The sequence below is a fragment of the Stenella coeruleoalba genome (assembly GCF_951394435.1).
Source record: "Stenella coeruleoalba genome assembly, chromosome: X".
NCBI lineage: Eukaryota > Metazoa > Chordata > Mammalia > Artiodactyla > Delphinidae > Stenella > Stenella coeruleoalba.
In genome coordinates, this window is record NC_137152.1 from 97,745,374 (window position 1) to 97,817,462 (window position 72,089).

Consider the following 72,089-nt stretch of genomic DNA (forward strand, 5'->3'; position numbering starts at 1 on the left):
TTAAGAAAGATATATATATATCCATATATGTATGTAGATATGTACATATCTATATATGTATGTGTGTATATATATATGTGTGTGTGCATATATATGTATGACATAAAATTGTATTAAATGGAGCACCACAAAATGATGAACACAGGATTCAGGATAATGATTCTTTGCCAGGGGGTGGGGGGAGGCAGAGGAATGAGATTAGGGCCATATGGTTAGATTTAGTTATTAGGTTCATGGATACTTATTATGTTATTTAAAAAACTAATTAAAAATGAACCATACTTGTATTAATAAAGAGAATGTGCCATGAATCAAAGATTATGATTAATTTAATTCTATTCATCCAAGAACCAATGAAAAAAAATAAGACTCTGAGAAGCAAGGGACCATGCTTGGCATGCTTGTGGAATAGCAGGAAAGCCAATGTGGCTGGAGCAGAGAAAGGGAGAGTAGTAGTAGATGAGGTGGAGGGGTGGATGGGGGCCAGATTGTGTAGAGCCTTCAGGGCAGGATGAGGACCTTGGATCTTATTATAACTGAGATGGGAAGCCACTGGGGGTTTTGCGCAAGGGAGTTACATGATCTGACTTATGTTTTAAAAGGTTCATCCTACCTGCTGTGTAAAAAATAGACTGTAAGGCAGCAGGCATAAGAGTGAAAGCAAGAAGCAAAATAAGTAAAAGACGAGTTTGGTAGTCAAGGTGACAGATGATAGTGAATTTGACTAGAGTCATAGTGTTGGAGGTATGTGAGAAGCGATCAGATTTTGGATATATTTTGAAAGTAAAGGTGATAGTATTTGATGATGGACTAAATGAAGGATGTAAGAGAAAGAGAGGGCTTCAGGGATTTTTGATCCAAGAAAATAGGTGGGTGGGACTCCCATTTATTGAGATGAAGAAGATTGCATGTTGGGGAAGGGGCTGAAATCAAGGATTCTATTTTGGACATGTTTCATTTGCAGTGTCTATTATTCAAGCGGAGATGTCAACTTTGGATAGTTTGAAGTGTAGAGGAGATATCCAGGCTGGAGATTTCAAATTGGAAGTCCATGGTATATAGATGGTATGGAAAGCTATGAACCTGGCTAAGGAGAATCAGGAGAGGTTGGTGTTAAGGAAGTCAAGGTACCAAAGTGTTTCTAGAAGGAGATCATGGTCAACTCAAATACTACTGAGAGTTTGAGTAAAATGAGAACTGAGTATGATTTTTGGTTTTGGCAAGGCGGAGGTCATTATTAACCGAACTGAGTAAAGGGGTGGGGGCGGGTGGTAGATGGCATTTTAAAATACTTATTTATTTATTTATTTTGGCTGCGCCGGGACTTAGTTGCAGCACGCTGGCTTTTCGTTGTGGCATGCGAGATCTTATAAATTTATTTATTTATTTATTTTTGGCTGTGTGGGGTCTTCGTTTCTGTGCGAGGGCTTTCTCTATTTGTGGCAAGCGAGGGCCACTCTTCATCGCGGTGCGCGGGCCTCTCACTGTCGCGGCCTCTCTTGTTGCGGAGCACAGGCTCCAGACGCGCAGGCTCAGTAGTTGTGGCTCGCAGGCCCAGTTGCTCTGTGGCATGTGGGATCTTCCCAGACCAGGGCTCGAACCTGTATCCCCTGCATTGGCAGGCAGATTCTCAACCACTGCGCCACCAGGGAAGCCCGTCATGCGGGATCTTTACATGCATGCGGGGATCTAGTTCCCAGACCAGGGATCAAACCTGGGCCCCCTGCATTGGGAGCGTGGAGTCTTACCCACTGGACCACCAGGGAAGTCCCTAGATGGCGTTTTTAAAAGGAGAGACTATGGCAATACCTTACTGAGAAGGTAACATTTGAGCAAAGGTCTGAAGGAGGTGAGGGAATTGGTCATGTGGAGATCTGGGGTAGAGCTTTCCAGGTAGAAGGACCAACCAGTGCAAAGACCCTAAGATGTGGTGTGTTGGAAACTAGCAAGGCAGTCAGTGTGACTGGAGAAGAGTAAGAAAAGGGAAGGAAGAGTAGCAGAAAATGAAATTGAAGAGGTAACAGGAATCTAGACAATTAAAGACCTTGTAAGCTATTGTACAGATATCGGTTTTACTCTAGTTGAGATGGAGAGCTGTTGGAGAGGTATGAGCAGAGAAAAGACTTTACTTTGAATTTCACTTTTAATAGGAAAATCTGGCTTGTGTTGAAAACAGATTGTGGTGCGAGACAGAGGTAAAGGACCAGTTTGGGGGTTATTGAAACAATCCAGGCAGTAGATAATGATGGCTTGAACTAGGATGGTAGCTGTGAAGGTCATGAGAAGTGGTTGAATTTTTGATATATTTTGAAGAATCAATAGGACTTACCAATGACTTGGGGGTGGAGTGTGAGAGGAAGAGGAGTGAAGGAAATTCCTAAGATTTCAGGTCTGAGCACATGAAAGGATGGAGTTGTCAATAACTGACGACTGTGGATAAAATAGGTTTGGGGACAGATGAGTGTATGAGGGGACAGAATGGAGAGAGTCTAGAAGTACAGTTTTAGACATGTGTTTGAGATGCTGGTAGAAGTGGGTAGATGGGGTGGTGGGAGTCTGTGAAAGGTGTTGGGGGTTGAAGGAGAGAAATAGTCATCTAGGGGAGACTGAATGACTTATTCTGAGCTGTCCAATACTTAGCCACTAGCCACATGTGACTACTGAGTACTTGAAATGTGGTTAATATGGCTAAGGAACTGGTTTTTCAAAGTCTATCTAATTTAATTATTTAAATGTAAACATAAGTAGCCACATGTGCTAATGGCTACTGTTTTGGTGAGCACAGATTACAGAATATTTCCATCATTGCAGAGAGTTCTATTGGACAGCACTAGTCTAAGGATATATACTATAATTGCCAGGCAGCATTAAGGGCCCATTTGAGATTAGTGATCATGAATTTAAAATGAAGCTGGTTAGCATGGCTGTGTGTGTTTTGTTTTTTTTTAATTTATTTATTTTGGTTGCATTGGGTCTTTGTTGCTGCACGGTGTGTGGGCTTCTCACTGCGGTAGCTTCTAGTTGTGGCATGTGGGCTCAGTAGTTGTGGCACACAGGCTTAGTTGCTCTGGGGCATGTGGGATCTTCCCGGACCAGGGCTTGAACCCATGTCCCCTGCATTGGCAGGTGGATTCTTAACCACTGTGCCACCAGGGAAGCCCTGTGTGTGTTTTTTAAAAAAAATTTTAATTGAAGTATAGTTGATTCAGAATGTCGTGTTAGTTTCTGGTGTATAGCAAAGTGACTATATATATATATATATATTCCAGATTCTGGTACTTCATAGCTTGGTAATCTTGGGCAAGCTACTTTACCTCTTTTTTCCTCAGTTTTCTCATCTATAAAATGGAAATAATAATAGTATCTACTTCATAAAGTCACTCTGAGAATTAAATAAGTTAATACATGAAAGCACTCACAACAGTGTCTGACATAGCGTAAGTAGTCAGTAGATGCTAGCTATGATTATGGTCATTATACTTCCATGTTGTTTGAATGTTATACGATGTGGGTGTATTCATGTATTTCCGTTGAAAGAGCTGAGAGGAAGGAGCCAGTAGAGAGGGAGAGGTTGAAGGTATAGGACAGAGGTAATGACAGCTTGAGTAAGGTTACTGAGGACCTGTACATGAAAGGGATCTGGAAGATGGAGGAATTAGACCTAGCTTGGAAGAGGGCTCTCTCTCATTTTAACAGTAGAGGATGGCTCTGAATATATTCCTAGTTTAGTAGTAGTAGGTAGTAGGAAGTTGGTTTCCCATATGGAGACTTCTATCTTATCTTTAAGAGGTGAGTTATTTGGTAGATTGAAGGGGCTGTTGAGGTGTTGGAGTTTTGAGGAAAATGGGCAAACTTTGAAAGAATCACTGGGGAGAATGAGAGAGTGACCTGAAAACATGAAAGGATTTCCCCAGGAATATTGAAGGTCAATTTGAGGCTGGTGACTATGAATTCAGGGTGGTACCTGTTTATTTAACTGTGATTTTTCTCTTGCAGTGCTTAACGACTCTAGGGTGGAGAGGAAAGGCTGTGAACCAGGATCTTCAATGAATGAGTAGAGGACAGCAAAGAGGAAGTCGAGGTGTAACCAGATAGTATGAAACTTGGAGGAAGAAGAATCAGGGTTTTTTTTTTTTTTTTTTTTTTTTACCTGAGGGTGAAGGAGGAATTGTCTAGAAGTTGTAGTGTGGCTGGAAGAGAGCATCACATCACCTCCTGACTCCCTAGTACATGCAGCGTCTTGGTGCAAATCACTTTCACTTGAAAGGGCTGTAAGGGAAGCTCCAATCTCATGGGAAAGCCAGGAATATCACTGGACATTCAGGGATAAGTTGGAGGATGGGTAGGAGAGTTTGTTAATCATGGAATTGTGTTCCAGGGAGGCATAGCAGAAGCACCTGGAAATTAAGGTAGTAATGAGAGGTCAGGTGGCAGGAGAAGAAGCACAGAGGAATATGGGAATGAGGTTAGAAGAGAGGAATAACAATGACAGCAATAGTAATTTAATAATAACAATACTAATAATTTAACAACGCGTTGCCTGTATTCTCTCATTTAATCCTCATAACAACCTCATAAAGTAGAGCCTTTATTTTGCAGATGAGAAGACAGGCACACGAGTTTAAGTGACTTGCCCAAGGTCACATAATAATAGATTGAACTTGGTGCTTACATATTGGGCGATGACAAAAGAAAATAGGGATGTAAGTGAGGCACAGTGAGTTTGGCTTATCATAAATTTGTCAAGATGGTTACTTCTGACAGTCTTTTGATAAATAGGGGTCTCTCAGCTTTCTCCAAATTTAGCTGTATTTGGGACTAGAGGTTGATGATGCTGTTTGGTTGGTGTTCCTTATATTGCTCTGTATGGAAAGATCCAGGCCGTGGCCAATGCATTTTCTCACCTGTGCTCTGCACAGTGATTGGTGGTGGGGGTAGTAGTGTGATTCTTAGGTATGTCTTGACCTTGTGGGGGATATAAAGTCAGGCTGCAGGTGGCTCTGAAGTATAAGGCTGCGGGGCGGTTTGTGGGAAAAGTGACCTTAATGGAAGACTTCACAGGCTGTAGATTCTGAGAGATGAGAGACCCAGTAGGGGTCTGGCAGTGGCCCAATTCTTTCTTGCAGTGAAAGCACCTCCTCCAGTTGTTCAAAGCTATGGCCCACCTCCTAAAGAAACCATTTTTTACTGGACACTCTGAAGGGTTTTGGTACCATGCTTATTGCTCAAGGAAGCTTATGAAGAAGAAAAGGAGGCCTTACTGTAAACTTCCTTGGGCAGCATTTTAGAGTCTTATGTCAAGATGATCCTATAAAATTGTTTCAAAATTCTAAGACAGCAAATACAATCATTAAATGTTTAATGCTTATTATAGCTAGGTTACTTATTTTAGTAAACTGTATGCTAGACTTGGGTTTTTTGTGTCCTGTGCTGCATGTACATTGATGTCCCTTGTAAAATAAATTGCACAGAACATCTATGCATGAATTCTAGTATAGACAGCATATATATCTAAAACATAAAGGTCCTTTATAACTATTGCATGAATAAATGAAGTTCATTATTTCAATTTTGGAAGAGGTTTATTTTGAGGTATTTCTTCTTTTATGACATATTGTTTGTTGTAGCAGTGATTTATTTGAAGATGAGTTCTGTCAGGAGTAAACACCCAATTATAACCTTGGAAAAATAATCCTGTTTACAACACAAAACCAGAAACACATTAAAAGTGAAAAGTGGGCCCTGCTTATGTATCTGTGTAGATGGGTTATGAATAAAGGTATTCATGTACACATACAGAACTAAATATCTCCCTCGTTAATACTAATGACCTAATTTGGCATTTGTCATAATTCAGATTCAGTTTCTGTGATTATCAGAGTATATGAAAGTGGATTAAAATATGTATGCACATGTAGCTATATATCTAGTCCATGCATGTGGGATTTGTCATAATTTAGAGTATGTATAAATTTTATTTATTTATTTTTTTTGCGGTACGCGGGCCTCTCACTGTTGTGGCCTCTCCCGCTGCGGAGCACAGGTTCTGGACGCGCAGGCTCAGCGGCCATGGCTCACGGGCCCAGCCGCTCCGCGGCATGTGGGATCTTCCCGGACCGGGGCACGAACCCATGTGCCCTGCATCGGCAGGTTGACTCTCAACCACTGCGCCACCAGGGAAGCCCTATTTTTATTTTTTAAAACCTTATTATTATTATTTTTGGCCGCCCCACGCGGCATGTGGGGTCGTAGTTCCCCCACCGGAGATCAAGCTGGCACCCTCTGCAGTGGAAGCGTGGAGTCTTAACCACTGGCCCAACAGGGAAGTCCTTATGTATAATTTTTATAGAATTAAAAGTTAGCTCTTATTTCTAGCACTGCAAATACTCAGCATAATACTTTTTAATAAGTCTAAAGTTAGTAGGTTCAAGAAATTAGGAAGTTCAAGAAATTAGGAAGTCCATCTAGGTATTATTAATTTTGGAGTTCATCAAGTTAAATTTTATTTACTAGTGGAATACATTGTTATTACTAAGGTGTTATGTTTAGATTGAACACAAAATATTTATTTTCTCCTACCTCCAACCGCTTAATTATAACTGTTTATAGTTGTTATAATATATTTACTGTTACATGGCAGGCTTCCAGGGCGATGTGAGTTGCCAGTAGAGGAAAGTTCTCCTGTTTTGTAAGAAGCCTAACAGTGTAGCACTAACCACAGCTTGGGGTCTGGGCTTCAGTTTTGTATGTTCATAAACGATATTTAAATGTCACAGAGTTGACTGATGCTGGGAATGCGGATTCACGCTAAGGACGTTCTCAAGAGATTGATGTATAAACCATAATGCCAATTTATTAATTTATAAAGACAATTGTTCACGCAGATATGATTTGAAAATAGCAAGTCCTTTCCGGACAGATCTTCGTGGGAAGCTAAATTATAATCAGAAGATTGTTGCTACCATAGAATCAAGGCAAGGTGAGTTAGCAGTACAATTCAAACACATAATACCATTTGCTGTCATTGCCAAGGCCCATCTCCCCAGTATAGAGTATTTGCTCCCTGGAGAGACTGGTGTATTTGTTTTACAGATCAGTGCACACCCATCCCACAGCCTGGGTAGTGCCTGTTTAGGTTTTGCATTTTTCTATGCTTTCTTTGCTGATCAAAACCCTTGATTTGCTCTTTTTTAAAATCACGTAAGTAAAACGTGTTTCTTTAGCTGTTATCTCTTCAATCGGATTAGTCTAGTATCGATCGGCTACAGGACATTCTATCATTCAGGGAAGGTACCTCTTTATATTTATAATAGCTCAACTAATAGCCATGGGGGTGAGGCAGGGGACAGCAGCCTAGTGAATAATTCTTTGGGGGCACCTCACTGTGGCCAGTGAATATGGTTGCCAGATTAAAATACAGGACGCCCAATTCAATTCAGATAGCACGTACTTTTTTCTTTTTTTAGTATAAGTATGTCCCAAATATTGGATGAGGTATAGTTATACTAAAAAAAGTATTCATTGTTTTTCTGAAATCCAAATGTCCTGTACAGGGCGTCCTATATTTTTATTTGCTAAATTTGGCAAGCCCACGAGTACATAAACATGATGTCAAGAGGCTTGCTTGGCTTCAAGCTGGTCGGTAAGCACCAATCCATTCGGTTGTCTCAGGGAACAAAAACCATTCCCACTAAAAAATAACTGTAGGTAGCAATGAAACACGGAAGAATTTTGACCCTTTGAGGAACCCGTAGTGACGCAACGGCCTTAAATACTGCCTTGATTGATTGCCCCGCCCCCTCCATCTTCTCTTCCTGTTCTTACAATGATTGCTCTATCTCTTCTTCCTTCACAAGTCCCGCCTTTTCAGCTACCCGCTCTGGATAGGGATCGGTAAACCAAAAAGGGCCGGCAAAAGAGCCGACGATTTTAAGGAGCGGAAGTAGTCAAATTTCTCTGAGAACCGTAAAGTGCGGCTGGCTGTCTCCCTTTCCGGATAACGACAACAGCTCCGACTGTCAGTTCCGGCCTTCCTCGTGTAAGGGGATCTGCCGGACCCTTGCTAATTCAATTTTTTCCCCATTCCGGGCCCTTCCCTATCGTCGCCCCCTTCACCTTGGATCATGTTCAAGAAGTAAGGACATGCTGTGGCCTCCGTTGGCTGCTTACAAAGGGGGTGGGGGTGGGGGTGGGGAAGAGGGCGAGAGCAAAGATTCTCTTTCTCTCTCCCCCGCCCCTGCCATCCTTACTCCCTAAGGTTTTCTATAGTACTATTCTCTCAACTGGCAACTAGCAACACTTCTTTAAGCTTTTCGTCCCTAATCCTCAGTTGGGTTTGGGTCCTCCCACCCTCATTTTCTTTCTCCTTACCTCTCTTTCTCTTTTGCCCCCTTTCCTAGTCCTATCTCCGTTCCTAGGATTCTACCAATCACATCCTTGCACTGTGATTTGGGGACATATCCTCTTTAGCAGAGAGGAGAGCCCTGCACTCACTGCCTTGTGGTTACTAGTTATGAACTGAATAAGGGAAGGCTTGACTTCCTGGGTCATGGGAGTGAAGGAGTCTGGGTGACAGGAAGCTAGCGGACTGTGATACCTATTGCCTAGCTGCCAGATGAACCTTGTCTTGAAAATAGCGTGACTGCCCCATAGGCTATTCAGTGTGAGGAAGACAAAAATTCTTTGGAACCTACCTAGTGGGTTTGCCTTCCAGATTTGGTAGACGCAAAAAGCAAAGGGGGATCATGGGCAAAGGGAGGTGGGTTTTGTGCAGGACATTTTGAGCAAAAATAAATAGGGATGTTAAATACCGTCGTCATCATCACTTAAAAAAGAATCTCAGCAGATTACATAGCCTAGGAGGGGCCGATTTTCACTGTTATATTTGGGTTGGTCTTTTGTATATCAACGCTTGAGGGTATTTTCATTTTGTTTTGTTTTGCTTTTGTTTTTTTACACAGGTTCTGTTATAGGTGGGAATCTGTTTTTTCCTGGGTAGAGTTGAGTAAGATTTTCCAGGAGAGGCATTTGTGTAGCTAATTACAGATTATAATGTGAAATATGCCTCATATCCTTCTCCCCTCGCCCCCCCCCGCCCAGCTAATTGTGACTTTATGACAGTTTATTTTAATATTGTATTAAGACTTTGGTTTTGTGCTGGACACAATAAAAGGGAAATGGTATTTAAAAAAACAATTTATTTCATAATTATTTTAGACGTCTAAATATTTGCTTGGAAATAGATGACTAATTAAAACAATACCTTTAGCTATTCTGATATGTCTTCTTGGAAATGCCTTTTTTTTTCCTTGCAAAAATCATTTGGCAGATTTGATGAAAAAGAAAATGTGTCCAACTGCATCCAGTTGAAAACCTCAGTTATAAAGGGTATTAAGAACCAATTGTTAGAACAATTTCCAGGTATTGAACCATGGCTTAATCAAATCATGCCTAAGAAAGATCCTGTCAAAATAGTGCGATGGTAAGTCTTTATTTTTTTCTATGTAAAGTTCAGAGAAACTGAATATTGAATGATTAGATTGCACTCATAATAAATGTAATTATCGTCACATTAACTATTTATCTACTCTAAATGAGTAACTCTAAAACTTATCAATATTTGTATTTTCAAGTGTTTTTCTATGTTTGTGAAAATGTGGCTTTCTGTACTGATTGTTTTATTAAAGAGTTAATTAAATGTTTTTATTCAGAGTTGGATTTATTTCAGTTTGTGCTTTAGAGATTTGTTTTATTAATTATCTGAAAAGGAATTTAAAATAATAAAATGTGAAATAAAATTGTAGCAGGTCATATTTTTCCTTTTTCTCTACTGGACTGGTATGAGTTAAAAAAAATGTTTTTTTTGCCCTGGATCTTTATTGAAATTTTTTTTAAAGCTTACTGTATCTCTGTATATGCATGCTTCATATTATACATTATTTAAAGGATGTTTGGCACATTCATTTTTGAAAGAAAATATCTAACTTGGTACTTTGTGACATTTGTCTTACAGCCATGAACATATAGAGATCCTTACAGTAAATGGAGAGTTACTGTTTTTTAGACAAAGAGAAGGGCCTTTTTATCCAACCCTAAGATTACTTCACAAATGTAAGTCTTGTTAGAAAATATGTATTTGGGCATATGGAAAGACACAAAAGGAGTTGAAAGTGACTTCTGGTAGTTAACTTATTAGTACTAGGCTATATGGAATATAAAACTAAAAAGATTTCCCCCCTCCCCATCTTGTGGTAAATCTGAAAAATGCAAATTCTCTCATTATGCATTCCAGAAAGCCCAAGAAAGAGCATTCATTCATTCATTACTTAATTCAAAAACTATTTTTTAAACTTACTCTGTGCCAGGCACTGAGCTAGGTAATGAGAATGTGATAGGAAGCAAAGATAGATATGGTCCCTGTCCCTAGGAAGCTAACAGTCTAGTTGGGAGAATAGACAACAATTAGATAATTACACGAATATATATTCACAAACTGTAATAAGTGCTGTGAGCATTTTCTTTTACATTTGTATCCAGATTTGCCTCATAGAGGTAAGTCTGTATAAGGGAAAGCATGGAATCCCAGTTATTGTTAGTTGAGTGCCAAGGTCAGGTGTTAAGAAACAAAATAATGTTTATTATGTACCCACATTTGCATGTTGTTAGATTGATTACATTACAAAAGAAAACCCAAAGGAAGATGCTATCCCAGTGTACAAGAGTTTTTCAACTGCAAAGTAAAATTTCTGCTTTTCAAGCCAGTATGTGTCTGGCATGTGTGCTTATTTATGGTGAAGCATTGTGTCTGAATTGTCAAATGGTAGAGGAAAAAAATATGTGTGTATAAATAGAAAGAGATAAAGCAAATATAGCAAAGTGCTAATGAACGATTGTTGAAACTAAGTGGATGGTATCCAGGTGCTCATTGAACTATTCTTCCAGTTTTTCTATATGTTAAGCATTTTCACAATAAGTTGGAAGAAAAAGATGTTCCTGTTTAATAATATTTTGCTGGGAACCAACCTTTTAGAACATCTTAAAGTTATTCTTGTGCAAGAAGCAGGATGATATGGTGGTTAAAAGTGTGAACTTGGAGTTAGGCAGGTCTGGGCTCAATTCCCAGTGCATGTCACTTTTGTCAAGTCACTTAAGCTTTGTTTCCTTATCTTTAAAAGTGGAAGCAATTTTATGTTACATCTCCCAGGGTTGTGAGGATTAAATAAGATAGTAACACACATGTAATGCACCTAACACAATGCCTGGAACATAGTAAGTGCTCAATATATAATAGCCATTATTATGATGTAGTAATTGTTCAGTAAATGTCCATCCACTACTACTACTTGTCATCATCCCCATGATCAGGATCATCATTATCATTATTATTAAAGGACAGATATTAATGAGGATGGAGATCTAGAAAACAAATTATGGCTTCTGAGTAGTAAACACATTCATTCAGCTTCCTTTTTTTCAGTAAGATGTTTAATTTGGAGCTGTGTTTAAATTAATTTCTAGTCTTGGTAGGAAAAAGACTTATTTGTTCTCTGACTAGTGGGAGAGCTAGTGGTAAGACATTAAAATGAATACATTTTACCAATTATTGTTATTATTCCTGGAGAGCCCTGAGAGGCCTAAAAAGTTTTTCCCATAGATATTGTTTTAAATCCTTTGGGGATCCTTTAGTTTTTAGGTTATGAATTATTAATAGACACACATACACACACACAAATTTTTTTAAGATTACAGAAGGAGTATGTGTTCATTCTAGAGATTTGTAAAATACGGAAGTAAAATCACTTGTATTCCCATGACCTAGAGGTAACCATGGTTAGTATATCAGTGTACTTCCATCCCATTATTTCCTGTATTGTGTGTGTGTCTGTGTGTTATGTGTAAATGCATATTTTTTTCCTTTTTAAATTGGGCTCTCTGTTAAATAGTTTTTGTTTTTTAATTAATAGACTTTCTTTTTTAGAGCAGTTTTAGATTTACAGAAAAAATGAACAAAGTACAGAGAGTTCCCATATACTTCCTTCCCATCCTTCTTTTCTTATTAATATACTGCATTGCCGTGCTTCAATCGATGAACCAATATTGATACATTATTATAATTAACGAAAGTCCATAGTTTACATTAGGGTTCATTCTTTGTGTTGTACGGTCTGTGGTTTTTGTCGATTGCATATATCATGTATGCACTGTTACAGTATCTTACAGAATAGTTTCACTGCCCTAAAAATTCCCTGTGCTCTACCTATTCATCCTTCCCACCTCCCCGTCTCTTCCAACCCCTAGCAACCACTGGTCTTTCTGGCAGTTTTTTTTTTTTTTTTGCGGTAAGCGGGCCTCTCACTGTTGTGGCCTCTCCGGTTGCGGAGCAACAGGCTCCGGACGCGCAGGCTCAGCGGCCATGGCTCACGGGCCCAGCCACTCCGCGGCACGTGGGATCCTCCCGGACCGGGGCACGAACCCGTGTCCCCTGCATCGGCAGGTGGACTCTTCAACCACTGCGCCACCAGGGAAGCCCCATTTCTGGCAGTTTTTATTCTGCTTTTTTCACTTATCATATATTTTGAATATTTCCCAGGGTATTCTCCAAAAACATGGTCCTATTATATAGGTATTATAGACATACTTTAAGTCATTTATCTCTTACTTTATTGCTGGACATTTAGGTTGATTCCAGTTTATTTCTAATATAAATATTAGTGCTATAATGAATATCTTTCTATCTAAATATATTGTACATCTCTCATTTTTTTCTTAGGATAAAGTCCTAGAAGTAGAATTACTGAGTCAGAGTTTGAACCTTTTCGAGGCTGTTGATACATGTTGCCAGGTAGTCCTAAAGAAAGCTTGTACCCGTTTATAAGTCTTCTAGCCGTATATGGGAATGTCAGTTTTCCTATACTCTTGCTAGCACTGGGAAATACTTTTCTTAAAAATATATACCAATTTGATAAGTGAAGGAGGGTGTTTCAGTTTTATTTTGCATGTGTCACAGAATACTGTAATTTGGGGAAATATTTGTTCATGTCCTTTGCCTTTTTCTGTTGAGTCATTAGTCTTACTAATTTATGTAATGCATTTCTTTTCTTCTAGATCCTTTTATCCTGCCACACCAGCAGGTTGATAAAGGAGCCATCAAATTTGTACTCAGTGGAGCAAATATCATGTGTCCAGGCTTAACTTCTCCTGGAGCTAAACTTTACCCTGCTGCAGTAGATACGATTGTTGTATCCTTCCCAGGCTGTAACTGTTGAAAAATGTGTTCATTGTATTCTTGTTATTGCTGAAAGATCTGTCATCCCGGAGAACATTAGATGTACTTTTTTGGAGGTTACTCTTACTGTTGTCTCATGCCTTTCTGGCTACGTTTGAAGATGTGGGAAGCAACATTATTTCTTGAGACTAAATTCTGTCCCATCTTAGAGATTAAATGAGAACAAGTAACAAAAGAGTCCCAGCTGCATTTCAGCTCAGTTAGAGACCAGTGTTATCAGACTCAGGACACAGTATAAAACTCTTAATTATTAATAGAGAGGTTGTATATGATATGATTGGATCACTTATTTGGACATCATCTTGCTACTTTTATGTTTGAATTACCCCAGATACCCTGGAGTAAAAGCACTCAAAAGGGAAAAGAACTTAAGCACCAGGTGGAATGTTAGAAGTGAGTAGTGGGAACCATTGGCAATCCCAGTGGTTTTATTTTGAAGTTCCAATGAACTTTTATTCTAAAGTTCATTTTTTTTCTTTTTTTTTTTTTTTGTGCTACGTGGGCCTCTCACTGTTGTGGCCTCTCCCGTTGAGGAGCACAGGCTCTGGATGCACAGGCTCAGCGGCCATGGCTCACGGGCCCAGCCGCTCAGCGGCATGTGGGATCTTCTCGGACCGGGGCTCGAACCCGTGTCCCCTGCATCGGCAGGCGGACTGTCAACCACTGCGCCACCAGGGAAGCCCCCTAAAGTTCATTTTTAAGTTGGTTGTTTGGGCCTCAGAACATGTTTTCTCAAAGAGAAATGATAAAGTCCCAGATAGTCCTTAAGAATCTATTCAACTCATGATGGAGCTGAATAATTCTGCATTATTTCCATTTCTACAGTGCTGTTTCAGCTATATTCCAGATTAGTTTTTTATCACCTAGTCTGGACAGGAGGACATCTTCTCCTCTGTCATAGATGAAGTGGCCATTTGCCTCAGGTTGAGAAAAGGAACCATACTTGGTGGGAATGGGGAAATCACTGGAGCGGAAAGGCCATTAGAGTGGGTTTAAGAGTGTGTCCTGTGCTCAAAAGGAGGGTGTTCTCTCTTGTGGCAGTTATATCTAAGGGGTAGTATAAGTTGTATCAATATATTTATATCTTAGGAACAGCTTGTGTTGATATAGATACTGGTCACATAATAGGTGATCAAATATTTGTGGAACATTGAATGAATGAATGACTTGAAAACCAAGGGAGAAAAGTATTCTGTGAGGACAGGTTACCCTTTTATGTTTATGATTTTTCTGTTTTTAAAGTTTATAGTTCTGGGGTTTCCCCTAAATGGAAAATTTTCCTAGTACTTAGCCTTTACTTTTAAAATAATTTTTATTTTGAAATAATTATAGACTTTGGGAAAGTTGCAAAACTAGTACAGAGAGGGGCTGTGTACCCTTGAACCTTTACTTTTTAAAATATGTACTGCAGTGTTTAACATTCTAGACACTTCAAATGATAACCAAGAACATTCTGGTTGTTCTGGATAGATTGCAACTTACATTGGACTCTTAAAGATTGATTGGGGATATAATTATTGTTTTAATGTATCCTTTATATAAAACCACCATTTAGTGATTAAAGCACTAGAACAATTGATATTTATTTCCATTTTTAATATTTATATGCAAGAAATTTTGTCTCCTTTTTTGCATGACTTCTTTTTCTTCTTTTGTTGGCATTGGGTTATGGTATTATTAACATTTGACTTAAAAACAGAGAATGATTATTAGATTCATTCATTTAGCATGTATTGAGTATTTGCAATCTGCCCATAAATTTTGCTAGGTCCCTGCCCTCAAGGAGTTAATGGACTAGGCGAAGGTGCAAGTTGGGTTCACAGTGGCTTAAGTAGTAATGTGACACCCCCTCTCCAAGGCATTTTGATAGATAAATAGTTTTCTTAGCTGTGTGTTTTCAGGCAATCATGGCAGAAGGAAAACAGCATGCTCTGTGTGTTGGAGTCATGAAGATGTCTGCAGAAGATATGTAAGTCTCCTGTTAGGCCTCCTTAGCTTTTAAGATATAGGTAACCTATGCAGGAAGAATCAGAATTACAGGTGAAATTTGCTCTCATTCATACCATATCTTATAAATATTTAAGCACAGAAGCCTCATTTCTGATTTTTCCTAACACTTAGGAAGCCATTGAAACCTATTTTGTCTCTGGGATTGCATTCTTCCTTTAGCATTCTGAAAAGAACCTGTGTGCCAACACAGCTGTATTATATGTATGTGTGTGGTATTTTAGGAATTTTTTTTATTTAGTATGATTTAGATTAGGTGTGGGGAAAGATATTTTACTGCTAGTTTTTAAAAACGGTGACATAATTTAGTACCACACAGTATTTATCTTATATTTTAAAATGGTGGTATAAAATATTAAGGAAATATTAAAGATATATTACCAAAATATAGTCAATATACTTAAAAACGTTGGAACTCATGACCAAAATATTCCTATTAATTTTGTTTCAGGGTTAATTATAACACTTTGATGTTCTCCTGGTTTGGTGACATCATTACTCTGTTTCTGTGGACCCACTAGTTAGATCACTAGAATCGCTTTAAGACATGAACTGCAGCAGAGTAATGTAGTTTAATGTAGATGATAATGTTAGTGTAATATAAATAAATTCCCTACATGTGGCTCAATAATTTCAAGATAGCAATGCACCCTGAATTATATTTACCATGAGTAAGCCTATAAAAATACTTAACAATATGTTTATGTGCTTTATTCCTTCTGCAGTGAGAAAGTCAACAAAGGAATTGGCATTGAAAATATCCATTATTTAAATGATGGGCTGTGGCATATGAAGACATATAAATGAGCCTCAGAAGGAATGCACTTGGGCTAAAAATGGATATTGTGTTGTATCTGTGTTTGTGTCTATGTGTGACAACATGAAGACAATACCTCTGTGGTTATGCTGAATAAATTCAACAGATGCTAAAATTCTGTTAGCTTCAAAAATTATTTTATTTTTTCTTAAACTCAAGTTAAATTTGGGTTACAAACTTGGACATTAAAAGGTGTCTGGTAAGTAACCAAACTCAGACAACTTAATGTCCTTTCTCAGGCTAATGATGTAAGATGAAGGGCAAGATTTGGTAAATGAACTTGCTAGTATATGGCTGACCCCCCCAGAGAATCTGACTACTTAATGGGGCTGGAAGCTAGACTGGGATTTTTATCCCATTACCCCAGGGCACCTAGAAGTTCCCCTTCTCTTTTGTATGTGTTTTTTGTTTGCTGTTGCTGTTTTTAAACTTTTCATTATGGAAAATTTTGAGCGTATAGAAAAGTATGGGTAGCATAGTATAATGGACCTTTTCTGTATCCATCACCCAGCTTCAATTCGTGGCCAATATTATTTCATCTCTATCTCACTCCTTCCCACCCCACTCTCTGATTATTTTGAAGCAAATCTCAGATATATCATTTTATCCAGTTTCTTTAATATGTCTTTGAAATATGTATTTTTTAAAAAAACCCATAATATCATTATCACACCTAAAAATTTTAGCTATTTCTTTTTAAAAATATATATATTCATTTTTTATTTTTGGCTGCATTGGGTCTTAGTTGTGGCACACGGGATCTTCGTTGTGGCACGTGGGCTTCTCTCTAGTTGTGGCTTGCGTGCTCAGTAGTTGCGGCATGCGGGCTTAGTTGCTCCGCAGCATGTGGTATCTTAGTTCCCGACCAGGGATCGAACCCATGTTCTGCATTGGAAGGCAGATTCTTAACCACTGGACCACCAGGGAAGTCTCAGCTATTTCTTAATAAGGTTAAATATCTGAACTGTGTTCAATTATGTGACAGATGGACCCAATTGTTTCTCTTTTTATTTTTTTAACCATTGGTTTGCTTGAAATTGGTATCCGACAAGGTCCATATATTGCATTTGGTTGTTATTTGTCTGTTTTAATCTCTAAGTTCCCCGTCCGTTTTCCCTTTAAATTAATTATGTAAGAAATCTAGTTGTTTTGTCATATAGCGTTTCTTCCCACATTCTGGATTTTGTTGATTGTATCACTGTAAAGTAATTTAACTTGTTTTTGTACTCCCTGTATAGCCTGTAAACAGATCGGCTTGATCAGATTCCAGTTCAATTTATTTAATGCCCTCTCTTGAATCATACTACACAGATGCCCAGAACTTCCAGATTTGAGTCCCCACTGTATTCCCCAAAGAATGCGTATCTCCTATCATAAGTGGCATATGAAGACCATGGACCTACTTCAGTGAGAACAGTAAGCTGTTTTGAGAATTAAACAACAGTTATGAATTTATACAGTGATAACAGGTCTTTCTTCCTAATAACATTGCTGTTATATTGGGTTGGCCAAAAAGTTTGTTTGGAAAAAAGTTTGTTGTTCAGAAAAACCCGAACGAACTTTTTGGCCAACCCAATACTGTGTTTCAGCCATCTTCATTTGGTTGTTTACAAATATATGACATGTGATTTTATTTTTCAGATGGATACAGACATTTACAAGATTGTGGTGACCTGTGTTACGGTTATAAGTTGGTGAGAAAGGTGAGGGTGGATAGTAAAAAGAGAGACACCATTTGGCTGGCTGTTGCAGCTGGGCCTCCCAAGATATAACATGGGTGAAGGGTATAGATCCAGGGTCTGACTCAGATTGAGAAACTATTTTCCAGTAACAAAACCTATAAGACTTGGAGATTCCCACGTTAGAATGTAAATGTATTAATTTATAGTGGTAAGTCTGCTTAGGGTAAACAATTAGTAAACAGGAAGTTTCTTGGTGAAGATGGATAAGAGTAAAGGAAGGTTGATAATTTGGGGGAGTATTTCATCTGGGCCAGGGTAAGGCTTGGAGAATTTTTCCTGCTTCATCATTAATTAGAATGCTTATGTCTGCCAAAATCTTTCTTTCCTAGCCTGTAGAGGTGCCCTGATAACTTTTCTTCCTATAACCTTTTTTAGTTCTATGTAGAATATTTTTCTTTGTTATGACAGTTATATTCTACAGCTTACTATATTTTTATATTTTATTATTTATTCCTGGTGGATAAAAGTGTAAATAATCTCATCAGTAGCACAATTATAAATGATCTTTCAGGGTAGGTTTCTTCAACAGATAGTCTCATTTTATGCTGATTTACTAGTTTCAAATTCAGATGTTTCCCCATTTGGGGGAGAGGCAGCCTATTCGAGGTCTATAGCTCCTTATATGCTTAAAAAGAAAATAAGTCATTTATGTCAAAACCAAACTTTGAACCTTATTTTTGGTACTAAGATAATGTTAATTGACCAAGATTGCCTATGGAGTGTTAGCAATGAAAAACAAAGCACACACATATATTAGAGAAGTTTTAATTGTGTGGTTTCAGAAATAATTTATCCATGTTTCTAACCACTGTTATGGTGGGTGTGGGGAACACTTTTAAAATATTCAACATCATCTGTGCTTGTTTTCCTACTATGTTCAGGTACATTGACTTTGTTGCCTTGGTAATATGGACTAAATATGTATATTTCCTGCTCCCCCTGTGTCTGAGGCCTCAGGTTATAGAGTTAATCCGGGGTGTCACTCCATAGGTTGGAGCCCAGTCTGTTTCTAAACATTAGGTCATGCAAGGAAGCCAATTCAAAGAGGTTTAACTATCAGCCTCTTTATGCACTATGCTTAAAGGCAACTTAGTTTTCCCATATTCCTGAGAGTAGGAATACAGGGAGAGCCTGTTTTTCTCACAGGCAATGTGTCTTCAGTTCATTTTTAGTTAGGGTGTCAAGCTTGACACATTTTGTGTCAAGCCAACCTACAACCTAGTCATTTTTGTGCATCTGACACACTTTTCCTCAGCCGAGGTCAGTTCAACTCAATGGACATTTATTGAATATCCACTAGGTTCTAGGCATGTGGCACAAAGATGAATAATAGACAAGTGGCCCTTATCCTTAAGGAGCTTCCAGTCTAGTGAGTAAATTTACGTTTAAAAAAATCTGGGTAATGGTGACAGCCCAATAGCAACTTATAAAGCCAGTAGGAAGTTACTAATACATTTCCAATTTCAGTCATTAAAATTTGCAAATTATACATGAACCAGATATAAAAATATTCCTAGATTATATCCAATGTGAGGTTAAAAAAAATCCAGATGTCTTGGAGTTGCAACAATTCAGCATTCCAACTCAGATTGTTGTCCCATTGTGTGGTAATATAAAGGCCTGATAAACCCTCTTCTAGCAGACTATTATAGTGGTTTGGTGGTGTTCTGTTGGCAGCTGCATTTTTCCTTTTTTTAATGTTCTGGACCCAAAACAAGCAGCTGGATTTATCCAAAGGACAGCTATGAACATTTCTAATTTGAGGGATTTGATAATCCCCAAACATAAAGTCATATGGCATTTGTCAAATAATGATTATATCCAGCCAAGTTCCCCCTGCATGTAGAAATCCACTACCGAGGATACAATATTTCTAAGCATAGTACTTCAGAAGATACAAGAATGGCAAATGACTAAATTTATAGATGTATTTCATTATAGTAAATATTTCACTCTTTTGTTCATGAGAATATTAATAATGTAGCAATTATATATTAATGGGAATATGAAATGAATGTATGCCCAAACAAAATGTAGTAAATATTTAACTTTGTTTATCTAGGTTCCCTAATTTATTTTTAAATTTATTTATTTATTTTGGCTACGTTGGGTCTTCGTTGCTGTGCGTGGGTTTTCTCTAGTTGCGGCGAGCAGGGGCTACTCTTCATTGCAGTGCGTGGGCTTCTCATTGCGGTGGCTTCTCTTGTTGCGGAGCACGGGCTCTAGAGTGCAGGCTCAGTAGTTGTGGCGCACGGGCTTAGCTGCTCCGTGGCATGTGAGATCTTCCCGGACAAGGAATTGAACCTGTGTCCCCAGCATTGGCAGGCGGATTCTTAACCACTGCGCCACCAGGGAAGTCCCTTCATACCAATGTTTTAACAAATTTTTAGTTTTTCATGATCTGAAAGATTTGGTTTGTACTTGTTAGTCTGGACACTGTTCTCATCAGTTCTAATGCTGCCCCATTCAGAATTCATTTTTTAAAGCCAAAATTCACTGTTCACTTAAACATCTGGATTAAATTGGGCAGGGTGAGGAGGATGGGAGGAGAGTCCTTTTTGCCCTGTAGGCTCTGGACAGCTTTCTTAGAGAGCTAACTTATCCAGGATTAGGAAAAAGAATGCTTTTGTGAGACTGAGATCTTTCTAAAGTTTGCTTGTGTAAACATTTTGGATTTAAGAAAGTTCAACCTGGGAATTCCTTGGTGGTCCAGTGGTTAGGACTCCGTGCTTCCATTGCAGGGGGCACGGGTTCGATCCCTGGTCGGAGAACTAAGATCCTGCAAAAAGTTCGACCTGAATTGTATCTGAATATAGAGTAGAAACAGCTTCATTTGGTGGGATAACAGCAGTCTCTAACCCATCAAATTAATCTCTATCTCCTAAATCGCTTTCAAAAATGCACATGACTGGAAGATATTTTTCACTGGCAATCCTTTATTGTTTTTAAAAAAGTAGGGGTTAAAATACAGTAAAAACTTGGAAACTTACACTGCACTTATTTTGTGCTTTACAAGATAAAAATTTTATATTTTGTAAAATGTTTTGAAAGGAGTCCACAAAGTAATTCTGCTTTCTTGCTCCCAAATGCAGAGGTCTGAAAGAAGGCACATGGCCTCGTGAGCTTCTGGGTGTTGTCAAATCCAATTCTCTCTCAAGTACCGAATGCCCAGATGCATTTACTGGGGATGCAAGAGTGTCACTTAAGCAGTGGTTTTTGTCAATATAAATAGAAGCATCTTGATTAAAGTGTTAGGAGATAGAAACCATACTGATTTGGGCCATTTTGGCTCCAATAATGTCTAATTTACTGTGAAGGGGGAATATGTTCTAAGTTAATGTTCTTAAAAGCAACTTCCAAATTTCTCCTTAAAAAATATTTACTTTATTAAAAAGCTGCTTGAGGAAGAGCTGTTTTATTGCATGGCACAGATTCAATGTACAGATGTTATCTTAGAACTATTAATTAAGGAGTTCCCTTGTGACTTTGAATATTCAATACCAGCTGTTATTCACATCAATATTTTAATATTTTACCAGAAAGATACTTAATAAAAGGATTGATACATATTTAACTGTGTAAAGTGCTAGTTAAACTTGTTCAAATGGGTCAGAGGGAAAGGGAAACAAATAACATTCCTATACGCACAAGCTCTACTTATATATCTTGCTTAATCTTTATGACTATTCCATGAGGTAGATTTTAATTCTCATTTGATAAGTGAGGAAGCTAAGGCTCCAGAAGGGTTATATAACTTTCCTGAAGATACACTGCTAATAAATGGCAGAGTTGGGATTTGAACCTAAGTGTCCCTGATTGCAAAGCCTGGTTTTTTTTATTTTTACATTATCATATATTTTTTATTTTAAAAAATCTAATATTTTAATATTAAAATAAAATTTAAACACAGCATCCTTTTCTCACCATTAAAAGTAGGATAATTCTAGACAATTTTTCTGAAATCTATAAATGTGCTTATACAAATGCATTAAAAGCTAAGTATCTCAACATCTGTAAGGCCTTTAGCAAATAAGTATCAACCTTCAGGAAGATGAGAGGCCACCTGAAAATGCACCAAAATTTCAAAATTAAGCTTTTAATTTATTGATAATAAAGCTAAGTATCACTGATATGCAAGTAAACAGTTTTTAGAACAAGCTGGAATTTTTCTAAAATTTAACCATGGTTGAATAAAATAGCAAGAACTAAAAAAAAAAATGTCATGAAGAACCTAGGGGTAAGACACGAATAAAGACACAGACCTACTAGAGCATGGACTTGAGGATATGGGGAGGGGGAAGGGTAAGCTGTGACAAAGTGAGAGAGTGGCATGGACATATATACACTACCAAATGTAAAATAGATAGCTGTGGGAAGCAGCCGCGTAGCACAGGGAGATCAGCTCAGGGAGATCAGCTCGGTGCTTTGTGACCACCTAGAGGGGTGGGATAGGGAGGGTGGGAGGGAGGGAGACGCAAGATGGAAGAGATATGGGAACATATGTATATGTATAACTGATTCACTTTGTTATAAAGCAGAAACTAACACACCATTGTAAAGCAATTATACTCCAATAAAGATGTAAAAAAAAATAGCAAGAACTTCAGGCAAGATGGTATGTAAATATGAAAAAATACATAAAACACTTGGAATTAATTCAGAACTTGTAAAAATACTTGAGTGGTAAAGTGTTAAAACAGTCAAGAGAAATATTCTTTGACAAAGAGATTACATGCTAGAAGAGACATTTTCTACCTTCCATTCATACTTCACGTATAAAGAATTTACACTCAGAATTTGCTTAAACCTCCCTACCTCCCTCCCGCAATGCCTATTTTGCAGAAAATCTCCCCTCACGTTTCATAAAATGTTAATCTTGGCCCACAGTTGCATCACCATCTTTGTTTATGGGCTATTGGAGAGAAGTGTAAGTTAGCCAAGCCTCTATTCCACAGTGGGAAAATATGGGTAGGATTAGAATGCAGTAAGACTGGGTTGCTTGCAGTGTGCTTCTGAGGAATGTTCTGTTTCCCTCTTCATTAGCAGGGTATTCTGGGAGAATCTTTTGAAATTGAACTTAGTCCTGAGGTCGGAACTTTTTCTGTCACCTTCAGGCTAGGTGATTTGTGACCATTTAAAGGTTATACCATTTAGAAGCCTTTCCTGGATTTTTAAAGAAAAGGATACAAGGGGGAGGGTTGGTTAAGTGGGGGAGATGAGGGTAGAGTGTAAGTGCAAAGGCAGAACTAGCAGCTGCTTTGTGACTATCAATACATCCAAAAGATAGGTTGGGAAAAGGATTAGTGAATATTAAAATTGACAGGAGCAATTTGGTTCAATTATAATCTAAGGAAAAAGGCTGAGGGGTCTAATCAATATTTTACTCCAGATCTAATGAGTTAATTTTGAGAAGGAGGATCCAATGACTTAATTTTGAGAAGGAAGATCCAGTGATGGAACTCATGCAAAGAGATGGCCTGGGGCCTGCTAAAAGTCAGGTTGCAATTTCCGTAGCCTTCAAGACAACCAGAAAAATAAACAGGCCTTTTAGAAGAAACTTCAAGTTTTCTCCCATTCACATGACAGCCCCGGGGTGGGGTGTTGTCTCATACTTCTGGAATTGGTTAGATCTGTGCTGTTACTGTAAAATACACACTGGATTTTGAAGACTTAATAAAAAAAAGAATGTAAACTATCTCATTTTTTCTGTTGATTACATGTTGAAATGACAATATTTTGGATATATTGGGTTAAGTAAAATATAATACTAAAAGTAATTTCACCTCTGTCTTTTTTAATGTGGCTACTAGAAAATTTTAAACTACACATGCGGCTCCCATTATATTTCTGTTGGATGGCATTGGGATGGAGAACAGGCAGTATTCCCTGAAGCTTCCTTCCGGAGGTGAATACCTTAGAGTGGCAAATATGGAAAAGAAGATTCTCAGTGCCAGTATTTAAAGTCTTCCATTGGGGGGTGGGATAAGTTGGGAGATTGGGATGGACATATACACACTACTATATATAAAATAGATAACTAATAAAGATCTACTGTATAGCACAGGAAACTCTACTCAATACTCTGTAATGGCCTATATGGGAAAAGAATCTTAAAAAGAGTGGATATATGTATATGTATAAGTGATTCGCTTCGCCGTACACCTGAAACACAACATTGTAATCAACTACACTCCAGTAAAAATTAATTAAAAAATAAAGTCTTCATCAAGTTAGGACCACTTTTCCCCTTTTCCCCTCAGATGGTATGGGGTTGGTGTTTTGACTGTTAGAACATCCCCATTTATTCAGCACTTTGAGTACCTTTGTGGATGTCTCTTATCAGTCACTCATTAGAAGCATTTCTTACTTTTTTCCAAACACAAGCCTGTCCCATAATTAATGGCATCCGTCCTCACTCCCATCCATCCATCCATTCATTGAAAATCTGAGGCTTATTTTTAGGCCCTGCTCTTCCTGCCAGGGCTTTCACTAAATTGCCAAAGCAATGGCAAAACCAATGTGGCCATTCTTGCATGGAATCAGTGAAAACTATCAAAGAAATGGGAATTATGTGGGTTAAGAGAAATAACACTTATCAAATTGAGGACTTTTAAGGCAAAGAGGACCACCATATTCTAATAGTAAACAATGGCTTGTTTTATTGCTCGTGCAAAGCTTACATGAAATGATTATTTGACTCCCTGTATGAATCATGTGTTTGGGCTCTTTTTGCTTTCCACAAAATACCAGGTCTAGTGTTAAGCTCATAGATACCCAATATATACAAGGAGTAGTATAGTATATAGATTCCACACTAATAAAAGTGGACTTTCCTTTCTATTATGCTAGAGACCCCAGACATACACCATTATTTCATACTTTCTAAATAAGTCATTTCCCCCATTACCCTTTGAATACTTTATAGTATTTTATCTTTGATGATACTGGAATTGAGTGATTATTTTTTCATTAGACTTTGGGGGACTCCTTGGTGGGAAGGTTGGCAAAACCTTCCCTGAATTTCTTTGAATGCCAAAAGAAAGTTAAACTTTTACAAACAGGCTCTTCACATAAACACTCAGACATGCATTGAATGCATCAATCCAAGTCAGCTAGCACTAAAAGGAACACAATACTTTAACTGAGTGGAAAATTAGTGGTACACCATTACTAAACTCTGTGCTTTCAGTAACTTTTCTAATACAGGTGTTCCCTGAATCTGGGCATTATAAATCAGATTTGATACACAAGCAGTATTTTAGCTACATTAAAAAAAAAGCCAAGGGGTCTAATCTATATTTTGCTCCAAATCCAATGTTTTGAGAAAGAAGGTCTAGCGATTGAACTTGTGCAAGGAGATGGCCTGGGGCCTGCTGAAAGTCAGGTTGCAGTTTCCCTGCATTCAAGAAAACCAGAAAGATAAATATAACTTTTAGAAGAAACTTGAAGTTTTCTCTCATTCACATCTCAGCCAGTGGGCCTCACACTTCCAGAACTGGTTAGACCTGTGTTGTCCAATATAGTAGGCATTACCCAGCCATATGTAAAATATATTTACAATCATGATCAATTCCCATTAGACCTCCACTCTTCCCGACTCTCTTCCCAATAACAGAGTGGAGTTAGGGTTATAGTTTTTGGCTGTTGAATGCATGATGATCAAATCTGTAACCATGACTTCTGTAGCACAATTTTCTGTGTTACTGATTCCAAATTTATCTACAAGACTAGGTACAAATAAGTTCAAGGAGACAGCATATTATTTAAGACAACTAACATTTTATAAAGGAATACTCATGTATAAAAATACAATCAAGGGCTTCCCTGGTGGCGCAGTGGTTGAGAGTCCGCCTGCCGATGCAGGGGACACGGGTTCGTGCCCCGCTCCGGGAAGATCCCACATGCCGCGGAACGGCTGGGCCCGTGAGCCATGGCCACTGAGCCTGCGCGTCCGGAGCCTGTGCTCTGCAGCGGGAGAGGCCACAACAGTGAGAGGCCCGTGTACCGCAAAAAAAAAAAAAAAAAAAAATACAATCAAGAGCATCAATTTGGTTTAAAAAGCAATTGTTACTTTAGTACCCACTAGGAAATCAAACAATGGAATGCATTTTCTGATATATTTATTACAACTATACCTTGATACACTAATGTAATTGAAGGCGATAAATATAGTAGAAAAAGTTTTAAGATACTGGTGTTGGGGGCAATGTGACACTTGTAAACTGGGTGTCACACTCAGTGAGATACTGTTTATCATTGCACTCACACTGAATATGATTTGGTTTGTAGTAATTACATCTGAGACCACATATTTTGGTGCTTGATAAAAGGGTTTTATTATTTTTCAAAATTAATAACCTTTCATTTTAATCAAGAGCCCCAGTGAGGAAAATCTATAAATTAAAACAAAGGGTTTTACACACTACTCTGATGATCAATAATTTGAAGCCCGAGGCCCTCTTGAGGAAATTCCTTCTGGCTTGCAAAAGCTGTAGGAGACCATTAACATCATGAAGCCAGTTATAAGAAAAATTAACCTCTAAAATGTCATGGTTTCACACCCTATGGGGGCTTATGGATCTGACTTAATATGGCATGTGCAGGCCTGATTTTAGGACAAGTCAGCTCCAAGTGTTTCACACATTTATAAACACAGAAGCTGTTGTATCCACCATCCATAAAGCTTTTGGGTAGCCACCGAAATCAGGCAAATGGCAGAGTAATCCAAGGTGAATGGTGAGGTTAAGACCTCCACACCAAAAACTGTTGGATATGGTGCAATCATGAACATGGGAAAAATCTAAAAATTTGAACAGGTAAACAAAAGCCAGGACAGACTCAATTCAAGTAAGTGAAACTGCCAGACTTCCAAAAGGAGTTCTTCAAAGAAGACTTCCACAGAACTCGTTTGCTCTGCAGGAGTAAATAAATCTCAACTGATATATTTTTATCCAAGCCACAGCTGAGAGCTTGATTAACTGGGAAACAATACAGTTAAATGACATTACATTCTTTACAGTCACCACTCCAACTTCAATATCTGCATAGAGAAGTACAGAGGGTTACACTGAAATTGTGTATGCTGAGGGAGGCCACTAAATTAGCTCCCAGGAAAATTATTAACCTTTATAATTAATTTTCACTTTTTCTCTCAGGGATAGATTTCAACTTTCACTTTAACAGTGGTTGGGAACATTCCCTTTATTGCTTGGTTGTGCATTTTGAGAAAGCAAATCCATGGCACTTGCGAAGGCTTAGAACATAAACCAACGTTAGAAGTAACAGAAACACACAGCTAAAAGTTTTACTTTAATCACAAATTCACAACTAGAGATTTCATTTGCGTATCTTAGAAAGCTAAAAAGACATGTTAAATTTTTTAACCAATCAGCAAAAACATGTGCCACACAGATTTTTAATGTTCATAATTTAGAATTTATCACATAATATATTATTTATAAATATATTCTTTATTTGTAAAATTATTATTATTAAAACATTTCTTTCCAACACAGTTGAAATTCTCATGTGTGTTTTAAGGAAAAAAACCCTACCCTATTTTAAAAAAACCCTATTACTAAACTTCAATGTGTGAATAAACCAGTGCCACCAAACTGAAAACGAAAAAAAAAAGAAAAGAAACATACTGCTGTGTTGGATATGCAGTTGTTACTACAAATAACACCACATGTCCTACACGGTGATCATATACATGCTCTTATTTCTTCTCAGTCATTATCAGAACCATTTGGAGGTAGGAAAACCAATGCATCATTGAAAATATGCCCAAATGCCCTAAGACGGTATACCCCGTACATCATTACATGCATCTGATTAGGCGTCAGTCCATTAAAAGTAACAGCCATATCTGAACAACATCCTTCTACTACCTGGTTGGGGTGATTAGTCATTGCCTCTTTAATAAAAAGCCCAACAGACTTGGTGTTAAATACATCTTTTCCTTCAGCATCTTCTGCATTTTCTGCAAATACTCCAGCGTATTTCAGGCAGACTGCTAGCTGCTTATCTTCAGATATCTTCCAAATCATCCCTCCCTGTTCAGGACACTTTTCAGGAATACTGAGAAGGCTGTTAAGTCTTTTCATTGATTCTACACTTAAGACAATTCCTCCTTCCATACTCACATACTCGAGGTCTCCAGATTTTATAGTGTGGCCTAGATAGAAAGGTTGTGATGGATCCTTTTTTAACAAAAAGTACTTTAAGTTTTCAATAATAGCAAACGTAGTGGGGCGTGCAAGGAAGAACCAGTTGTATTGGTCTCTATATTTATCAAAGGCGTATTTGTAAGCTTTTCTCATCATTAACCACATGTCATTTGTTTCCATGTTAATTGACTCAAACACTTTAACATTTTCAGAACTGAAGAACTCTGCTTTGTCACAGTGTTTGGTCCAAGTCTCCTTCACTGCAGCCCAGAGACTCACATCTTTGGGTTTGACAAGGATGATACAGTATACTCGAAAGCTCTTACTGAGCTCCATGCGTTCATCCTCTGAAATTTTCAAGATATCTTCTTTATTAGGAGCTTGTAGGTGATGATGCTCATGGTGGTGCATTCTATTTCCATGACCAATCCTAATGTGTCCTAGCATAGTGATCAAGGCACAGAAAATGCTTCCAAGCATTACACCCTTCAAAAATGAACTGCTTTCAGAAAGCATTTTTCCTATAAAGAAGAAAAAGATCCTTAGGATACTTAATAGAAAAGGAGTCTAGTGATTTGATTTGATATTCCCCCTATACTTACATTTTGCTCTTAATGTTAAAAAAAAAAAGGCTCCCAAGCTTGAAATCGAGTCAGTGCAAGTAGCACAAGAGAGTCTTAAGAATTTTTTGCTTCCAATGATACCTGATTACTGTTCAGAACAAAGTGGAACTTTGCAGCAACACCTTGCTGCCATAGAATTTTCTGGGAGGCTATTTTTGCACTTCATCTATAGGGATTTAATTAACCAAGTACTAAACCAAAGCACTAACCCCAGAAACTGATATTACAGAGGTTGTCTGTCCATCATTCTCTTTAAAGGAATTTCATTTCACAAGCTTGCATTATATTATTTAAATACCTCTGTGGATATAAATGGACTTTTACAACAAAACCTTAAATTGAACAGATAAAACCACATACAATTGGTAAATCACCAATGGTATCTGTGCTGGCCTCTGTTCTCAACCTAGTGCTTTATTTAACTGATGGCTGCTGTCCTTAGGTGTTTTGAGTACATCTTGGAATTGATACCATATATGTTAATATTTACCCTTTTGTTCCTAAGACTAAATGGTTTCCAATACAGTATCTCAACTAACTGATGTATAATAATAAAAGCCCATAATGAAAATAGCTAAATTATTTGGATGAGAACTGAGTCAATATAGGCATATCTGGGGACTATTAATGAACATTTTTATTTCCTCCAAAGGCATTTTCTTATTCTTTGGGGAAGTAAAAAGGGAAAAGTCTACACTTTTATTTCAATTAGAAATTAAAAGAAAACCCAACATTAAATACAACTGTTGAGATTTTCCCAATCTCCCTTCTATCTCCACAAGGAATGTTCTACTGAGCTACTTAGATTTTCCCTTTGTTTCTTAAAGTTGAAAGTGGCCTTAGAAGCTATCTAATGTCACTTTTCTCATTTTACAGATAGGGAAACAGAGGGTCCACAGAGGTTAGGTAACTGACCCAAAGTCACAGTCAGCAATAGAACTGAACTAGAAATCAGATATCCTGGCATCAGTTTAATGGTTTTTCTATTACAGAATAAAGATTTCAACAGTGCTTCCACCCATATTATTGAGAATTTAATAAAAAGTTACTGAATAACCTTGTTTTCCTACAAATGTAAAAACATGTAGGATCTGTTAACCATAATTGATATTTTGCATCCAGCATCACCGTACTGCTACAAGGAAACCATCCCTTGGTTTTCTTCTAGAGGAAATGGACTTTGACCTCCATTACCTTAGAAGGACAACGTGTGGAACAACTTGACAGATGTAATTCCTAAGGAGGGGTGGGAAGTCGGGTGGGAAAGAGGCAGGACAGGTTTCCTGTGTCACTCACAGAACTTGGTCAACAAACACAGCTCTAATAAGGAAAAGAAAATTCACAGGAAACAAGCTCTGCTTGTTTTAGAATTGTCAGATGCACTCCAAAATGAATTATTTTATATAGGATTTTGGCATTTCATATTACACAATTTTCAATATGTCTGGCCATTATATAATAATTCACTAGTGTCTCTTAGATTGACAATGGTATATGTATGTCAGAATTCTTCCTGATGGGGATACTACTTATGAATCATTTGCACAAATTTTTCTAAGGAGTAGCATCTAGAGATGCACATGATAGGATATTTGGTGCAGAGGCAAGGGAAACTTAAAACCGCACAGAAGCACAAGCGAGGCAGAAACGACCGGAGTGGTTTTTGAGATGAATCCTTTTAGATGAAGGCGGTTGGGGCGGAGTATGGAAAAAGGAAGAGAATGAAATGGAGAACAAAAGTGAGGGAGAGACATGGTCATCTCAACACCCCAAGGAGGGGCCGAGGGAGCGCCTCTAGGAAGCAGGCGCTCTAACTAGCCCCCTCACTGTTCCTCACACTGCACCTGCCCGGACACACCGCGTGGAGTACGCTGGGAGTGGGCCAGGGCCCAAGCCTTCCCCGGAGAGGGGCGGGGTCAGGCCGCTCCGGGGGCTGCTCCGCGAGCAGCTCCAGGTGCGAGCCGATGCCCCAGCACTCACCCGCGTCTAGAGCGGCTCAGGGGCGGTAAAGCGCAGCCGCGCACGGCTTTCCTCTCACGTTCGCGCGCCACTCGGATACGTTCCTGGTCGGGCTGCTCTACATGCAGGCGGTTTCTTCTCGTTGGTTTCGCTAAAGGTGGTGAGGACCCGGAAGTAGACGCCACAACGGCGCGGGCAGCGGGGCGGGGCAAAGGAGCCCTAGGCCAGGCGGAGCCGCCCGCCCGCGCCGACGTCGGAAGGGCCCGCGCGCACGCAGCGCGCCCTTTCTCCCCGCCCCGTGCCGAGTTCAGAGAAGCGCGTCCTGCTGGCGTGACCCGCACGCTCACCCGTACCCAATGGGACGCCCAGAGAGGCGTGCGTGCGTACGACCTGCTGACACGTCCCACCGCTTCATTTTCCGGTTGTGGAAACTGCGAGAGCGAGGTAGTGTTTCACCTGACTGAGATCGTGTCAGGTCTCTCAATGGTTTCTCTGACAAGCACCTGAGGCACTGCACCCTCCCATTGACAAGAGGGCGCTCCACCCAGTACTGGGCTGGGATTAAATGCAGGCCAATAGTCGTTGAATTATGAGGGCAAGGATCACTAAGGTTGTTGGAACGGCATCTGAAGCCTCACTGTCCGGCTTCCAATCCTGTCTTCACCGCGTCCTTTGGTATGCTGGGAAAGTTACTTTACCTCGCTATGCCTCAGTTTCCTCCTTTGTAAAGTACAGAAAGTATCACGGTAGTGCTATCATGGAAGATTAAATGAGATAGTGCCTTTGACTCCATTAGCAAAAGGCCAAGCATGCAGTAAGCATTCGTTAACTGTTAGCTGTTATATCACTCACCCCTGTATCACTAGCACTTAACCTAGTGCCGCACGCAGGGGACAGTACATAGTTTTGGAATTAATGAATGTTAGAGCAACAGATGAACCAGGACCAGAAAGGATAAGGAACTTTCTAAAGGCCACACAGTAATTAATGGCAGAGGTGGGACTAGAATTCAGCTCTAATTATAAGTGTAGAGCTCTCTTTCTGCTAAACATGTGCTCTGTCCTTTAAAATTCATTTTTTTTTTGTGGCAGAAAGGGTTTTTTGCTAAAAAGCACGAAGTCTTACAAATTTTTAAAATGTACTGTCACCAGTTTCCATCTAAATAACTTTGAGTGGTGATTTACTCAGGCCTGAGTTCCTAAAGACACGTACATTTGAGTATTGGCAATGACCCAGTTTAAGTAGACTGAAGGTTTCAAGAAGCACTGAAACAATGAACAAATAGATTTTATAAAGGCAATTACTGTCCTGGCAGCACTACCCTAAATTCTGGAGATATAGTGGTGAACAAAATTAGCCCCCTGCCTTCAAGGAGCTCTCAGTCTAGCAGGGAAGAAAGACATTAAACAATTCATTACAAATACATGGTTGTATGTTCTCCAAAGGAATACAAAAATGAATTCTAGAACTGGAAAAGAACTTATGACTGCAGAGTATCTCCACTATATTTTCTTAAATAACATATATTGTCTATTGTCACATATATATAAATATATGTGTGTATATATATATAGAGAGAGAGAGAGAGTTAAGTGAAACAAGTTGCAGAATAATGTGTATAGTATGATTATACTTTGGTGAAAACAAACAGAATTTTACATATGTTTGATCTGTTTGTATGAGCAAGGGGAGTTGTGGAAGGCTGCTCAGCAGGCTATTAATATTGATCACATCAGGAGGTCGACGTGTGATGATTAGCTTTGTGTTTATACATCCTCCTATTGCCTTGTTTCACTGGTTATAACAAGCATTTGTTATTTTTGAATTTGAAGAACAGCAAATAAAAAGATCTTTAAAATTAGAGGGACAAAAAGAATAAGAGGAAAAGATACCAATAAAAATACCTTTTAAAGAGTGCGGACAGCCAGTCTCTCCTTGCAAAAAGGGACCAAGGAAAGACAGAAATGGCACTCAGAATTCAGAGACAGTGGCAAGGAGTCAGTTTAAGATGCTGCTTCCTTCTAGTACAGGAAGGAATACCAAACTGGAAGTACTGATACAAGATGCTCTGAAACAGAATAAACCATGGAATTTTCAACACCAAAAGTGCTGTCAATGAGAGATTGTCTAAGAACCCAGTTCTCTACTTAAATCAGAGCTTAAACATACTTTGCATTTGAAGTGAGGTTAGTGAGATGGTTGATTTGTAGTTAGGTGATTCATTTTTTAAATGCCATTCCACATCGTAGCCCTAATTTTAAAAATACATGCAATTAGTTTCTGCTAAAATTAAAAATATTTATAAATATTCTTTGGCCCAGCTAACCCATTTCTTGTAATCTCTCCCCCAGAAATTAAAGCACCAGAATGTAAGGCTAAATGTATAAGGTCAAATGCATTGTTGTTGATAATAGTGGGAAATATCCATCAATAAGAGAATGGTTGAATTAATTACGGTGCATCCATATAGTGTAACATTAAGCATAAAATAAACAGCTTATCTCACCTGCACTAAACACTTCAGTAAACACACTAACCTGCTCCTTGTGTGGGGGGGGCTGAGGGTTGCTTTTGAATTTGGTTGCCTTCATGTACCCAGCAGCTAAGGCAAGATTGCATTAAAAACTGACAACACTGCATTTTTGGTAAAGTCCTCCTGCCAAGTGCATGCATTATTCAGCATGAGAAGTCATTAATTTTTAGTAATTGGCGATCACTTGCATTTGAACATTCAAATTTTCGAAATCTGTCCAAAGGCCTTTGGGAAATTAACATGACTTTTTACAACAGTTCAGTGGAATAATAAATATTGAAGAAAATCTAAGATGGATTGTTTTCTGCATAACATCTTTTTGAAGGGTTAAAAATGTCTTCTGTGTTTACCAAAATTAATAGCTATAATATATGAACCTCTTCTGCCCAGAATTTCACAACTGTTCATCTTAATAAACAAATTCCCTTGTCTGAGCAAATTCATTATTGGTTCCATTTGAGTATAGTTTGGTCCCTAAATGAATCTCATTTGTGTTTTCAGGCATATTCATGCTTGCAATCTCATTTTAAAATGTTTTTCCATTTGATGACCATCTGGAAGCTTTCCTTTTTAAAAATTAAACCCATTTGCCTGCCAACAAATATGTATTAAGTGTTTACAGTAGGTCAGGCTCTGTTTTAGGTATTGTTTTTTTCAAAAGCCTTTTTTTATTATGGGGAACTTCAAACATATACCGAAATAGAAAAGTATAATGAAATCACGTGTACTTTTTAAGGAAGCTTCAACATCCTCAATTCAAAGCCAATCTTATTACATCTATACTCTTTCCACTTCCCTCCTTTCCATATTATTGTGAAGCACTTCTGGCACATGTCATTTCATCCATAAACATTTCAAAATGTATAAGAGATAAGGGCTTCTTAAAAAAACCCACAATACCACTAGAAAATTAAAAAATGAATAATTCCTTAATATACTTATGGAATTACTTGACAGTGATCAAATTACCAATAATATCACAAGTGTCGTGGTATTTTAATAATCTGAAGCAGAATCTAAATAGTCTACACATAGTGATGGAGTTTTGTGTCTTTTAAGTCTCTTTAGTCTATAGGTTTCTCTTTCTCTCTCGCTCTTGACATTTCTTTGTTAAAGAAGTCTGGTTGTTTGTCTTGTACATTTACCCAGTCTGGTGCAGATAGCCTTATTCTGGTTCCTTTAATGTGTTTCTCTGCCGTTTGTGTTCCTTATAAATGGGTAGTTGGATCTAAAGTAGGGTTGCCAGATTTAGCAAATAGAAATACAGAGTTCCCAGTTAAAATTGAATTTCAGATAAACAATGAATACTTTTTTAGTATAACTGTGTCCCAAATTTAGTGTATGGGACATACTAAATATTGCATGGGACATGCTTACACTAAAAATATTATTTGTTGTTTATCTGAAATTCAGTTTTAACTGGGCATCCTGAAATTCATCTGGCAACCATAACCCTAATCTAAAAGCTTTGTTTGATTCAGGTTCAATTTTTTGCGGGGGAGGGAGGGGGTGCAAAATTACCTCATAGGTGGTGGCATGTGCTTCCTTCAGGAACATTATGTCTGGTTGTCTTTTTTTTATGTTTTATTTATTTTGTTTTGTTTATTTTTGGCTGCATTGGGTCTTTGTTGCTGTGCACGGGCTTCTAGTTGCGGCGAGTAGGGGCTGCTCTTCGTTTTAGTGCATGGGCTGTAGGTGCGCAGGCTTCAGTAGTTGTGGCACGCAGGCTCAGTAGTTGTGGCTCATGGGCTCTAGAGCACAGGCTCAGTAGTTGTGGCACATGGGCTTAGTTGCTCCGCGGCATGTGGGATCTTCTGGACCAGGGCTCGAACCCGTGTCCCCTGCATTGGCAGGTGGAGTCTTAACCACTGTGCCACCAGGGAAGCCCTGTCTGGTTGTCTTTGTGATGGTAGCTGCCATTGATGCCTAGATCCATAATTCATTAGGGTTGCAATATGGTGGTCTTCTAATTTTCCAAGGCATATTTTTAAGAGGAAGTTTGGTGTAGTGATTAAGAAGTCAGGCTCTGGCATAGGAAAGACTTGGCTTAAGCTCTGGCTCAGCTACTTTCCTAGTTGTGTGACCTAGGGCAAGTTAGGTCACTTCTCTCAGCCTTAGCTTCCTCATCTGTAAAACAAGGTTAATAGTAGTACCTATCTCATAAGATTTTCTTTTGAGGATCAAATGAGTTAAGGTATGTGGAGGATTTAGAACGGTGTCTAGCACACAATAGATGCTCCTAAAAGCCGGCTATTATATCTAATGAGACTCTTGAAGAATCATGGCCTTTCAAATTCAGGATTTCCTAATATTAAAAACTTTAAATCCTCCACTCAGCAGTTATATTTTCACATAATTAATAAAAATAACAATAAGGATGTATTGAACGAACAGCCTCTCCTATTTGTCCAGTGCTTTGCAGTTAACAAAGGCCTTCTTCACATGATTCCATTCTCATTTGATCCTCATAGCAGCCTGTTAATCAGGACTGGTCTTATCTGTTTTTAAATCTGAAGAATCTTGGACTTAGGGAGGTGACTTGCTCAACTTGTAACACAGCTAGAAAGTCACACAGTAGAGTAGGGACTGAGTCCTAGTACAAGGCTCTTTTTAGGGAAAACATTGAGTGAGGAAAATTGTGTGGTCCTCCCTCTGTGCAACACTTTCATTTCTTGGTTCCGGGGACAACACTATCTTGTTTTCTTTTTCAACTTTTCAGCTTCTTGTTTCTTCCCCAGACTAATCCCTCCTCGTCCCCATCCTCAGTCTCTTTCTTCTCTTCAAAATGTAGTTTTTCCCCAGGGTTCTATCCTTGGGCCATTTTTATTGTTATATTCTTCCCCTTTAATACATACTCAATAGCTTCATCTATTCAAATAGCTTCAACGATTCTCTTTGGGAAGATGATTTCCACATCTATATTTCTGGCCTCTACCTCTTGAATTTTGGACCCAAAATTTCAGTTGCCTGCTTGATATCTCCATATGGCTGTTTCAGACAGAATCTTACATTCAATGGGACTGTTTATCTGGATCCTGGTTTTAACCAATCAACTATATAAATCAAACAAACAAGGGGCCGATTGAGGAAGTTTGAATAATTACTGATGACATTAAGTATTTGATGACATTAAAGGCTTAATGTTACCTTTTTAGGTGAGATAATTATATGTGGCTATGTTAGGAATATCTTTCAGAAATACATACTGAAGTGTTTATGGATAATATCATATGATGTCCGGGATTTACTTCAAAATAATCCCGTTGGGGAGAGAAGGAATAGGTAAGGGTATTGATTGGCTGTGAGTTGATAATTGTTGAGTTAGGTAGTGGGTATATGGGACTTCAATATCCTATTCTCTCTTTTCGTCTATGTTTTGAAATTTGCATAAAAAAAATTTTAAAAGCTTAAATAGGCCCCAAACTGAATTGATTAACCTTGTCTAAATCCATCTCCTGACAATCATTTCCTCTTATCTTCCCAGTCACTTATTATGAAAACCAAAGCTCTTGGTTTCTTCCTTCTCCCTGACCTCTACACCCAATCAATTGCTAAGTCGGGCCGAGCCTCACTTCACAGTGAATCCTGCTTCTGTCCTCTCTTTCCCATTCAAACTGCCACCACTCTCTTAAGTCCCTAATTACTTCTTGCCTGCACTAGTTTAATAGCATTCATAAATTTCTCTCCATTTCCAGTCCCTCCTCACTTGGTATATGTGAAGCATCTAGCATAGTGCTTGGTACTTAGTCCCTTCTCCATTTCTCCTCAATAGTGAATTCCTCTTCCTTCCTGCTGCCTGCTTAACCCTCTGATGACATCTCCCTTCCCTGAGACTGCTCCTCACTCCCTTTCAGAATTGCTTTCTTCCCCATCCCTCCTGGATCCTGCACCCTCACTGCTGCCTCCAATGCACCCAGCTGCTATGCTTTGTGGAGGAAGCACGTGTCTGAATAAAGAATGATTTCTCAGTTCCAAAGTTAGAGCGGGGTTTTTCATAGCTGTAGGTGAGTGGAGTCTTTATATACAGACGAAACAGGCATACTAAGTGTGAGTAAAAGAGAAGCAAGTTTTAAAGCTGCCTCTTGTCCCCTCAACTCATTGGAGAAGAAGAGGCACGATCTTTAGTCCAGAGGGATCAGCTTCTAGATCCAGGCAGGCTAGGGTAAATGCCAATGGCAAAGAAGGAGCTGGATGGATATTATTCCAGCAAGCTGGGGACTTCTTGACGAAATACCTCTTGCCTAGTCTGGTTAAGGGAGGAAGAGCAAGAACTGCCTCCGGTGGGTCTCATAGAGGCAGCATCAGCAGTATGGATTGGGCGAAGGTCCTGTTGCTCAGGGCTGTCCCAGAGAAATAGAACCCTTACTTTTGGTGGCCTGCCTAGGTGTAGTTCTGTCTGTTTTGGAGAGCAGCCAGGCATTCAGGAGCTGGGCTGGCCAAGCACAAAAAAACCCCTATCCTTTAAAAAAAATTCTGTAAATCAATCACATTCTTGCATTTTAAGCATAACACTTGCAACTAAAACCAAACTGCTGTATTATAATCAAGATGCATCTGCCTATTTTATATTTAAGGCCCACAGGCTTCAACTAATTTAGGGGACCATCTGGTGAGAAAGAGAGAAAGTCTTATTACAAAGTGGTATTTGTTTGCATGCTCAAGCCTCAGAAAGGATTGTCCTGGGGATCCCAACCAATTTCCAGTGCTCCTGACTTAGAAAGGCATGGCTCTGGAGTCAAATAGATCAGATTCAGTTCCTCCTGCAACATTAACAAACTGGTGTCTTGAGCCATAGGACTTCTGAGGTTTGAGTTTCCTCAGTTTCCTCATATGTAAAATGGGAATTAGATTATACCTGAAGTTGCTGGGAAGATAAAGGAGATAAAGTCTCCCAGAGGGAGCCTAGAAACATTACTTCCTTTCCCTTGATCCATAACTTAATCTTCCATCTTATTCCCTCTGAGCCTTGCTCTTCTTGCCTACTTTGTGTAATATCCACTTTCACATGGATAGACGTGGGCATACTTTTACACTGAGCTTTGAACAAAAGTTCTGAAAAATAAGCTTTATTCCAATGCTGTTATTTGTTCACTTCTACAAAAGTTAAAGAATTGAAATGGAATTGCCCTGGGATGCAGTGGTCAGAGGGCAATTTTGCCTCTTCTGCAGTATGCTAAGCAAATCTATTCTCAAAGTCCTCCTGTCCTACATTTAAGTAGTTGAAAGGATTAGACCAGTTAGCTGGGACAAGTGCCAGTTGCAGCTCAGGGGCAGGAGGAGAGGGAGTTAGAAAGCAGGTTGGTTAGAGATGGAAATGGGGATGCTCTTTGATTTTAACTAGATAACTGCTACTTAGGTGACAGCTTTATTTCAAGTGAGAATATGAATTTGGCTGTATTCCTAGTTAGAATCTAATGCTCAAAATTTCCTCTAAATCGAGAAACAAAATTTAAAAGTGATGATTGAGATAGGCAAATGTAATTGCTGAAGCTGAGTAGTAGCTACCTGGAACTTCAATGCACTATTTTCTATACTTTTGTGTGTGTTTGAAAATATCCATAATTAGAAGTTTTTTGTTTATGTGACAGTTATGGAACAATGGAGGTCACTCAAAAACTGGGGAGTTTGATGTCATGTCAGTAAAGCTAGTAGAGGATATTTGAACCAAAAGAACTCCTTAGAGGAAATGTGGTGATTTCTATAATTCTAATCTCGCTAAGTGGGTTTATTTGAAGGATTAAACAGCATGCAGATATGACATTTGATGGATATAATATAAATTGACCTCCAAAAGTTTTTGACAAGATCTTACGACCACTGTTTTTTAGGTTTTTGTTTGTTTGTTTTGGGGCCATGCCACACTTGCAGGATCTTAGTTCCCCAACCAGGGATTGAACCCGGGCCCACAGTAGTGAAAGTGCAGAGTCCTAACCACTGGACCACCAGGGAATTCCCATGACCACTGTTTGTAAGGGAATTGAGTCACTATAGGACCTTGACCCTCTTTCCTCTCAGTAGATATCACCTTAGAAATAAGAAACAGACGTAGAGTTAAAGGAGGTTAAGGACATTATTTTGACATTTTGAAAATACGATTTCTTAGGGATTGGTGGGGAGGCTAGTTTAAAAAAAAATCTTTATAAAAGATCCAAAGGAAGGAATGCACAGTGAAATCTCCAGGTGGAGAATTACATAAAACTTCCTGACAATAAAAAGCTTAGTTGATGGGAATAAACTATAAGGAAATCTCATGAATATGGGCGTGGGTATATTCACTGATAGCTATGAAGATTGGCTTTAGTTGTTGCTCTGAGTTGTTGCTAAACTACTTAGGGATATTATGAAAACCTTGCTTGGCAAGGCTCTAGGCACGAAGGCTCATTATAGAATGACTTAACAATAATTCACATATGTAAATGTACACATATGCATTTGATGCTAGAGTAGTGGCTGGGATTGATTGTGGATCACAGGAGAACAGATTTTTCTCCTCCTAGAATTGGCATGTTGGAACGTAGGTACTCTATTATGGACACCTGCAATCCATCCTGTCAGGGGCTGGGAGAGAGCGTAAAACTAAAATCTAGTAGGGAAGAAAAAATAATCTGCCCTCAGAGGCTTTCCATTCCCTTCAGGGAGAGGATTGATGGTCTTGCTGACAGTGGAAAAAATAGGTGAAAAGCCTCCTTGTTGAGAGGTATCACCCTTCTACTTGAAGGAACAAAAATGAGAGTAGCAAGTTCTCACGTGGTGGTTGTAGAACAGCACATTTCCGGATGAGAGTTGAAGAGGCAAGCTATACTCCTGACAGGACCAGCAATGTAATTTGTAGGGCTCGGTGCAAAATGAAAATGTGGGGCCCCTTGTTCATGAATTACTCAGAATTTCAAAATAGTGACAGCAGAATATTAAACCAAACATGGGCTCTTCTAAGCATGGGACCCTGTGTGATAGCACAGGTTGTATGCTCATCAAGCTGACCTTACTCCTGGGCAGCAGGAATAGTGATAACAAAGACATAATAGAAAGGTATAAAGCAGAAAATCAAGATCATCTAAAACTCCCACCACGTAGAAACAACCCTTGTTATTTTGGTGTACATATCCAAGAGATGTTTCTGTATACATATACATATATAGACACATATTCATACAGTTTTTTATGCTATAGAAATTGTATGTTAAAAAGGAGATAAGGGGGCTTCCCTGGTGGCACAGTGGTTAAGAATCCGCCTGCCAATGCAGGAGACATGGGTTCGAGCTCCGGTCCAGGAAGATCCCATATGCCGTGGAGCAACTAAGCCCATGCGCCACAACTACTGAGCCTGTGCTCTAGAGCCCGCGAGCCACAACTACTGAGCCCACGTGCCACAACTACTGAAGCCCACACTCCTAGAGCCTGTGCTCCGTAACAAGAGAAGCCACCGGAATGAGAAACCCACGCACCTCAACGAAGAGTAGCCCCCACTCGCTGCAACCAGAGAAAGCCCATGTGCAGCAACGAAGACCCAACACAGCCAAAAATAAACAAATAAATTAATAAATTTATTTTTAAAAAAAGGAGATAAGGCCCAAAATGGAGTCACTTGTGCTAAGCCCATGTCACCAAATGGAGACTTAATACATAGGAAATCGAATTACAGTTTCAGCCTCTCCTAGGAATGTAATCTTAACCAGTCAGTCTGGAATTTCCTGGTTAGCACTAAAGAGGTAATCTCCTTGATGGACCCCTGCTGTCCCCCAGAGGAAGGTAACCTTGCTTGAAACAACCAGCTCTTTGTTAGAATAAGTTCCTTGTTCTGCCTCCTTCTACCTGTAAAAGTCTTCCATTTTGTACAGCTCCTCAGAGCATTTTCCTATTTGGTAGACGGTATGCTGCCCAATTCATGAATTGTTTAATAAAGCCAATAAGATATTTAAAATTTACTCAGTTGAACTTTGTTCTTTAACAGATTTGGTGGCAGCAGTGGGACTGAAGGAGACTTCTGATGGCTTCAGGGACAATGAGAAACACAGGAGTGATACCTTGTGAACCCCTTGAGTTCTCTTTCTTGCCATTTCCGAGGGCCGTGGGTAAGTTCCTCTTGGTTCTGAGCTCCACTCTCTTTGCCTTGAGCTTCCAATCTAATTGGCTTTCTGCAGTTCCACATTGGGACCTTCTGGTAGTTAGACCACAATCCCCTATTTGACTGGAAAACCCCAGCCCTTAGTTTAGTCCCCAGATTCCACGTTGGGAACTGCTGGCGATTCTGTCAATAGTTCCCCATTTGTTTAGAATCCCAGTCTGTAGTCCCCACTTGCTGGGTCTGCTGGTTCAGTCCTTTCCCGAGTCCCAGGTTCCACATTGGGAATTGCTGGTGGTGTGTACAGGGCCTTCTCTTGTCCAGGCCACAGTAACATCTCTTGGTTACTGCTGGTGTGTTAAGGTGCACATGTTTGTCTTGTTTTGTGTAGATAAGGGCTATTGCTAATGGGATTCTTGGAAGCCAAAAGTCGCAAAATTGGTGGGCATGGGTCAAGTACTTAAAAACTGATGGAGCACTCACCACCTAACTCTAAGATTCCTGTGTTAGGATAAGTTGATCACCAACCTCAAGAAAATTTCCATGCAATGAGGTATGCTGTAAAACACCACACAATCCCCAATGCAGCAGCACAACCCTCTTAGGTATTACAGTAGTCCCACCATATCTGCAGTTTCACCTTCCATAGTTTCTGTTACCCCTAGTCAACCATGGTCTGAAAGTATTTTTTTTTTTTTTTTTTTTTTTTTTTGTGGTACGCGGGCCTCTCACTGCCGCGGCCTCCCCCGTTGCGGAGCACAGGCTCCGGACGCGCAGGCTCAGCGGCCGTGGCTCACGGGCCCAGCCGCTCCGCGGCATGTGGGATCCTCCCGGACCGGGGCACGAACCCGTGTCCCCCGCATCGGCAGGCGGACTCCCAACCACTGCACCACCAGGGAAGCCCGTCTGAAAGTACCAAATGGAAAATTCTAGAATTAAACAATTCATAAATTTTAAATTGCACACAATTCTGAGTAGCTTGATGAAACCTTGAGCCCTCCAGCTCCATCCCCAACCAGTGACATTGTCCGCTCCTGACATCCAACCATCAACATCATCATGGCTCGATGATCTAGGATCACCCAAAGCAGATGATCCTTCTGACATATCATAAGAAAGTCAACAGTAGCCTAATGCTACATCACAATGCCTACGTCATTCACCTCATTTCATGTCATCACATAGGCATTTATCATTTCACATCATCACAAGAAGGGTGAGTATAGTACAATAAAATATTTTGTGACAGAGACCACATTCACATAATTTTTATTACAGTATATTGTTATAATTGTTCTATTTTGTTATTAGTTATTATTGTAACTCTCTTACTGTGCCTAATTTATAAATTAAACTTTACAATATGTATGTATGTTCGTATAGGAAAAAATATATATAGGGTTTGGTACTATCCTTAGTTTCAGGCATCCACTAGGGGTCTTTCTTGGAATGTTTCCCCTGTGATTAAGGACAGACTACTGTAGTTTGGCTCCAAGAGACCAAAAAGGCTTAGCTAAAAGAAATGGGATCCTTAAATTCCAAAGAGTTGAATGCACCACCTTTTGGCACACCTGCTTATTTTATGTGTAAGAACTATGGTCCCGGAAGCTATAAATATCTACAAAAATGGCAGAATCTTGCTAAAAAAAATCCTAGAATTACAATGGCCATTATGGGGAATGTTCCAACTAGACAAGATCGTTCAGTTAAGAGGTTCACTAAAAAGCAAAGGTTCCCAAATCAAACAAACAGAATGGGATACCTATTTTAATTGATATGTAGAAGCTTCCAAAAGGCTTCTAGATTCCAAAATAGCTTCAGTGAAAATTTTGTTGTAAAAGGCTAATGGAAAATCAAAGACACAAAAGGTATCTAAAACAACACCAAGGCCTCCTGAATTACACCCTCCTAGGGGTCCATCATCAAAATGCTGTCCTAGAGATTGATATCTATTGTAATCAACTAGGATACTGGAAAAGAGATCCTCAAAGGTCCTATGCAAATTCTTCACATCAGCTTGAATGCCCCCAAATCTACCTTCTAAGGAGGGGCCAGAGTTGATGAGACTCTGAGGGATTTTTCTAGTAAACTGCTACTTTATTCCCTTAAGCAGCCAAGGGGAAACTAAAGTTAAAATCAATCAAAAACTTTACCAAATTCTGGTAGATACCAGAGCTTACACTCTCTACTTTAAACCCCACTCAGAGCTTGCAGATGGGATCCTGGGAAAACTGGCAGAAGCTGGCTAAGGGTAATAATTCTTGCTACAGTTGGCTCTCCCAGATCTCTGTCTGTTGTATCCTGTAGAGAAAGGAAAATAAAATACGTTTGCACCCTCTTTGGGGGCGCCTCTTTAGTCCAAGGAATTGTTCAATACTGCCAGAAATATTTACTGTTTTTCCCGGATGAAACCTGACAAGATATTTGAAAGGATTTTTTTTTTTTTAAAGTAGCTCTGTGGTCAGAAGTTGGCCAAATTGAAGCTGATATTCAAAGCCTATTGGGAACTTTTTTTTTTTTTTTTTTTTGTGGTACGCGGGCCTCTCACTGTTGTGGCCTCTCCCGCTGCGGAGCACAGGCTCCGGACGCGCAGGCTCAGCAGCCATGGCTCACGGGCCCAGCCACTCCACGGCACGTGGGATCTTTCCGGACCGGGGCACGAACACGTGTCCCCTGCATTGGCAGGCGGACTCTCAACCACTGCGCCACCAGGGAAGCCCTGGGAACTTTTTTAAAGGCCTTCTCCCCCAAGCTAAAATGAAAACTATACACCCAGAGGGAAAGAAAAACCTTCTGAAGCCTTTGTGGAAGGATTTACTAAAACATTCCAAAGACAAATATTTCTAAATCCAGAACATAGAAATATTTTGGTTTTCATCTTAGTTGGGAATCTTCTCCCTGATACAGAAAAGCAGATTGAAGATAATGTGGTTGGATGAGTGGAACAACCTATGATGCCATTTAAGTTGCAACCCAATTTCTTGAGAAATTAAAAGCAACTGTCCTTATCTTACAGATCTTTGCAAAACCAGAAATGTAGCTCCAGAAAAAATGCAAAGTCCACCTATCTTTTTTACCTATCCCAAAACCTCCCCTACTTATCTCAGAAAGCTTGTAAGTATTGTAAAAATTCTGGTCTTTAAAGAACAAAAGTCCTTCTTGGAGGAACTTGCATTCTTTCCCTGAGCCTTTGAGAAGTAAATGTTTTACCTAGTCTTTCTCTGGGAACTCTTATCTAGACCATTGCCAGTTCCTGAGAATGAAAGAAAAAAGTGGGGGGAAGGCTTTTAAAAAATACAAACTGCTATAAAAGCTCTCTTGCCCCAAATCTGGTCTACAGCTTCTATAAGGTTACTTGTTAAGGACAAATACAAATCTTCAGTGTCTTCTCCACAAATATTAGAAGAAGCTTTAGCCATAGCCATTGGAGCAGGTATACTTATTTCAACTGTTCTTTTATAAGCTAGTGAGTTTTATATTATCATATCTGTCTCATGGTTAAAATTTTAGGACAAGAACTATAAAGTCTCAACTATAAAGTTTGCATCTGTATGTTTATGTGTGTCTCTATATATGTTGTAGATGTGTGGTATTTTTTTTTTACCTCCAGATGGTATTGCCAAAATTAATTTGTAAAAGAGTTCTGTTTAATTGGCTTAAAGAAAATGAATGCCTATATGAATTAAGTATTTATAAAATTCTCAAAAAATATAATAGAAACTAACCCAAATGCTTTTCAGGTTCGTGTGATCTAGGAAAATATTTGGTATTAAAGCTAATTTAAATCTGTTGGTTTAATTAAAATAGACATGTCTTTAGAGTTATCAACATTGAATATAATGCAGACATACAACTTTTATTCTACCTAGGTTTATTAGTCAAATAAGTTCATGATATCTCTGTTATAAAACTTGTCAGTAAGAAACATAACTTGGTATGATGAAGTAATCTAAGCATAATTGTGGAAAACAAGTGAATTAAATAGATGTAAGTGAGATAAGAGTTTTTAGGTGAACTTTTTAGCAATAATTATATCTTACAGTATATCTGCTTAAGCAGTTTCCCCAAATCTTTTTGGTAACCTGAAACCTTAAAGTTTTGCTAAGTTAAATTAAATGATAGTCATTAAATATCTAGATAATTTCCAAATAAGCTGAAATACTGAAACACTAATTACTGAATGTAGGTTTATCCACTTTTGGTTTTGTTTTACAGAGCAGCTAAAGATATTTGGGTTTATTAGTAAACATGTTTTGTGCCACACTGAAAAAAAATCACTATGAAAAAGCATATGTTTCTAGAAAATATAAAATGTTTATAAATTTGCCACAAAATGCTAATGTATAAAATAGTTCACAATTGTTTACTTATTTATTTTCAGTAGAAATTAAAGTTTTTAAGGGTTAAAAGTTATATGTAATTAAAACTACTAGAAATAATAAGGGAAAGTTTCCGTATGCAAGGAAAGTAGGATGTATGTTTTCAGTAAAAGAAGGTATGAGGAATGGAAATGCATTTTTGTTGAGGGAAAGGGAAGTAATTTTGTCCTAAGGCTGGTTATTTCAGAATGGAAAAGAAGGAAAACATAGGACAAAATCTAAATGTAAAAAAAGAAAGTTTTAAAAGGTTTATGGGAAAGGAATCTTGGGAAATAATTTTATGCATGGTTAAGCTGGCTAATATTAAAATGAACTTATTTGAGTGAAAAATGAGTTTTAATATCAAAAGTAGCTGGTGCAATACTAGAATTTGGTTTTCTCTCTGTTAAAAGGACAAAGATTTTGTGCACTATTGATCTGCTCTTGTAAGAGATTGTAAATGGTTTTTCTTTCTTTTAAGTAATTTGCCTAGAAGATAAAGATTTTGTGTCTTATCAAAATAATTTCCTGTTTCGGGCTTCCCTGGTGGCACAGTGGTTGAGGGTCCGCCTGCCGATGCAGGGGACGTGGGTTCGTACCCCAGTCCGGGAGGATCCCACATGCTGTGGAGCGGCTGGGCCCGTGGGCCATGGCCGCTGAGCCTGCGCATCCAGAGCCTGTGCTCCGCAACTGGAGAGGCCACAACAGTGAGAGGCCCGCGTACCGCAAAAAATAATAATAATAATTTCCTGTTTCACATTGTCTTTATCAAGTCTTTGATTACTTAAGAAAATTGAGTCTTCTCTATTAAAAGAGCTAAGGTATTTTGTTTGTTTGTTTGTTTACAAGTATTTAATTTTCTGTATTTGCCTGTGAAGTCTAATTGTCACTATGGCTAAATAGATAATTAAGTATTGTTTCAGTGACCTATGATCCTATTTGACCAAATATTTTTAAAGCCTTTTGATATTTTTGAAAACTACCCCCCCCACCAAAAAAAAATCAAATTCTAAATGAAGTCTTTTTGACCTGGAAGTAACTTTGAGATTTTTCCAGAAGCCCCTGGAAAATCACAACAGAACTACTCTCCTTAGAAAAAGAGAGATGTTAAACTTATTAGGCATATTTGATATGCTAAATTACATGGGAAGCATTGTCAAATAAGTAGTACTAAGCCTTCTTTATGTTGTATTTGTATAGATATATGTGATCCAGAAATTGTATGAAATTCCTGGGAATTTGAAGTGTCCTGGTATGTTATCAGTAATAATTCCAGTTATTATCTTAAAATGTTGTATGTCACAGAAATAACCAAATTTCTTCATCAATTCCATTGTAATTAATTCTCATCAGATCTTTAACAATGAGCATTTTTTAAGTCTTTTTACAGACAGTTACTCTTTTACTCTGATACTTTTGTAAAAATGTTCCTGCAAAGTACTTCCATCTTCAAGGAGATTCATGGAATGAACTTTGACAAGTACAGGTTTCTGATAACTTTAATATCATAAAGCTGAACTCAGTGAGAATTTCCAGAGCTAATGGAAAAATTGGATTCAAGCAGAACAAGTATTAATTACATGGGTCTGAATGAACTGAGGAGGATGATTATAATTTTTAATGACTTTTTGGTTGAAACATTGCTGGTTCCTTAATGTTTTGTTTTTTCAGATTTAAGGAAACTTTTTCTCTTAAGCTAGCTATGACATGCAGCAATTTGGTAAAGTATACCTTTGTAAGCAAAGATGAAACATGTACTTTTTCTCCCTACCCAATCCCTCCATAATTTAGAAACTCTTGAGTATTCTTTTCATGGCAATATAGTTAGTTTTTTTTTTTTTTTTTTTTTTTTTGCGGTACGTGGGCCTCCCACTGTTGTGGCCTCTCCCGTTGCGGAGCACAGGCTCCGGACGTGCAGGCTCAGCAACCATGGGCCACGGGCCCAGCCACTCCGCGGCATGTGGGATCTTCCCGGACCGGGGCACGAACCTGCGCCCCCTGCATCAGCAGGCGGACCCTCAACCACTGCACCACCAGGGAAGCCCTAATTAGTTATTTGAATAAGTTCAATAAGGATTTGTTTGTTCTCCTTGTAACAGAACACAATTAGAAACACTGGCTATATTACAATACCAAGGCTTTGACAGGAAAGTCATATTTGAGAGAGACATGCATAGACTCAGATATGACCAGACAGCATTAAGATACTAAGGTTGACTTCATGGAGCCAATAAAGCCTCTCAGAAACATCGACCTGGTACTTTGCTTACTGGATTCCCGGCAGCCTTACCAGGTAAGTAAGGAAGGTCACTTCCTGGCAGGCTTAGAAAGCTCAGGATATTTTGGGGATCTGAAGAAGAGAGGAATTCACACAACTATAGGCAAAATCTTGGCTAGGCTTCCTGTCCTCAGAGGCTTTTAAGAGTTCAAGCTGAGATTTCTTATGAAAAGTTCCAGCAAAGCTGTCTTAAAAAGAACTTATATGGTCAATCACTATTCTTGCTGCACTTATGTAAATAACAAGGCCAGTTTTAATGCAAACAAATTAGTTTTACTGTGATTATCTTGGTAAAAAAATGGGGGTGATTGTAGAGAGAAAAATTATATTTGCACCTTTGTAGATACTAGATTTTAGTCCTGTTAACTGTCTTTGAAATTTTGTTATATACCTGTAAACTGGACTGGATCCTCAATTCTTTTAGTTTCCTCAAATATCTGGCTATAACTCTCCAAACTAACGTTTCCAATTTTCTCCCACCCTTCTGATTTGGAATCACTAAGAATAAAGGCTGCTGTTAAATTTTCTTGGAAGGGACTATACCAGGTCTTCCTCATTTATCCAGATGGCAGCCAAACTTCAGGGACTTGAACCTTGGGTACACATCTCACAGCTAAAGAAGGCTGCACCCGACAACTGGTCCTGTGTAGACACTGGAGACTCCAAATCAGAGGAAGAGAAGTAGCTAACATTGATGTAGACTGCCAAGATGCCAGATCAAGACTTCATACTTTAGCGAAACATGAAACTCTCTCTCTTTCTCTTTCTTTCCTTTACTCTTCCAGGCCATTGCTAATAGAGTTAACCTTTCAGACTGCTGGATTTGTCATCAAAAATGCCTATCTGTGTTGCCAGAAGACCCCCTGGTCCTCTCTGTGACCAATTTCTCTTCTATTCCCAATTGACGCCCCCCCCGCCCCCACCAGGAGTCACTTAGAGTCTGACTTTCATGGCCAGAACATCCTGTGCCTTCTTTGACTTTTCTTCAATTATAACTGTACTTGCCCAGTTAGATACAAATACCTGTATAAATCATAGTACATATGCACCCCCATGTTCTTATGATTATCTAAATCAGATCTTCCCCCAATCATGAAAAGCTCTCACCAGCAGCACTCATCTTTGCAAGGAATTAGAACAACTTTTCATTTCAGGCTTAGAGGTTTACTTTCCAATTGTGCTGAAAACCTAACTGACCCCTGGCTTGAATGGACAAATGCAACAATCCATTAACAATACCACCTTGGTGGGAATGGTTTGTGCCCTGACAGGATTTATCTTTGTCTGTGGTGTTTGTCATTCTCCTTGAGCCCATGAATGCCTAGATGGCTGGTGCATAACTGAGCAATCAATGCCTCTTAGGTTATCTAACTGTGCCCCTAGCTGTCCACAATCAAACTGAGACACCTCGTTGGTCAACTCCCCTGAATTTACATCGTCCAGTTAGAAAAGACCTCCCAGGAGGTGTTCATGATTCAGGATTCACTTCCTTTGGCAGGTCCCTACTTCCCTGGTTAGGAGTGAATACAAGTAAGGCTATGATCAGGAACCTCTCCTTAACCCTCGAAAATACTACAGAATCTACTGCAAAAGCCATAGCTGCCCAACAAAAATCCTTACACTCTCTGATCAAGATTGCTCTTGATAAAAAGATAACCCTTGATTATCTTTTAGCTGAGCAAGGAGTTGTTTGTGCTGTGGCCAGCACCATTTGCTGCACCTGGATTAGTACTGCTGAAGTTGAAACTCAGCTGTATAAGATCACTGAATAAGTCACTGGCTTAAGAAAGTAACTCCTTCAACGGGTTCTTTCTTTGATGTAGTTGATTGATTTGGGTCTTGGGGACCATGACTCCAAAGTGCACTCCAGACTTTGGGAATTATCCTGCTTACCACAGTCATAGTAGTCTCCCTGGTGTGCTGTGTTCTCTCAAAAGCTTTAAATGCATGGTTGCAGCTGCTCACCACCAAGCAAATGTTCTAAGACTGGAATGTCAGGAAAGAACGAAGAGAACGACCAGCTAAAAAACTGAACCTGAAGTTATGACCCGTGAATGACACAGAGGTTCAGCTAAAAAGTCATGACCTGTGAATACTACACAGAGGATCAGCAAAAACTGTGGGAACTTCAGAGTGGTAGCTGAAAGTGCCACTAATGCTTAAATTTTGATCACATCTCCCAGTTAAGCTGAGAGTCTCATCAGAAGGGGGGAATTGTTAAAAAAGAGACAATAGGCCCCAAATGGAGTCACTTGTGCTAAGCCCACATCACCAAACTGAGACTTAATACCTAACCTAATTGCAGTTTCAGCCTCTCCCAGGAATGTAATTCCAGTCAGTCTGGAATTGTCTGGTCAGCTGTAGTGAGGTAATCCACCTCATAGACCCCTGCTGTCCCCCAAAGGAAGGTGACCTTGCTTGAAACAATCCACTCGTTGCTAGTAATTTCCTTGTCCCTCCACCTTCTGCTTGTAAAAGTCTTCTATTTTGTACTGCTCTTCAGAGTTCCTTTCTATTTGCTAGATGAGATGCTGCCCAATTCATGAATTGTTGAATAAAGCCAATAAAATCTTTAAAGCTTACTCAGTTGAGGGACTTCCCTGGTGGTCCAGTGGTAAAGAACCCACCTTGCAATGTAGAGGACGTGGGTTTGATCCCTGGTGAGGGAACTAAGATCCCATGTGCCGAGGGGCAACTAAGCCCGCATGTCACAACTACTGAGCTTGCGTGCCTCAACTAGAGCCCATGTGCTGCAAACTACAGAGCCCACGTGCCCTGGAGCCTGTGCACCACAACTAGAGAAGAGAAAACCCACATGCCACAACTAGAGAGAAGCCCACGCACCACAACGAAGAGCCTGCACACTGCAACGAAGGATCCTGCATGCCTCAACAAAGATCCTGTGTGCCACAACTAAGACCTGACACAGCCAAAAATAAATAAATAAATAAATAATAAATAAATCTTTAAAAAACAACTTAGTTGAATTTTGTTACTTAACAGGTATATTGTACATTCTCTTTTGTCGCCTTTTTAAAAACTTACTACATTTTACAGGGTTTTCCATGTTGGTAAATATAAATTATTTCAATCCATTGTATAGAGATTCCATGTTCTATTTAACCAAACCCTATTGTTCAGTGTCTGAGGAATCTCGAGTTTTTCGTTATTACACATGATGCACATTGAATGTCCATACAAGTTGAGTGGGGATTGAATAGCTCAATCAGTATAAAGCACTTCACAGAGTACTTGGTAAGTAGTAAGCTCTTTATAAATGTTAGTGTTATTTTTATATTGTCAAATTGCCCCATATAAAGGCGAACTAATTTACATTCCTGATAACAGGGTGAGAGGGCTTAGTTTCCCTAAATCTTGGCCAGTTCTTTCAACTTTTGCCTTTTGTATTTCTTCCTCTGTAAATGGCCTGTTCATGTTCTTTGATGGTTCTCCTGTTAGATTCCTCATGCTTTAAAATTTTTAATGGGTTTCTGTACTGGGGCTATTAAGCCTTTGTAATATGAATGACAGGTACTTTTTCTTCTAGTTTTTTTGTTTGATGTTTGATTTTGTTTACTTTAACCACACAGATGTTTTAAAGTTTAATACAGTTAAATCTGTCCATCTTTTCCTTTAGGATTTTGGTCTTTGCTGTCTTCTTCTTCTTCTTTTTTTTGGGGGGGGGCCACGCTGTGAAGCTTGTGGGATCTTAGTTCCCCGCCCAGGGATTGAACCTGCGCCCCCTGCAGTGGAAGCACAGAGTCCAAACCATTGGAGCTCCAGGGAATTCCCTTGTTGTCTTCCTTTAGAAAATCTTTTGCCACAGCATAGGTTTGAAGTTCAATGGGGGTGAAACCTCTCCTACCTTAAGTTAGGTCCACCAGCTTTCCTCTGAGGCTTCATTCTTCTGGGGTGTGGTGTTCCAAATTCTACAACAGAATTCACAACGCTAGAATACTTTCAAACGTACATGGGAAGGGAATACTTTTATTAACTTTGAATGATACAAGGTATATTAAGAATGAGTGTCTTCTACCTTCTTCCTACCCAGAAAACACTTCTGCCTTTTCATATTTTCTGCCTTGCTTTGCTTCTCTTTTTTTTTTGGCTGCACTGAGTGGCTTGTGGGATCTTAGTTCCCTGACCAGGGATTGAACTTGGGCCCTCGGCAGTGAAAGCATGGAGTCCTAACCATTGGACCACCAGGGAATTCCCTACCTTGCTTTGTTTTCTAGGGAGAGTTCTGTCTTCATCAGAGCTATTCTTTTGGGGATCAAACCAAAGAGAAATTGAATTGCATATACATTTATTTGGAGTTAGTGGGATATACTTATGTGGTTTGCTATCACTTCTGCATATAGTTAAGTTATTGCTGGCTGTACAAGTGTAGGAATGACTTGTGGAAACATTTCTGAAGTGGTAAATCTAAAGCTTATTTAAGATTAGTTATTACTTAAAAACCGTGACACATCGTAAAATCTTACAGCTTACGTATAAAAGAAATGACGGAGGATTTCCCAAATTTTATAACAATCCAAAAAATTTACATGACATTGACCAGTGGTGGTGACTTGTGAAGCTGCAAAATACTTTTCAAACTCTCAGAAAAAAACCGAGTTGTTTTTCTGTTCTCTCTATAGAAATTGTACTACAAAAGGTGTATTGGATGAAGAGGTGATCAAAAGACATGTAACCAAAAAATATAGGAAAAAAGTATATATTTAAAGTGATGAAAGGGAAGAACCTACAACCAAGATTACACTACCTGGCAAGGATCTCATTCAGATTTGATGGAGAAATCAAAAGCTTTACAGACAAGCAAAAGATAAGAGAACTCAGCACCACCAAACCAGTTCTACAACAAATGCTAAAGGAACTTCTCTAAGTGGGAAACACAAGAGAAGAAAAGGACCTACAAAAACAAACCCAAAACAATTAAGAAAATGGTCATAGGAACATACCTATCAATAATTACCTTAAACGTGAATAGATTAAATGCCCCAACCAAAAGACACAGGCTTGCTGAATGGATAGAGAAACAAGACCTATATATATGCTGTCTACAAGAGACCCACTTCAGACCTAGGGACACATACAGACTGAAAGTGAGGGGATGGAAAAAGATATTCGATGCAAATGGAAATCAAAGCTGGAGTAGCAATACTCATATCAGATAAAATAGACTTTAAAATAAAGAATGTTACAAGAGGCAAGGAACGACACTACATAATGTTCAAGGGATCAATCCAAGAAGAAGATATAACAATTATAAATATATATGCACCCAACATAGGAGCACCTCAATACATAAGGCAACTGCTAACAGCTCTAAAAGAGGAAATCGACAGCAACAAAAAATAGTGGGGGACTTTAATACCTCACACCAATGGACAGATCATCCAAACAGAAAATTAATATGGAAACACAAGCTTTAAATGACACAATAGACCAGATAGATTTAATTGATATTTGTAGGACATTGCATCCAAAAACAGCAGATTACACTTTCTTCTCAACTGAGCATGGAACATTCTCCAGGACAGATCACATCTATGGCCACAAATCAAACCTCAGTAAATTTAAGAAAATTGAAATGATATCAAGCATCTTTTCTGGCCACAACACTATGGGATTAGAAATCAATTACAGGGAAAAAAACGTAAAAAACACGAACACATGCAGGCTAAACAATACGTTACTAAATAACCAAGAGATCACTGAAGAAATCAAAGAGGAAATCAAAAATACCTAGAGACAAATGACAATGAAAAGACGACAATCCAAAACCTATGGGATGCAGCAAAAGTAGTTCTAAGAGGGAAGTTTATAGCTATACAAGCCTACCTCAAGAAACAAGAAAAATCTCAAATGAACTATCTAACCTTACACCTAAAGGAACTAGGGAAAGAAGAACAAACAAAACCCAAACTTAGGAGAAGGAAAGAAATCATAAAGATCAGAGCAGAAATAAATGAAATAGAAACAAAGAAGACAATAGCAAAGATCAATAAAACTAAAAGCTGCTTCTTTGAGAAGATAAACAAAATTGATAAACCATTAGCCAGACTCATCAAGAAAAAGAGGGAGAGGACTTAAATCGATAAAATTAGAGACGAAAAAGGAGAAGTTACAAAAGACACCGCAGAAATACAAAGCATCCTAAGAGACTACTACAAGCAACTCTATGCCAATAAAATGGACAACCTGGAAGAAATGGACAAATTCTTAGAAAGGTATAACCTTCCAATACTGAACCAGGAAGAAATAGAAAATATGAACAGACCAATCACAAGTAATGAAATTGAAACTGTGATTAAAAATCTTTCAACAAACAAAAGTCCAGGACCAGATGGCTTCACAGGTGAATTCTATCAGAATTTAGAGAGGAGCTAACACCCATCCTTCTCAAACTCTTCCAAAAAATTGCAGAGGAAAGAACACTCCCAAACTCATTCTATGAGGCCACCATCACCCTGATACCAAAACCAGACAAAGATACTACAAAAAAAGAAAATTACAGACCAATATCACTGATGAATACAGATGCAAAAATCCTCAACAAAATACTAGCAAACAGAATCCAACAACACATTAAAAGGATCAGACACCATGATCAAGTGGGATTTATCCCAGGGATGCAAGGATTCTTCAATATATGCAAATCAATCAATGTGATACACCATATTAACAAATTGAAGAAGAAAAACCATATGATCATCTCAATAGATGCAGAAAAAGCCTTTGACAAAATTCAACACCCGTTTATGATAAAAACTCTCCAGAAAGTGGGCATTGAGGGAACTTACCTCAACATAATAAAGGCCATATACAACAAACCCACAGCAAACATCATTCTCAACAGTGAAAAACTGAAAGCATTTCCTCTAAGATCAGGAACGAGACAAGGATGTCCACTCTCACCACTATTATTCAGCATAGTTTTGGAAGTCCTAGCCACGTCAATCAGAGAAGAAAAAGAAATAAAAGGAATACAAATTGGAAAAGAAGAAGTAAAACTGTCACTGTTTGCAGGTGACATGATACTATACATAGAGAATCCTAAAGATGCCACCAGAAAACTACTAGAACAAATAAATGAATTTGGTAAAGTTGCAGGATACAAAATTAATGCACAGAAATCTCTTGCGTTCCTATACACTAATGTTGAAAAATCTGAAAGAGAAATTAAGGAAACACTCCCATTTACCATTGCAACAAAAAGAATAAAATACCTAGGTATAAACCTACCTAGGGAGACAGAAGACCTGTATGCAGAAAACTGTAACACACTGATGAAAGAAATTAAAGATGATACCAACAGATGGAGAGATATACCATGTTCTTGGATTGAAAGAATCAATATTGTGAAAATGACTATACTACCCAAAGCAATCTACAGATTCAATGCAATCCCTATCAAATTACCAATGACATTTTTTACAGAGCTAGAACAAAAACTCTTAAAATTTGTATGGAGACACAAAAGACCCCGAATAGCCAAAGCAGTCTTGAGGGAAAAAAACAGCTGGAGGAAGCAGACTGCCTGACTTCAGACTATACTACAAAGCTACAGTAATCAAGACAATATGGTACTGGCACAAAAACAGAAATATAGATCAATGGAACAGGATAGAAAGCCCAGAGATAAACCCACGCACCTATGGTCGACTAATGTACGACAAAAGAGGCAAGGGTATACCATGGAGAAAAGACAGTCTCTTCAATAAGTGGTGCTGGGAAAACTGGACAGCTACATGTAAAAGAATGAAATCAGAACACTCCCTAACACCATACACAAAAATAAACTCAAAATGGATTAGAGACCTAAATGTAAGACCAGACACTATAAAACTCTTAGAGGAAAACATAGGAAGAACACTCTTTGACATAAATCACAGCAAGATCTTTTTTGATCCACTTCCTAGAGTAATGGAAATAAAAACAAAAGTAAACAAATGGGACCTAATGAAGCTTAAAAGCTTTTGCAAAGCAAAGGAAACTACAAACAAGAAGAAAAGACGACCCTCAGAATGGGAGAAAATATTTGCAAATGTATCAACAAACAAAGGATTAATCTCCAAAATATATAAACAGCTCATGCAGCTCAATATTAAAAAAACAAACAACCCAATCCAAAAATGGGCAGAAGACCTAAATAGACATTTCTCCAAAGAACACATACAGATGGCCAAGAAGCACATGAAAAGCTGCTCAATATCACTAATTATTAGAGAAATGCAAATCAAAACTACAATGAGGTATCACCTCACACCATTTAGAATGGGCATCATCAGAACATCTACAAACAACAAATGCTGGAGAGGGTGTGGAGAAAAGGGACCCCTCTTGCACTGTTGGTGGGAATGTAAATTGATACAGCCGGTATGGAGAACAGTATGGAGGTTCCTTACAAAACTAGAAATAGAATTACCATGTGACCCAGCAATCCCACTACTGGGCATATACCCAGAGAAAGCCAGACACATGCACCCCAATGTTTGTTGCAGCACTATTTACAATAGCCAGGTCATGGAAGCAACCTAAATGCCATTGACAGAGGAATGGATAAAGAAGATGTGGTGTATATACACAATGGGATATTACTCAACCATAAAAAGGAACGAAATTGGGTCATTTATAGAGACGTGGATGGATCTAGAGACTGTCATATAGAGTGAAGTAAGTCAGAAAGAAAAACAAATATTGTGTATTAATGCATTTATGGGAACCTAGAAAAATGGTACAGTGCAGTGGCAGGCTGCACAGGCTCCCGGGAGGGGAGGTGTGGATAGTGACCTGTGCTTGCACACAGGCTTCTTGGTGGCTGCAGCAGGAGCGTTAGCCTTTCATGCCTGTCTCTGGGTTCCAAGCTGATAGCCACGGCTTGCGCCCATCTCTGTAGCTCTTTTATGTGGTGCTCTGCCTTCTTTGGGCAGACAGGGAAGGAATCCCCTCTCCTCGCACACCCTGAAACAATGGTCTCTTGCTTCTTAGGCAGGTCCAGGCTTTTTCCCGGACTCCCTCCCGGCTAGCTGTGGCGCACTAGCCCCCTTCAGGCTGTGTTCACGCAGGCAACCCCAGTCCTCTCCCTGGGATCTGACCTCCGATGTCTGAGCCTCAGCTCCCACCCCGACCCGCCCCCGCAGGTGAGCAGACAAGCCTCTTGGACTGGTGAGTGGTGGTCGCCCTGATCCTCTGTGCGGGAATCTCTCTGCTTTGCCCTCTGCAGCCCTGTTGCTGCGCTCTCCTCCATGGCTCTGAAGCTTCCCCCGTGCCCACCCCCTGCCTCTGCCAGTGAAGGGGCTTCCTAGTGTGTGGAAACTTTTCCTCCTTCACAGCTCCCTCCCAGAGGTGCAGGACCCGTCCCTATTCTTTTGTCTGTTTTTTCTTTTGCCCTACCCAGGTACGTGTAGATTTATTTGCCTTTTGGGAAGTCTGAGGTCTTCTGCCAGCGTTCAGTAGGTGTTCTGTAGGAGTTGTTCCACATGAAGATGTATTTTTCATGTATTTGTGGGGAGGAAGGTGATCTCCACGTGTTACTCCTCCGCCATCTTGAAGGCCTCCCCCAGCAGCTTTACTCTGATATGCAACACAGTTGAGCCCCAAGAACAAGTCTTCCTGACTGACAGGCCCTGGTATTTTTACAAGCCTTCCCCTCCTTCTTCAGCTCTGTCTTCTGTTTCTGATCTCAGGAACCAACTCACTGAGGTGTTTTGCAATCTTTGAACAGTCCTTCAATCAGGTCCTGTAGTGTCTACAGAATCCCCCCAGTGTTTTTAAATGTTGGGCCCTGGACATTCAGTCATCTTTCCCCAGTCTGTGCCCAGCCCCTGTTGTGATTTTATATGTCCAATGTATTTTATTGAGGTCTGGCAGGACTGGCATTTGTCAAGGGACAATTTTAGGCTGTGTTTTCCAGGCGATCCAGTAATATAAGGAGCCATTGTTCCTCTCCTCCAAAGCTCTGCCAAATGTAATTATGCCATCTAAACAAATAAGCGCCTCCAGGTAATTCATATCACCAGTTGCTTTTTCCATCAAACTCCTCAAGGTGTCTGGGCCTCCAGAGATGAGTGGGGCAGCCTTTCAAATAGGGAAAACACCACAGGGAAGACAAAAGCTGGCTTTTCTTTGCCCTAGTCAGAGGTAGGAATTCAACAATAGCACTTCTCAAACACAGCACTGGAAATTACTGGTCTCTACCATGCAGTCTAGAGGTTAATCTGGACACAGAACTCTCTCTTTAAGGTGGAGAAGGATAATAGAACATCATTATCCACACCTCTGTCCTGAGTCTGCCCTCTCCTATCATGAGCTTTCCTTCTTCTCCTTTATATATTAATTTATTCAGCTGAATAGTAGTTCTCAACCTTGACTGCCTATTATAATCCGTGGAGTTTCTCATAGAACATCTATCCCTGGGCTCCACCCACCCTAGAGATCCTAACATTTTCTAAACACCTACTCTATGCTAGGTCCTGTGCCCTGCCTTAGGAGTAGAAGCAATTCAGTCATGATCCCTGCCTCCATATAGTTCATAGTTGAGGGACAGAGACAGATAAATTAAAAAATTCAGTGAGAAAATACAGTGTAACTCCATGTTCTTTTCTTAGTCTAACTTGTTTCTCATAAAATTGTGCCAGTATGGGTAAGGTAAACATGGATTTTTTCAACAAGTCCTAGTATACAGGAGAAGGAGGCTTTCTTGGGTTCTTGGGTGACATAAATTGAGAATTAAAAAATACTAAAATGTACACGAATGCCCATAGAAATTTTATTTGTAATAGCCAAAAACTGGAAACAGCCCACTGTCCTTCAGTGGATGAATGGTTGCACAAACTGGCACATCCATACCTTGGAATACTACTTAGCAAGAAAGAGTAACAAACTATGAATACATACGACAACCTGGATGAATCACCAAATTATGCTTAGTGAGAAAGGCTACTCCCAAAAGGTTGCATCTTGTGTGATTCCATTTATACAACATTTTTGAAGCAACAAAATTATAGAGATGGAAGAATGTTTAGTGGTTCCTAGGGGTTAGGGAATTGGAGAGGGAGGTGGGTAAGTGTGGCAACATGAAAGATCCTTGTGGTAATGAAAATATTCTGTATCTTCATTGTTGTGGTGGTTACACAAGGCTATACATGTGATAAAATTATATAGAGCTAAACACCCACCCATACACATACTCAGACACAAATGAATACATGTATAACTAGTGAAATCTGAATAAGCACTGTGAATTGTACCAATGTCAATTTTTGGTTTTGATGTTGCATTATAGTTGTATAAGATGCTAATATTGGGGATACCAAGGAAACATTGCATGGGACTTCCCTATACATTTCTTGCAACTTTCTTTGAATGTATAGTGATTAAAAAATAATAAGAAGTTACTAACCAGAAATCAAAAGGATTAAAAGTGTTAGACACACTTATAAATGCAAAACCATAAATGGCTACATTAGGAGAAGCTGGGATTTTAGCTACTCTTTGATGTTATAAGGAAGACAAACAGTCCTCAGGGAATATTAAATTTAAAAAATAGATAAGTTTTATTGTTTTTTCCAATTAAAAAAGAATGTTTCTTCAGGAAAATTTAAAACATGTAGTTGAAAAAAAGGTCTTTAGTAATCCTATCATTTTGGGATAATCATTTTTTTCAACATTTAGGGTATATATCTTTTCAATCTTTTTTCTATGCATAAAATTAAAAGAAAAAATTTCACACTCAGCAATAAATAATTTTTTTCTCTTTTTAAAGAGTTTTGTATTAATATGACCTTAATGTATATACAGTATTCTATCGTGTGGATGCAGAATGAATTATTTACCCAGTCCTCTATTCTGGATAGATTGTTTTCAAGTTTTTGGTATTATAAATAATAATCCTGCAATACACATCATTGTGCTTGCATCTTTGTATATATCTCTGGTTACTTCCTTAGTAAAAATTCTTAGGAGCAAAATTACTGGGTCAAGGATTATATAAAAATTTAAAGCTTTTGCTTTGTTTGGCTAAATTGCCAGCCAGAAAGGTTTTATGAACGTTCCATCTCTGTTTTTTCCTGAGCATATTCTTTGTTGCTAATGTTAGCAGCTGGGTAGTAGCCTGGGTAGACCCACTGTGGCAAATCTTCTGTTCCTTGGTACAGTGTTAAAGGATCTAGCACAATGCTGGGTGCACACTAAGCCCTCAGAAATATTTGTTGATTTAATATCCTTCATAATGCATTCTTTGAAACTCTTATCTGCAGTTAGTGGAAACAAAATCATCAAAATATTAGTGTGCTTTAACCCCGAATTATATCCCTGACATCTGGTAAAGAGTAAGGACTTGAGGGAACAAATAGGTACATTTTGATAGAGGGGAACGACTTGGGAAAAGCCTGGAGTCTCCAAAGTGGGAAGCAGAAACCATCTGAGGTTTCTGGGAGCAGACTGAAGGGGTCTGAAAAACTGAGGTTTGAGGTTTGCTGGGAAGGGTAGTTGTTGGGAGGGTAGAGGAGAGGAAAGCTCTTGCCTGTTACCTGCTTCCCCCAACTCCACTCCTTTAAGCACTCAGGGTGTTAATAGACCTGGTGGCCTTTATGTAAAACAGTGGGCAAACTTCTCCCAGCAGAAGTCTGGGCATAATTTATTCTGAATTGTGCTTTTATTTTTCACTTGTAGTGAGGAAGGTATGGGTTTCATCTGTCTAAGTTTCCCTCTTTGTGTCTTGCATGTGGCTATTACCCATGCAGTGGGACCGGTGGCCAGAGAGAGGTCTGGGCTTCCCATCATTGCTGCTCCTTCCACCCTCTGCCTGAAATACAAAGAGGGTAGACCACCTCACAGGCCCCAGGGCTCTCTGGGAGGAGCCCACCATGGTTTCAGAAAAGACTAGGACACGGTCAGTTCTATTTAATCACCAGATGTGATTAAATAATAACAATATGTAAGCATTCAAAAAATTATACCTGGGACTTCCCTGGTGGCGCAGTGGTTGAGAGTCCGCCTGCCGATGCAGGGGACACGGGTTCGTGCCCCGGTCCGGGAAGATCCCACATGCCGCGGAGCGGCTGGGCCCGTTGGCCATGGCCGCTGAGCCTGTGCGTCCGGAGCCTGTGCTCCGCAGCGGGAGAGGCCGCAAAAGTGAGGGGCCTGCGTACCGCAAAAAAAACAAAAAAAACACACAAAAAAACAAAAAAAACCCAGATTCTTCTTGGATAACTTTATGTCATCTTATTTAATCTTTCTAACCTGGTAAGATAGATCCTTATTATCCTCATTTTACAGTTCCGGAAATGGACTTAATTTATTTACCTGGATCACCCAGCTAGTATGTTGTAGATCTAGGACTTGAAATTGGATTTGAAATCCCATCTGTCTGATTCTAAACACCTGCTCCTGGCCACTGCCTGATTTGAAGCACACAGAGTGATGTGCTCTTCCTGAATCTATTTCCTCCATTGCATGTCTTATTTTCTTAGATTCCACCTTTGGAGATTCAATCCCTTGCCTCATGAAGGCTTTTCCTACCCAAAGATCCCTTTTAGAATGATATCTATTCAAAGGAGCAGCTGTGGCTTAAGCACATCAGATAACACTGGAGTGGAGGAAAATGGTCTGTTAGCTAATTCCCCCAAACAAAGGACGTGGGAAATTAATTCAGTTTTCTCAAGGTAATCAGGGAGTTTTGGAGAATCAGGGACACAAAGATCCAAAGTAGGATAGATTAGATCAAGTATAAATTTTATATTGGTACCCTCAGAGGTTTGCTACCATTTCGAAAGTCAATCCTTTGGGGCCTACTCCATTGTTTCTGCATTCCAGATGATGTTATTAGCATATAAAGTAAACAATACATTTTAATTCTCGGAGGCCCCAATTCAACCTTCTGTAGCTTTTCTTGCCTCCTTCAAAGTTCCCTTTATTTCTCAAGGTTACAGGAAGATTCAATCATGTTTGTATATCATGAGGGAGTTTTTTCCCCGGCAGGCTGAGACAGCATACTGTCACAGGCCCTTTGATATTCTGGTTTTGCTGTACATTTTAATAGGTACTTGCTCAGACTAATCAATCATCTGTAAGATGTAACAGTAATATTGTTGAGTGCATGTTATATTCCAGACACTGTACTAAGCACTTTCCATGTGTGATCTCATTAAAGTCTCATGAGTCTGAGAACAAACACTGTCCCAGAAAAGGCCAACTTGTTCAAAGTCACAAAGATAGTAGCAGAATGAGGACTTAGTTCTAGTCTGACTTCAGAGTCTCATAACTCTGCCTGTGGTAACTATAGTTACATAATAATAATAGATCTAAATACATAGGGGCTCTGAAAAAAGGTGGTAGGATATTTGGAAGGGCTGTTAGAGGTCATCTTGTCCAACCTGCACATTTCACAAACGACAGAACTGAAGCTAGACCAAATTGCCTGCCCAAAGGCTATGGTTATTGGCAGACTTAATAGACAATTTTAGCTTTATGGTGAGCATCATTCTAGCAAAATCAATGGAGATCTAATTTATTTCAATCTTGTTTACCCAATATCCATTTGTTATAACCAGGTTAGTCTCATCACTGACCTGAGCACATGTTTTGCTCATTTCTACCTCAGTAGCATGACCCACACTGGTCCCTTTGCCTAGGATTTATTCTTTCTTTCCAACCTATCTATTTTATTAATCCTTCAAGCCCCAGCTCATTTTTCACCCCCTCCATGCAGACTTTCCTGCCCATTCTGGCTCATTGTAAAGTCATACAGCAGCCTGTATCATTCATTTGGCCTGTAATCACACATTAATGTGTATTTTCATTTAAATGTTCTCAGGTGTGTTTTTTCTTCCCCACAGACTGCCCTCCCCCAAGCTCATCAAGGACAGGAACCATATCACATAGTGTGCCTCTTTTGTAATCCTTTTGATTCCTAGAAAAGCACTAGACACATAGTGGACATTCGAAGAATAATTCTTGAATGAATGAATGAATGAATGATGTAAGCAAGAAAAAAATGAAATGGTAAACTCTGCCATCTTGTGGCTATTGGTCTTTAGTGTTGCCATTGTCACAGTGTTTTTCAGTGTTGAAATTAGAAAAGTGGCACATAGCAAGAAACTAAGGTGATGGTGGCGAAGTGGGGAAGGTGTCTTTTTTTTTTTCTGGATGTATCAGCAGCATGGTCACGGAAATGTTTTATATGAGAAAACAGAGATGGAGGGAAACCAAAAACTAAATAAACTGTGTACCTAAGGACTGAACACAGACCCAGGGAATAGTGATTGGATTTCCTCCCTGCTTTGAAAGGGACAAGTAATAGAAACTGTCCCAACATGTTCAACAGTCCAGAGCACTGATCAGATGACCAACCTACTTATTTAGGGGATCTATGAATAGACCTTTCATAACAGTCATCTGGTGAAGAGAGTCTCTGCCTTGGAGTTAACCGTTCTAGGATCCAGTTCTTAGTTCTGCTGAGCAACAACTTCTCTTGTCTCAGTTTTCTTATTAGTTAATTTACTGCCCAGTTTAATCCTAGGGCTGTTGTGAGGCTCTGTGAGACTACAGGCAGAAAAATTCTTAGAAAAGTTTCCAAAAAGTGATATATATGTTTAACATTTCCATAAAAGAAAAATAATGTTTATACTTTACATTTGTATAACACCTAAACATCTGTAAAGTGCCTTTACAGCCATTATTTATTTTCAGTCTAGGAGGTAGGCAGGCAGGTGGGCATTATTGCCCTCAATTTAAGATGAAGTTCAGAGATTCATGTTCAGAGTAAATAAACACATATTGAGGACCTGTTACATGCCAGGCATGGTGATCGGTGCTTTCCAACTTCAGTTAGAGAAGTTAAGTGAATTGCCCAAGATCACCTGGCTGGTTAGTGGCTGAGTCTGTGCTCCAACCCAGGTCATCTGACTTCAGAACCCAGCGCTCAAGCACTACTGTCTTTCGGTCCAGTCTAATTCATCTCTGGTGCCATTTGCATTTCATTGTTCTCTCTCTTTTGTGGAATGAAACATTTTGTTTCCTGTTAAAAATATTTAAGGTCTCAAAAGCAGGTGCACCCAAAAGCACTTGGTGTGGGTTACTGTCCTCTACTTCAGGCAGTGGTGCTCCACCCTGGTTGTACATTAACACTACCTGGAGAGTTAAAGCAATTACCCATGTCCTGGCCCCACAGCAGAGTAATTATTATACATCAGAGTCTAAGGGTGAAACCTGGGAAAAAGTTTCCTTTTTCTTCTCTTTTAAAGCTAATTCTAAGGTGCAGCCTGGGTTGAGAACCACACTGCTCTAACAGAAAGTCAGTGACTCAACATTCTAAGAGTCAGTCCAACTTTCTCAGAGACTGGTCTCAGGGCATTCAATGGGGAAGAGGGAAGGGGAGTAAAAAAACATCTTAGAAATGTCATTTGTTGAGTCTGATTTTAGTAGTGCAAGCAAACTGAATAGCAGTGACAGAGGTAAATCATTAGAGCTAAAGAAGAACCAGGAAAGAGAAGGACATGGATCCCACTTTGAGGTAGAGAGAGGGATGGCAGACATCTCCTCACTTCAGAAGAGCAGACATTATGTCCCTAGTAATTAATTAATTCATAAATCAAGTGTTTACTGAGCACCTCCTATATGTCAGGCACTATTCTGGGTAGTGGGGTTATAGCAGTGAACAAGCCAGATATAGAATTTAGAATCATGGAACTTTCACCCTAGTTGTGGGTGCAGGAGAATAGTTCCTCCACGGTGCCTTGGTGACCATGAATGTCTCCACACAGGCCACATAGCCAAGGCTCAACAATGGTCTGACTCAAGTCTTAGAGGAATGCCCTGTAATCCTCTCTGGAACATGGCAAGATAAGCAACATTGTGAGGAACTGTTACAAGACCATTTCTTATCCACCTCCCTATCCTGTGAGAGGCTACCATGAAACAGTTTCTCATCTGTCTCTCTGGTTCTGGTAAGGCATAGAGCTTTCCACCATCACGGACACAATCCCTTTCAGTATAGCTGCAGTATAAGCTGCTTGGCTGTAGTTTAGATTTGGCTCCTCTGCAACAGTGACCCACTGCTCATGTCATCTGTCATGTGGCCCCTCCAATTCAATGTCATCCTGTGGGACTAGGGACATGGGGTGCCGACACCATGATGATCTTGTTTTTGCTGCCTGTGTAAGTAATAAACTGTCTGTATCCATTTAGGCTCGTTGTCTTCCAATTGGCTGAATCCATGAAAGTGTAGTAAGTCAACCTAGCAGCTGCCAATGCATTGCTGCTTAGGGACTGCTTGACTACTTGATTGTAGGGACAGACCCATACCAATTACACAGAAAAACAAAGTTACAAGTTGTGATGAATACAATGACTCCTAAGTGAGCTTAGAAATCACCTAAATATTGGGGAGAAGGGACAAACCTTACAGATGAATTCCAAGTAAGAAATGTAGAAAAAATGAGAAAAATACAAAATCACCATTAGACAAATATCATAATAATAATTGTTGTGGATAAGATAGATGCTAACATCAGTGGGCAAAAGTTTGAGAAGAAATAGGATATTTGTGTAGTCTCAAAGTACCTCCCCCAAGATACTTACTGATTGCAAGGGGAAAAATAGTAACTTTACAGTGGAGAAACCCAGCGCCCTTAGTTCGTTCGAGAGGGAACATTTGGGGGTCAGATAACTAATGGAGTCCTGGCCCAGGAATGGTTCATCATGGGTCTGCTGGGTGTATGGACCTACCTGATGGTCATTTCCCTAGTTCCAGACTGTATAACTAGACTGGAGAAGTTCAACAGTTGGCAGAACTCTCACATTGGTTCCCTGACCAGTAGAGTAAGAACTATTGTGGTAGGAAAAGCCAAATAGAAGCCTCAGAAATTCCTCACTCCCGCATATCAAGATAGTAAGTTAAGTAGGTAAATAAAATTTAAAAACCATACTGCATCCCAGGGAGAATTGCAGAATTTAGTGCTCTCAACAACTTATACAGTGCAGTTCCCATCAGGTTCCTATTTAACTCACTGTGTGGCCCCTGAAAAAAAACCAGATGAATCACGGCAGGTGACAAAATGAAGTACCAAAAATTTTACTAAGTAGTAGTACCAACTGCTGTGTCAAATGTGGTATCATCACTAGAGCAGATTAACATATGTGGCTATTGATCTAATGAATGTGTTATTTTCTATACCCATTAGAAAGCAGATCAGAAAGTTTGCATTCACATGGTATGGCTATCAGCACATGTGCTGAATGCTCTAATGTGCTGCCTAGATCTCCTTTCAGCAATGAAGATGTTATTCCCTCAGCTGCTGGGAGCGCATCTAGAAGATGGCCCTCAGGCGTCAGCTTTCCTTAGGGATCACCTCAGCTAAAGAAAAGTGCCTCACCCAAGGGAAGCCTACATCCGATGACTAATCAATGCAGGGGTACAGAGGCCCAGGCCTCTTAACCCAGTTTGGGACAACCAGTTATTCTATTTCCAGAGCTTACCATGGGGTTGGCTGAGGCCTTTGTTAGGACTGCATTATAGCTTCACTGACCAATGCTGTTTCCTCCACTGCCTTTCCACAGGTGTTGATCCGAAGGGCACTCCCAAATTAACATCTCACGCACTAGTCCCTATCTCAGAGTCTGTTGCCTGGGGAACCCAGACTCTGTGATAGTTGGTGCCCAGAGTGGTCTGTGGAAGCACATGTTACAGGATTTTGGACCTGGATTACCCACTGCCTGGCTGGCACTGAAGATGCCATACTGGTGAGAGATGGAGCATGGATATTCCCTGACACAAGGTCACAGTGCAGTTAAAACTTTCGTTGGTGCAAGGGAATATATTAGCTATTGGCTTATATATATTTTAGAAATATGGGGAGACTAGTAATCTGTAAAATAATAGAATTTGGTGGTTATTCTAAGTTTGATTGACACTCTGGAAAAAGATTACAAAAAGCTGAAAGCGATTAGTTGGCAATTTAAAGTTAAGTGTGAAAGCCATAGAACCTCTTTGGTAGCATATAAAGAGGCTGTCACTCCTGCAGCAGGATGAGAGAGAAAGGGAAGGATCAGGCCCAAGACTTAGTCATAAGGGTAGTCAATCTCCAAAGGTAGTTAAAATCCCAACTAAGGCAGGTCTGCAATGCCAAGGTCAGGGCTCTGGTGGGGAAAGAATGAGACTGACATATGAGAAAGGGACTTCTGGGTCTTGAAAACCTTGAATTTCCAGATTGCCTTGACCCTCTGAGCCTGTAGAAGTGGCCCATTCCTCCTTATTAAGAGCTAGCATTCCTCATTTGCTTGAACACAGTACAGAGGCCTCTCCATTACAAGACAATATGTGCCTTCCCCCCTCAGGGTTTGCCTCCCCACCTCTCCACCTTGCTCCTCCAATAACAAGGGTTAAATCACCATGTAATCCAACTGGGGATGTGCTATGCTGCTAAGATAGGAAAGGGACAATACCCTGATAAAACTGCAGCATCTGTCAAAATGTATCAGTGGGAGCTGGGACAGTAGGTATGTGCAAAGATTTTGCTAAACCATGGAGGGGTAGAACACAAGTTTGGATAAAAGATAGTTTATAAATATAGGAATATTCTCCTGTGATACAGGATATAACACCCTGGCAAGGACCCTGTATAACGATACTAACACACTTAGAAGGTTGGATCCTAGAAGCATGGAAAACATGTTGGTTGATATTAACTTTGGGTAGAAATGCCTGAACTGCCATGACAGACAGTGGCTTAGAAGGCTCAGTGGACCCTGAGAGTGGATATGTTATGTGAGGCCAGAAGATCCACTGGAGGATTATGTTGCACAGGAGGGCTCAGGGAACAAACACACTGTTCACCAAGGCCATGAGGAATGTGCTGGTGAGAGGGCACCAACATCACTAAGAAGTTCATGTGCAGGCCACATGCAGGCCAGGGTGGATAGCAGGAGAGGCAATCACAGAGTTAGGCTCATAACTAGCAAAGGGGGTGGTGGGGAAACTGAAGTAATAGAGGCCAGGTGGTTATGCTCAACTGCCAGAAGCTAGGTGGATGCAACAATCATAATAAGGAACTAGGTCAGAGTGGCAGCCAAGGGGGCCTGACCCAGTGGGAGTTGAGGAGGTGGTGCATATCATATGATATCCCTAGGGGCAAAATAGATGGGCAGGCAACAAGGACACTGCTCAATCTGCAAAATCAAAAGCCATCAAGCTTGAATAATCAGGATGCTGAGAGCAGTTGCTCCAATACAAAGTCATGCCCTCGTGCTGAGTTTCTGGATATGAGACAGTTTTCAGACCTGGAACCCATGTACTAAATGGGGGTCCAAGTTTCCAGGTAGAAAGGACCCTGCAATACCAGTGCAAGGTATACATAAACTGCAAGTATATGTAGTAATGATTCCTTCCGTCCTTTCCCAAAGGGACCCATGGCCATTTATTTGGTACACTGGAAAAAGGGAACTCAAACATTTTGAGAACTGTTGGACTGATGGGCATGGGGGTACAAAAGGCCCTTTCCTCGAGTTAGGGGAGGGGTGCTCTGTAGTGCAATGTATACTCCAGAGGATCTCTGTGGGGTCATGTTGAAGCTAGTCTCCAGCTAAGACCAAATTCTTGCCTAGCTTTCCCCCCTGGTTCTCTCTTGACTGCCTTACTCCCTTCTGAGAGCACCTCTCCAATGAATCACGTGCACAAGAATCCTTGTCTCAGGCCCTGCTTCTAGCAAACCCAACTTAAGACAAACTGTGTCCATTCATACAGGAAAGATTCATAGTAATCCACAGGAGGGTTGTGCCCTGATACATTTAACCATTTTCCAAGTGATGGATTTATCTAGTCTTTTTCTATTACAAACAGTTCTTCACTGAACATTCTTGCGTTTGACTCTATATGTCCCACATGTTCTCAAACCTCTTTATGTAACTTGTCTTCAGAAATGCTCATCTAGGATTTCAGGTAGTCCCAAGAGAGCTATGAACATTAGTTTTGTGGACTATGGCTATATTCCAGGAAACTAATTACCTAAGGTAAATCATAAAAGAGTCCATGAATTATGGAGCTACACAAAGGTATTCGCAAAGCATCACAGATTAAGGAAATGAAAAGGAAGAAGGATGGCTGGAGAAATAAGTTGAGTTAGTGAGAATAGTCCAGATAAGCTTTGAGGAAGTGGTTAGATTTAAGTAACATTTAGGAGTACTCTTACTAAAGGAAAATTAGAATATTGAGGTTAGGTAATATTAAGTGGCAAACACATGGTTGAATGTTCTGGTTAATTAGGAGACTGAAGAGATGAGGCAAGGGACTAAAGTGAGGATCTTAAAGTGCAGTATTGGAAATTACAACCAAAATGGCTAAACTGAACAGGTGTACCTAGGAATGAACTATTAATGAATACAAATGCCTAAGAATCGTTTTTCTTGAACTTATTTCCTGTAGTGCTTTTCTGAAAGAACACCATGCTCTTTTCTAAGCTTAGTTTTTCTTTGTTTTGATCATCGTTCCTCCCTTACTTCCTGCCGTCATTGCCAAGATCCAGGAGGCAAAGATAGGCAAGAGAGCATGTCATGGATCATAGGACAAGCTGTGTGACTCCAAACAAAGGTTGGAGTACAGAAACCCTGCCTTGGCTATGCTCTCACACAAATGGGTCACCTGGCCTATTTTTTAAAAACTGGATCCATTAATATGACAATGTCCATTTTGTGGTCGTTCCACGTCATGGTGTTCCTATGACATGCTGCTTTTACTCCCATAATATCACTGTTTTCATTCTGATTTGCATTATAGTTAAATTATTTACTATTCTGAGGTCACGAAGTGGTGGCATATGGGACACCTTTGACCCATAGATGTGCTGTATCAAGCTAACATGTGTTCACATTTAAAAAGATAGTTGCCAATATTTCAAAAATAGGAGGGTTCATACAAAAACATGGATTCCTTACTTCTGCAAAAACAGAATCTGGCACATAGAGCCCCCATTTCCTCATGACAACAACTGACTGGAACTGAGCAGTGGCTGCCCTTATTATCAACTTGACATTGAATCTGAAAGTCTGTTACTGTTTTTTATAGAACAGAACTGGCATTGTTTTTCTTCTAGCAACATTAAGAAAGTGAAATCTTTTTCTGTATCCAGTTTCTATAAAAATTGGGAAAACAATAGCTAGACTGAGAGGGGAGAGGACTGTTGATTCAAGAAATAAAGGACAGAAGTGGGCTGAAGACTAGGTTAGGCTAGGAATGGAGAACTTGGACAAAACTGCTGAGATGGCAGAGGGAGAAAGTGAAGAAGGTAGTTGAGTCACTTCTCTTACCAGGCTTCTCATGGGGAAACCACTCCTAGGGCATATTTTACTGTTTCTCTGCCTTCAACTGAAATTTTCATTGAGTGCCTGCATGCTACCAGGCACTGGGGATATGGTAATGAATAAAGGACACATAGCTCCTGCTCTCCTGGAGCTCACCGTCGACTTGGGGAGCCAGATGTTAATAACTATTATGAGGGAAAATAAGAGGGTGCTAAGAAAACAAACACTAAAGAAACTTTTCCTCAAGGTCCATCCATGTTGTTACAAATGTCCTTCTTTTTCATGGATGAATAATACTCCAGTGTGTGTGTGTGTGTGTGTGTGTGTGTGTGTGTGTATGTATGCACACACTGTTGTATGTATGTGTATATATGTGTGTGTGTGTGAGTGTGTATATATATATATATATATATATATATATATACACTCCATTGTATGTATGTATATATGTATGTATATGTATATATACACACATATGTGCATGTGTGTTTTTGTGTATATATAGCACATCTTCTTTATCCTTGAGGACATTATGCTAAGTGAGAGAATTCAGACAGAGATAGACAAATATTGTAGACAAATACTGTATGATCTCACTTATATGTGGAATCTAAAAAAGTCAAACTCTTTTTTTTTTTTTGGCCACGCTGTGAGGCATATGGGATCTTAGTTCCCTGACCAGGGATCAAACCCGGGCCCCCTGCATTGGGAGCTCAGAGTCTTAACCACTAGACCACCAGGGAAGCCCTTCTCTCTTTTTTTTTTTTGATTCAACTAATCAATTGTATGGCCGACCACAAGGGTGTGGATGTTCTTTTTTAATTGAAGTATAGTGTTGTACGATATATCCTTGTAGCTTATTTTATACCTAATTGTTTGCACCTCTTACTCCGCCACCCCTATATTGCCCCTCTCCTCTTCCTCTCCCCACTGGTAACCAGTAGTTTGTTCTCTATATTTGTGAGTCTGCTTCTTTTTTGTTATATTTACGAGTTTGTTGTATTTTTTAGATTCCACATATAAGTGATAACATATGGTATTTGTCTTTCTCTGTCTGACTTACTTCATTTAGTATGATAATCTCTAGGTGCATCCATGTTGTTGTAAATGGCAAAATTACATTCTTTTTAATGTCTGAGTAGTATTCCATTGTATGTATATGCCACATCTTCTTTATCTGTTCCTCTGTTAATGGAAACTTAGGTTGTTTCCATACCTTGGCAATTGTAAATAATGCTGCTATGAACACTGGGGTGCACGTATTGTTTCGAATTAGTGTTTGTGTTTTTAAAAAAGCCAAACTCTTAAAAACAGAGAGTAAAATGGTGGTTACCAGGGGCTGGGGTCAGGGTGGTAGGACAGGAAAGATGTTTAAGGATACAAACTTGCAACTAGTAGTAAATAAGGCCTGGAGATCTAATGCATAGTACAGTGAATATAGACAACAAGACTGTATTATAATCATTAAACATGCTAAGAGACTCGAACTTAATTATTCCAACCACTAAAAAGAAAGGATAATTATGTGACATGATAGAGGTACTAATTTTTGCTGCAATGGCAATCATACTACAATATATAAATGTATTAAATTAACATGTTGTACACCTTAAATTTACACAATGTTGTATGTCAAATATATTTCAATTAAAAAAAGGAAAATTTTCCTAATCTAGGGGAAAGTTTCCCTGTGTAAGTGACACTTAAATTGGGGCCTGAAGTAAACAGGAGTTAGGCAAATAGGAGGGGATAGAGCTTTATAGACAGAGGAAACAGCATGTGCAAATACCACAAAACAGGCAGGAGTTTGGCACCACTGAAGACCTGACAGAAGGTCTTGTTTCAGAGAGGAGAGTGGCTGGCAATGAGGCTGGAAGTATCCACGAGGCCACTGCACAGCCTTGGACGCTGTGGGAAGGAGTCTGGATCTTGTCTTCAGAGCAGCAAGAGTCACCAA

General features: G+C 39.4%; 2 protein-coding genes across 4 annotated transcripts; one reads left to right on the forward strand and one right to left on the reverse strand.

Annotated features, from left to right (window-relative positions):
* The first annotated feature begins 7,829 nt into the window (after positions 1-7,829).
* MCTS1 (MCTS1 re-initiation and release factor) lies at positions 7,830-21,576 on the forward strand. Of its 3 annotated transcripts, none has more exons than XM_079911093.1 (7): positions 7,830-8,134; positions 9,329-9,481; positions 10,013-10,110; positions 13,105-13,238; positions 15,187-15,254; positions 16,018-17,525; positions 17,751-21,576. In XM_079911093.1, the coding sequence occupies exons 1-6, from the start codon at positions 8,124-8,126 to the stop codon at positions 16,097-16,099; spliced, it is 546 nt and encodes a 181-aa protein (XP_079767219.1). In that variant the 5' UTR covers positions 7,830-8,123; the 3' UTR covers positions 16,100-17,525; positions 17,751-21,576. The 3 variants fall into 3 exon arrangements, with proteins under 3 accessions (XP_079767219.1, XP_079767220.1, XP_079767218.1); XM_079911094.1 differs by lacking the exon at positions 7,830-8,134 and adding an exon at positions 8,150-8,696; XM_079911092.1 differs by lacking the exon at positions 7,830-8,134 and adding an exon at positions 8,716-8,758.
* A 4,326-nt stretch (positions 21,577-25,902) lies between these two features.
* Positions 25,903-30,890, reverse strand: C1GALT1C1 (C1GALT1 specific chaperone 1). Its single transcript, XM_079911780.1, has 2 exons — positions 30,624-30,890; positions 25,903-28,541 (listed from the first exon to the last, which is right to left on the reverse strand). The coding sequence occupies exon 2, from the start codon at positions 28,534-28,536 to the stop codon at positions 27,580-27,582; it is 957 nt and encodes a 318-aa protein (XP_079767906.1). The 5' UTR covers positions 28,537-28,541; positions 30,624-30,890; the 3' UTR covers positions 25,903-27,579.
* Between the last annotated feature and the right edge of the window lie 41,199 nt (positions 30,891-72,089).

Coding starts and splice junctions, on each gene's coding strand:
- MCTS1 (XM_079911092.1), top strand. Junction 9,482..10,012: donor CCTGTCAAAATAGTGCGATG/GTAAGTCTTTAT, acceptor TTTGTCTTACAG/CCATGAACATATAGAGATCC. Junction 13,239..15,186: donor CTGCAGTAGATACGATTGTT/GTATCCTTCCCA, acceptor GTGTGTTTTCAG/GCAATCATGGCAGAAGGAAA.
- C1GALT1C1 (XM_079911780.1), bottom strand. CDS start 28,536: ATGCTTTCTGAAAGCAGTTCATTTTTGAAGGGTGTAATGCTTGGAAGC.